The 70,928-nt window shown below is 41.4% G+C and overlaps 5 protein-coding genes across 8 annotated transcripts; 1 reads left to right on the top strand and 4 right to left on the bottom strand.

Annotated features, from left to right (window-relative positions):
* Positions 1-17,498: 17,498 nt before the first annotated feature.
* tac1 (tachykinin precursor 1) lies at positions 17,499-20,622 on the top strand. The gene is made up of 5 exons (XM_027023360.2): positions 17,499-18,089; positions 18,811-18,913; positions 19,182-19,205; positions 19,842-19,898; positions 20,082-20,622. The coding sequence occupies exons 1-5, from the start codon at positions 17,976-17,978 to the stop codon at positions 20,126-20,128; spliced, it is 345 nt and encodes a 114-aa protein (XP_026879161.1). The 5' UTR covers positions 17,499-17,975; the 3' UTR covers positions 20,129-20,622.
* A 436-nt stretch (positions 20,623-21,058) lies between these two features.
* Positions 21,059-23,538, bottom strand: LOC113585690 (asparagine synthetase [glutamine-hydrolyzing]-like). 2 transcript variants are annotated; one of them, XM_035529480.1, is made up of 5 exons: positions 23,470-23,538; positions 22,642-22,710; positions 22,258-22,358; positions 22,014-22,095; positions 21,059-21,362 (listed from the first exon to the last, which is right to left on the bottom strand). In XM_035529480.1, the coding sequence occupies exons 2-5, from the start codon at positions 22,684-22,686 to the stop codon at positions 21,249-21,251; spliced, it is 342 nt and encodes a 113-aa protein (XP_035385373.1). In that variant the 5' UTR covers positions 22,687-22,710; positions 23,470-23,538; the 3' UTR covers positions 21,059-21,248. The 2 variants fall into 2 exon arrangements, with proteins under 2 accessions (XP_035385373.1, XP_035385374.1); XM_035529481.1 differs by having other exon boundaries at positions 22,647-22,710.
* An 840-nt stretch (positions 23,539-24,378) lies between these two features.
* Positions 24,379-32,415, bottom strand: asns (asparagine synthetase). 2 transcript variants are annotated; one of them, XM_027023341.2, is made up of 13 exons: positions 32,330-32,405; positions 31,938-32,063; positions 30,829-31,089; positions 30,454-30,691; positions 30,178-30,363; positions 29,888-29,989; positions 29,659-29,786; positions 29,437-29,563; positions 28,514-28,620; positions 27,487-27,587; positions 27,243-27,324; positions 25,816-25,971; positions 24,379-25,097 (listed from the first exon to the last, which is right to left on the bottom strand). In XM_027023341.2, the coding sequence occupies exons 3-13, from the start codon at positions 31,075-31,077 to the stop codon at positions 24,888-24,890; spliced, it is 1,686 nt and encodes a 561-aa protein (XP_026879142.2). In that variant the 5' UTR covers positions 31,078-31,089; positions 31,938-32,063; positions 32,330-32,405; the 3' UTR covers positions 24,379-24,887. The 2 variants fall into 2 exon arrangements, with proteins under 2 accessions (XP_026879142.2, XP_026879143.1); XM_027023342.2 differs by lacking the exon at positions 31,938-32,063 and having other exon boundaries at positions 32,330-32,415.
* Positions 32,416-32,576: 161 nt separating this feature from the next.
* bloc1s4 (biogenesis of lysosomal organelles complex-1, subunit 4, cappuccino) lies at positions 32,577-35,958 on the bottom strand. The gene is made up of 5 exons (XM_027023343.2): positions 35,453-35,958; positions 35,182-35,253; positions 34,449-34,550; positions 34,224-34,358; positions 32,577-33,393 (listed from the first exon to the last, which is right to left on the bottom strand). Exons 1-5 carry the CDS (start codon positions 35,732-35,734, stop codon positions 33,298-33,300), a joined length of 687 nt encoding a protein of 228 aa, XP_026879144.2. The 5' UTR covers positions 35,735-35,958; the 3' UTR covers positions 32,577-33,297.
* Positions 35,959-37,336: 1,378 nt separating this feature from the next.
* pard6gb (par-6 family cell polarity regulator gamma b) lies at positions 37,337-66,356 on the bottom strand. 2 transcript variants are annotated; one of them, XM_027023355.2, is made up of 3 exons: positions 66,021-66,356; positions 61,256-61,478; positions 37,337-40,048 (listed from the first exon to the last, which is right to left on the bottom strand). In XM_027023355.2, the coding sequence occupies exons 1-3, from the start codon at positions 66,090-66,092 to the stop codon at positions 39,051-39,053; spliced, it is 1,293 nt and encodes a 430-aa protein (XP_026879156.2). In that variant the 5' UTR covers positions 66,093-66,356; the 3' UTR covers positions 37,337-39,050. The 2 variants fall into 2 exon arrangements, with proteins under 2 accessions (XP_026879156.2, XP_035385124.1); XM_035529231.1 differs by lacking the exon at positions 66,021-66,356 and adding an exon at positions 65,305-65,666.
* Between the last annotated feature and the right edge of the window lie 4,572 nt (positions 66,357-70,928).

Raw genomic sequence — 70,928 nt, 5'->3', positions numbered from 1 at the left:
CATAATTGTGGCGGGAAAGGCTCCAAAAGCTCTGATGAAAATCATCATTTAACCTAACGTTTGGTCTTTTGTCTTTTATCTTTGCTACATGAAACATTATAGTCATGGCTGCGTGGAGTAAGTGGAAGACCTGTGGGATATATTCTCCGAAACTTGTTCTAAGAGCAATGCTCAGTGAGTCAGAGAGACAATGAGGGCAGTGCAGCATTTCATGTGGTTTACCTCTACAGTTTCTGTCACAAGGTGGAAAAAGTGCCTCTTGGATTAATATGTTTTGGGCAGGCTGCCAGGTTGTATCTGAAACGTAATGATATATCCCTGGCGGGGAACTAAGTTAATGGGTCTTTTAGGTCGGAGTACCATGTCGGCACTACACATCTTAAAAATGGCCATTGTGTTTCCCATACATCTGATTGTATTGCCAAGGATAATCTAATCTGTACATTGTACCTTTGTAAAATAATCACATTTGTGAAATAGCTAGACTTGTAGGTTTCTTAAATGTTCTTGAGTAAAGCTAATTTTGTACTCTTACATATAACAGGCAGGCACATCATATAAGAACAGGTCTGTCTCCTGGATTAAACAATAGTTTTTTAAAGCACAGAACATATTGTATAAAACAAGACCAATGGATGCCAGAATGTTTTTTAAGTCCTCATGGGAGTTTGGGTAATTCCGCGAAATGAATAACTGAAGCACATGGCTCATGCCACAGCTGCATTAAACAGGTCCCCCTGCGACAACACACAACCGATGAATTCATCTTTCAGAGTAAATTCATGCATCTCATCTCTTGGAATTGACTAATGGTGTCACCTCCCAAATGGGATAAGGAATGCCCTTCTTCATCAGGAATCCCAGTTGTTATTCTGCATTGAGAGAATATTCTTTGCAGACTAATAGGACATGAAGCCTAAAAACAAGAAGAATGCTTGAATTATTTTGTAATCCTTGTAGCAGGAGACATTCACCTCATTACTCATATTTAAAGTGATCACAGTCCAATTATTTTTCTTCCACGAAACCCAAAGTATTTGATCATTCTGTGGTTATCACCCTAGTATTTGTACTGGAAGCTTCCTAACGAACTGTGCATAAAACGTCCCATATGATAGAGTTTTGGTAAGATGAAAAAGCAATATAAAGACTAAATATAATATTTAACAGTTTAACTCCAATTAAAGGCAAAACCATAAATTTCCAGTTCACAATGGTGCAAAGCTGGTGACATAAATGGGGGATTCAGCTAATAATTATAAAAGCTGTGAAAGAATTGATGGAGTCCTTTGGGTGAGAGCCAAAACATCTTTAGAATATATATTAAACATCCAGATGCTTTGACTTCACAACCTCCATGTCTCCTTTTGATGTGACATTCTTTTGACAATGTGGAAGGACCTTGTAGCAGCTGTCACTCTGGGAGACCTGCTTATGACAACTCTACCTTACCTCTTTTTTGCACAGACATGTTTGGTTTCCTGCAGGGGATGCATGCTTGGGTTGTAGTTTAGTTGGGTTGCAGTGCTTCGACAGAAAGGGTTTATCATTGTGGGATCCAAGCCGGGCAGCTGCCGCTCATCACTAACTCCCAGGTGCTCTACCTTTATTGCACACTTCAGGCATGGCCTATCCAAATCTTTGATGTATGTCTGTTATGCTGAAATCTAAAGCGTCATGCCTCATTGAGGTATATTCTACCACCAGTTACTATATTCTCTGTGGAATTGAACATATGTTTCAGCATTTACAGTTCTTTACCTGGGAGGTATTCATGGGAGAGTCTGACATGTAGATCTGGTTCAGCTCATTGAGTTTCAGCATATGAATCTTTACTGCCTCTTTCTCCTTCTGGTTTAAATGCTGAAAAATTTAAACACCATTTCACATACACAGTCATTGGTGTGCCTATTCTGTAGAAGTAGTTCAGCAACAGCTCAAGATTAAAAACTGAGAATTATTATTCTGGAGCAAACCTGCACGTGGATTTATTATTCCAGAGTAAACCAGCATGTGGATGCACCTCCGCAAGAAGCTGCAAACATGTCTAATCATTGGGAGCTTCACAGATTTACAGTTAACTGTAAACACAGTTGACTGAATGAAAGGGTGATGGGGAATCTGTCAGCACTAAAAATGAGTATTACTTCCTAATGTAATTATCATGTACTGAAGGGAGATGGTATTCGATACTAATGGAGCCATTTATTCTTTACCCCTCTGAAAAAAATAACCACATTTAAGAATAACGTGTCTAATCTATAGGCAAGACAAAAGGCTTCCTAGCTCAGATAAATATGCGTGTCAGATAAAATATGTATGTCAGATAAATATATTTTTGAGACTTTTAAAGCATGCTGCTTTATTACTGTTGGCTGTGGACAGTGAGTTCCCTAAATGTGTTCATGCAGGAATTCAGCTTGCATTTTAAAGCCTGTTTCTTATGGGGTGGTGGACAAGAACCAGCTTGTTGCTTTTGTTCCAGTTGTGAAAGGCAATAGACCTGTGTGTCTGACAGACATGGCAGTCAGGAAAAATAAGGAAGATCTACTGGACAAATCCCTTATCAGAAACATGCAGGTGGTGGTCTTCATGTTTCTGAAGGACATAATGAGTCCCTTCACCAGAGTAGAGGGACTGCAAGGTCTGCAAAGTAATGAGAAGTCACCCACTCACTCTCCAACACGAAGGCGAGGACACAATAACATTACAGGCTTTGTAGGGTGCTATGGAAATTAGATTATGGAGGAACTCTGAGAAAACTGCATTTAAAAATAGCAAGTGGTTACATGACTAAACCTTTAGGTCTACATGACTAAATCTTTATGTGAATAGGCTTTAGGTCTTGACAGAGGCTTTATTTAGAGTGATCACTCAAGAGTGCAGCATACACTAGCTCTAAATGCATCTCTCTAATGATAGTCCCATTCACTCTCTGTCCAGATATCACCCTCTCCAAATTAGGAATCTGTGCACACAAAGTCCTGGAGACTATACAGTTTAGCACATGTTAAAGCATTCTGTCTTCCCCTCCAGTCGACTACAGGCAGCGGGTCCTCCCACATCCTTCCCCTACATTAAGAACAAAAAATCATTATTAACAGCTGCATTCCTACAGAGCAACACCATTTAATTCACACAGGAGCTGAGGTCCAGACATGGATATGGACAACTTCATGTGACTGGCATGGTCTTATCCTACTGATACACTCAACAGTAATGTGGCTTTACTGGCACAGGTGTGTAAAATTAGAGCAACAGGAGGACAAGAAGAGTTCTATACCACTAGTGACTATGTTTCTTATGGCACTAATACATTTGTCATGTATTTTTTCAATTTATAAAGGTTAGCTGCATGACAGATTTATTGATCTAGCACCAAGGATCGATATGCTCACCAAATGTAGTATGGAGAAGCTGTCAAGGAAGCCTGCTGCACTTTCTAAGATGTTTTCACTTTGCACTTTGCACATTTAACCACACAAATCTCTGTAGTTTGTTTCCATGGAGCATTGTTTAGAGCCTCTACTCTGTGATCCTTGGCTTCAGTTAACCACTCTTGTGTTACATTAGCAGAGAGAGACTAACTACTAGAATTACAATCAGTGTTACTTAAAACCACTTACTCTGTACACCTGTGATTGTATTTAAAAGGAAAGTGGCTCCAGCTAGATTTAGGGAAATGTGATGCAGGAATATGGGGATGATGTGGCAAGTGACCCATGCAAACTGTGCATACCGCTAAAGTGCTGTGGTTGTTATTTAGATTGTAAGGGGGCTAGCAGGTGTCCAGAAGAAGAGCAGACATAATATCCATGCTGAGTGGAGATTAAGTCATTCTAGTGCTAATCTAAATGTTTAATAAGCCTAAATGCCCAGCAGAGTTTATGTCCATCAAGCATCCTAGAGAGGTTTATTGTTGTAAAAAAAAAAAAAAAAAAAAAAGCCACCAGACTTTTTCTTGGTTAAAACTTGCTGGGGAAAAATCAACCAACATGAGCAATCCAAGAAGAGAATGGTTGCTGTATGTGTCCTTTCAGTTTGGGTCACATGATGATTAAATTCTTCTAATGCTCTTTGCAAACTCTTCCAGTATTATGTCATATTACACAGACATAATTGTTCTCTGACCACCTTCTAAGTCCTTCTAGAGCAGAGGTTACTGGTCAGTAAATAAACATGTTCATATACCCTGAGCTGCAGTGACATCATAAATGTGTTCATTCACACTGATGCTCTAATAGGTGTCTAAATGTACTGGCTCTCATCAAGATGTGCCTCTCAAAGTAGATTTCAAAAACCAATAACAAATCTGGCTTATGCAGAGTACTGTGGGCATTCCAGACTGGCACTGTGGCTAGCGTAAAGAGCCACACTCTCATCATTGTATTTCTTGGACCCTAATTACGTATGACCACATGATTCACATTGCATTAAGACAGATTCCTGTTCCCTGAGGAGCAGATTAATGACAGTGTTTGGGTGTATAGGGTGTCCAGTATATCCACATCATCACAGGAGACCACTCACGTTTGTTATTAAATAATGGGTGACCGTTCATCTTCACTCTCTGTGGAGACCAGTTTGTCACTGTGAAGCAACGTGACCCCCCCCCCCCCCCCCCCCAAGCACCAGCGAACAAAATTGCTTCTGTTCTGAAAGAACTTCTTTCATTTGTAAGCTTTTCTGAGGTCTTTTGTGAGGCAAAATATTTGTCTTTTGAAGGTATGTTTTTATCAGAAGGAGGCTAACAAGAGAAAGGCGGAACAATCAAAGCAGAATCAATGCATTAAATGAAGGTGAAATTTTATTAGCTTAGTAGTGAGGCCATATAACACTTATTGCCAGGAATAAAACAAAAATATATTTACTCTTCAATATGAGATTTTTTCCAGTCATATTTAACATCTACCGGCTCACCTGGATCTCTCTGATATAATATGTACAGTATAAAATTAAACAACTTCTACTGATAACTGCGGATATGAGGTAGTATTTTGCTTAGTAAATTATGTAGTCATACCAAAAACAAGCAACTGAAAGACAGAGCGCCCTGTAATTAAGGTACCTCATCATCTTCACAAGATAAGACTAGGCAGTAGATTAGTGTCATAATTAGATAAGCTGCAGGTCCTCTCTCTGGAGCATGTTGTAAATGTATTTATTTTGGTCTCTCTGTTTTCACAGACATTTTTTTTAATGATTATTGAATTCATAACTGTACTTCACTAAGTCACTACTGTATTACTGTATAATTCCCTTGCATTTAAATATTTTTCTTTTTGAACATGCTATTTTAGTGTACTTTAAATTTTCAGTCCAACACATGAAGCCTATGCTGGCTATGTCACATTGGGTGTTAGCAAAAACTGTTTATAATACTATTCCAGCTTCAGTTTGGTAAAGTAATAAATAAAAATAAAATATAAAAAAAGTTATCTAAAACCCTAATTCAGTTCTCAAGGGAAAATCTGCCTTTTGAGTTTTCCAGTGCATGAATTTGTCACAATTAGCACTGTAGGAGCTGATGAGTGCTGTCTCTGACCCCTCCCTGGTGAAGGGTGCTCATTCCAGCGTCTTCTCCATTCAACTGTGTACATTTGGTGCATATGGCCATCATAACATCCGTAGCAGTTTTAGATCTCTGCTATGACTTGACATGCCGAATTTGACATTATAAGAATAAGCTAAGATATATAGTAATGTTTTCAACGTAAGACACAAGACAGAATGTGAGCTCTTATATGCCTCTTTTACCATGTCATGCTTTAGTCCCAGTTAGTCCCAGTCCTTGACACTGGCTCAGTGGGATTTGAACATATTCTCCAACTTGGGATTTAGCTTTTCTCAATGCACCTTAACAAAAGATGACACATACAAATAGACTTCTCCTGTCTATTTTCCTACTATTGCTTTTATATGAGTGTTTTTCACATTGTACATAATACATGCTAAGAAGTTGATTAAAATTATGGGACTCTTTTCAATTTTATTAAAATTATGTTAGTTTTATTAAAAGGATTGGGATACTGTTGGATCTGTGACAGTGTTTGAGGATAAAATGCTTTAGTTGGAACAGACTGTTGAATACAGATGCAATAATCAACTGGATTGATGTGAGAGTGTGAATCACCTTTACTGATACTTCAGAAGTTCTTGAACCTTAGTCCTGACTGTTTGTAATGAACTTCCATTATAACACATGTTCAGTGTTGTTGTGGGTCAATGGTGAGCCTGAAAGCTTTTAATTTCCTTTCTATTTTTAATATATCACATTGCAAACAGCTGAAAGAGCTTAGCCTTCTTCTTTGGATGTGAGAAAAGCATTTTTTGAAACTTGCCAAAAGTCCTGATTTACCATATGATAGTCTATATAACTGGTGATTGTGTCTGCTTCATTGTGTGAATAGAAAATTACACTGCAATTGTATGTTACATAAGTAACTTTGTCTGCTTTTTTTGTCATTGTTTGTGATTGTTGAGCTTCTTTGGCCTTCAGCATCAATACATTCTATAACTCAAAGAAAAACAGTAGCAGCAAGGACTAATCACACTGAGTCTCATAATTGCTAAGTGCTTTTTTTTCTGTGACACATGATTGACATTCTGCTTTACACTGGCTCTGTCCAAGAGGTTATTTGAGAATGAACAAACCCCAATTTTGCAAAATTCACTTTTGTACATCTTGTAGTGCGAATAATCATTTTACAATTGAAATGGTTGTTGTGGTGGTTTAAGGGAACATCGCTGGTCAATAATGATAAATAGTGTGAATATACAGGTGACACAAAGGAATATTGATCAAAGACTTGTGGGAGTCTCCATATGCAACATGTTCTGTGTAATGACTATGATGCTCAGCGTGAATTCAAATCAAAGTCAGAGGGAGAAAGGAAGAGCACAGGGCTCAAAGCAGAGGGGAACTCACTCCTGTCAAATGGAAATGTCAGTGCTCCACTCTGCTCCCACCTTATTCCCACATTAGATTTACAAGGCCTTTCTCCAGGAATTACTCTCTCTATCACCTGTTCATATTTAGAAAATCTGATGATCACGAAGACTGATGTGCATAAATATTTTAATTTTGTATATTGCAGTTTATATCATCACAGCATATTTTTAGACAGCCTGCAAAATCATACTGTTTATTATCATTGATGTCAGATGGCATTCTGTCTGAGAATGATTCATTTGAGAAAACACTGGCCCATCAAATTCTTTATTTACTTATGTTATTTATGTTTGTATTTGTTAAATGGAATCATTTTGTAACTGGCTCCATTGTAACTGAGGATCGCCATTTATTCATGGGCTTCCTTACAAACCATTTCAAAAGAAAATATTGCAATATGTTGCTTATATATTCTACATGTAAATAGATTATATTTGAATGTATTTTCAATATATTTTGCATTTTGCATATTTTGCAAAGTTCTGTGTAATATAATTTTGAATACCTAAGTTCACATTGAATCAACTTTTCATGAGGAGATCAAAACAGCTATGCATGACATTAACAGCAAATCACATGCATGAAAAGCAACAGTTAAAGTTTCATATGGTTTTGTAGGCTTTTTTATTTTCTCCAGAATGTTGCCAAACAACATGCATGCATGGATCTATCTTTTGGAATGGCTGAGAGTAGATTCAATTAGTCACATCTACAAATCCCTGATCAGTATAGATGTCAGTGTCCGGGAAAGGTATAGACAACAACTTTGCTGCATTGTATCCTACTAAAACATGACATCACATATTGTAGCACTGGCAGAAAAAAAAAACTTGAGACACTAATTGTTTATCCATACATTTAACTATGTTACATAAAAAAATATCTACCTTTTCTTTCTACAGCATTTTATAGCGGCTTGATTTACTGTGGCCTTTTTTGGCAATGGTCAAAGTGAGGACACTAGCTGGTACAGGGATATAGAAAATATTTTCTAGATTTTGTGCCATGCAGAGCATGCAAAAAATCTTCATGTTACCTTGATCCAACAGTGGAAGATGTTTATCAATGTGAAGCCCTCAGGAATGGTCAGGGCCCACTACAAAAGTCTTCACAATTCCAACTAAAGACTCAATGCTTTTAAATGCTTTTCAACTGTCAAGGTAACCCAATTGTCCCAGTATACTGCATTCAACCAGAGGGACGAGGTAGTGCTAGCAGTGCCTATTTTCTCTCTCTGAGGAGTCTGTGCATGTTATCATTGTTGACATTTTACCTTACAATATATATGTATCTTACAGTGTATAGCTAGCATTAAAGACTTTGACATTTGATTCAACATTTGAAAATATCTGTTAGAGAAATATCTAATATCTGTAATATCTGTAAATGAAACATCTATTAGTAAATGTATTACCAATTTACACAAGCCTATTGCTACAGTGCTATGTATGTGACAAATAAACCAAACTTGAACAGTGTTCATGTTTTAGCTATAACTGAACTACTGCTGTATGGATGGGATTTTGTTCATGTATATTTACTCACACCTACCCTACTTAACTACAACCAGCATCAGAAACAGGCACAAGCAAAGGTTTATGCATGATAAATCTAATTGACCCCAAATTATAATTAACAAATATGCTGTAAATTCTATTGCATAGCCCTGCATGCATCATGAAAATATGCACAAAAAAAAAAAAAAAAAAATCTGTACTTCTAAAACTTCTAAAAGCTTGCTTTGTCAGAGGGTTTCCATTCGGTTGGCCTATTTTATGGTTTAACCTTGTAAATGTGCACAGCAGATTGAATACTTTGCAGGGAATTGGTGTTGACAATCTATAGCACTATAGGTGGATCTTCAATCTAATTAGCGATATTATGTAATTACACTGCATGATACTTTCTGAGCTGAGCTTCACATGAGTTCAAGGTAGCATGGTTTTTTAGCATGATACAAGTTACAAATTACAAATTTGTAATGGGGTCATGCAAATCATGCTGTATATAACAGAAACACAGAAAAGAAAATACTTCATGAATGTTACCTGGATGGAGAAAGAGATGGAGAAATAGAGAGTGATAAATAGAGAAATAAAGAGAGAGAGAGGTTGAGAAAGAGTAAGAGACAGAGAAACAGAGAGACATTGTTGATAATCAAAAATAATTGGAACTTCTTTTAAATCATATGCCACAAGCAGTCAGCAGCAGTCTTTGTGATTTTGTGATTCTGGAGAGTCAAATAGTTCAGTTCACATCTGTCTGTAACATTCAATTCACATCTGCCTGTGTCATGCTGTGTTTCCACCATGTAATCCAAACAGTCAACGGCATGAGTATGTCAGTACTGGTTATTCATGCAATGCGTAATTGGACCAGACTAACGTCTACCCTTCATTTCCCCCTTTCTCTAATGACGCAGATAATAGTTATGAGCCAATTCCCTATAGCTGCAGGATGAGAACACACCCTCCTCTCTGATCCTCTGCAGGAAATAGACTCCACACACCCTGACTTGCCAATTCATGTGAACACACACACATACACACACTCCATTCCTACCTCGCTCTCACTAAAGAAGCAATGCCAAGTGGATCTACTGTGCAATGTCTTGTCTGGCTGTGATTGATAGTGTTCTCTGTGTAGGACAGTAAAATAGTTCCTGCCTGTATTAACGCTGAGTGAATTAATCTGGTCACACAACCCTTTACTTGGACAGGCGCACAATGACATCATATCCGCAACCATTCATCAATCATTCAGTTTGTATTAAGGAAGATACATTTTCTAGATTTGATTTAAAGTTGTACACTGTTTCTTAAGTATATCCCAAGTAGAGACGTGTGCATGCCTTTATCATGGATGATTCCTGATTTTGTGATAAGGCTCATCAAAGATTCTAAAAAGGCTGAAAAAGCCAAGAGAGAGCTCAGATATGGCAAATTATGCAAGATGAAAATCTCGTGGTAATTTAAGTCTCACTGATTTATTTCTGTGAAGAAAATTAAAATTGCAAATAAAAGCATTGCACACTCTTTTGGGGGGTTTAAAATTCAGCATGGAGAATCCATTCATGCACCTATTGCTGTCATTGACTGAGGCACAGATGATCAATGGCAATCTAAAAATCATAATTCATATTTACATCATAGGACAATGTCCAAGACAGGGAGGAGGAAACAGGCTGAATGACTTTGGGCCAAGTCCCTCATTACACTTCGCAGAATGTGCTGCCATTGTGCTGCCACAAGCAAAGTGGACCACTTTAATTAAAGACAATCCAAATGGTGCTGTCCATGGTGCTGAAAGGAACTAGGGGCTCCCTGAGGGCACACAGAACAGGAGTCATGGGCTGGCAAGTCACTCATTGGGGATTCAGAGACTCAGAGACAGAAGAGGCCACTATGTCTGAGCAGCCCAATTGTTCAATTGTTATTATTTTTGCACATTAATTCTTAGATATATAATAAGAAAGCCTAAACATGCTTTTGCATTTGCACAACGGTGTTCGTTACTGCTGCAGTTATCAAGCATACCAGTGAGTGATTTAACTTGATCAAGACTTTGAAAGGTGAGCAAAATACTAAAGGATATGTAAAACTACTACAAAGGCACTTAAACTGCCTGCACTGGAGAAGCAACACAAAGAACAGTAACATGAAATAAAGAAAATTGGCTGCATGGTTAAAGAATAATATTCCATCATATCAGTTAGTGGTGATTTTAGAGTACAATGCATGATTGTATATAATGGTAATGTGAAGAAAACCAGGAAAAGAAAACAGAAATAAGTGGCAAGCTTACCAACCTGACAGAGAAGCGATCTTCAGACAGAAGCTGACCTCTCACTCTGTAGTAATGCCTGTGATTCATATGACTGTGAGAACTCTGCTTCGTTCTTTAACAGTATTTGTCTTGTAACACAGTGAAGCTTTTTATGCTCCTTTAAGCATGCAACTACTTGTATATTTTTGTTTTCATAAATCTGGTCTTCGTGATGTGTGAAGTCTTCCTTGCTTGCTAAACACTAATGCTATGGTGTAAATATGCATAATACATAAATTCCAAAAGAAAAATAAATTACAAAAGCAAAACTAAAAAAAATGAAATACCAAACATAGAGCGGCAGGCTATAACAATCGGTAGAATTCAAATTAGTGACTTCACGCTAGGAAGAAACAAAACAAGACTAAATCCTAACTTGCAGAAAGAATCAGAAACTAGACTAGAGTAGAACAACACAAACCATATCTAAGAACATTACAGACAATTTGTGCAATGCTGGCTGGCTACAAAAGGGAAACAGGAGAATATAAATACAAGTCTAGAAAACAAGGAACAGCTGAATTTGATCAGTCAGGCGAAGGGCAAGACAAATAGGTCAAAACAAGGAGGAGCCCAGAAACAAAAAACATAGCTAAACATGGCTAAAGTGACAGACTAGACAGAGTCAGAAAACATAGAGGGGGAAATCATGACACCAGTTTTTTGAAGTATATACGTCTGAAGAGAAATTAGCATTCTATGTTTTATTAGACTAGAGAATAAGTTGCAATTCTCAGTGACTTTAAAGCAGTAAGAAAAGTATAGAAACCACAAAAAAATCTGCACTTTCTCTTCTGTAAAGACTGTAAGGATTGTTCACTTGTCATAAAACCTCATTTTGTGTGGTAATCAATTCCAGTGCATAATTGTATTTAGCAACACAGTTGGCACTGACTTCAGTTCAGGAGATAGGTGTAAGCCCTGATCATTTAAACTAATTACAGTGTACAACTTGGCATGAGAGTGGAAAGCATAAGGAAGGTTGGGTGTGTTGAATTAGCCTTGTGAACTGGACCGATGATATGCAATTATGTGAACTGGCCTCATATTGATTGATAATACAGCAAGACTGGCTAGATTGCACTTGCTCCTGTCAACAGGAGTCTTGAGGCACTGCACAAATGTTCACGGACATTTGGCATTATACTCTCTTTACATACTGAGATTGATTAATAATAACCTTCCAAGCATTGAACACATTTATCTCACAAGTATCTAATTTAACTTCCAACTTTGTTTTCTGTATTTAAAAAAAAAAAAAAAAGACTTCTAAAAATATTTTTCTAATTAGATATTTTTTTCTAATCATGTACTATTCATTTCTGACAACTAACTGCATGGGATGCCCTATTTGTTTCAGTACAGTTATTCTGGCTATTATATTTCTAGCATGAAGGTCGAATAAGGAATGACTTTTGCACTGAATTCCACTCTGCATCTATATCACTGAATACAGTTTCAAGTTTATTCTGGAATTCTCAAATATCACCCATATAATTATTCAGATCAAGCACTTAAACCACTTTTTCCTAGATATGATAGATTTATGTCATGAATCAGTGAAAGTGAAAGAAGAAAAAATATTTAAGATGTCAAGCTTTTTACGTGTCATTATAGACACAGAAATGCCCAATGTGTCAAGCTCAGGCCAATGAAAAAGGTTCACATTAAACATTCATTATGTTAAAATAATCACTGTCTTTATACAGGTGGGCTGTTCTAAATCATCACTCCAATTCAATTTGCTTCTCATCTGCCTCATACAGAAACACATATACACACGCGTGCGCACGCACACACATGCGCGCACACACACACACACACACACACACACACACACACACACACACACACACACACACACAGACACACACACACACACACAAACACACACACACTGCCTGTGGATTACATTGTGGATGTGTAAATCCTAATACCTGCTAAGATTATGAAACATTTAGATTCAAAACCAAGCAGAGTACAGGCTCTTTTTAAGCCTTCAAAATATAATTATTTTATAGCTACCAAGGCTACCAATGTTCCGTGTGAACACTCTTCATTTGTACATTTCATTTTCTCCAAAACACAATGAACTGGCAGTTGTTTGTCCACTAAAGCGCTGTGATGATATTCAAAATAATAGTCACCAAATAAACAATTAAATTTATACAGACTTGAGTGTGCATTGTGTGGGCACATTAAAAAGGTTGAATATGAGCCTTTCCTTTTGTGCATTGTTTTGCTATGTTTGCCAAAACTTTCATTTCTGAATCACATCGCATAGCTGACTGGTGTTGATCGTTTGTCCATGTGTTATAATACACACTGTAGTTATGGTCTAACAATGCACTGTTTCATTACATTCTTGTTACATTGTTACTTAGGATCGTTAAAGAACCACCTGTTAAAAATTGTCCAGAACCATGAACTGACCAGGAAGAACATCTTCACCAGAACCATAAGAAGAATCCGGACTTCTCCGAAGCAAAGATAAGAAAAGTGGAAAGTATTAAATTTGTGCTCTCATTTACTGTCCCAAGGCTGCTGCCCCAAGCCTGACCAAGCCCAGAAATCCAAAGAGATCTGCTGACAAATTTACATCATTGTCTACAGTGACTTATATTAATGTTAATGATGTTAGTGTCCAGTTACAGGCAGGCTTCAGTTCTCAAATGCAGCAGTCAAACTATCACTTTTTCTTCTTTAGCCTGATGTTCTGTCTTCATCACTTGCCCTCTCTCTCACAAAAATCAAATACGTAGCTTTGTTTACTGTTGTGACCTTAGGTCATAATGATGGACCTGTTTAACATTGAAAATAAGCCAGCTTTGAAATTTGGCGACATACTAGCATTACAGCCAGATAACAACACTGATATGTCACTTTTGCAAGGAACATGTTACACTGTGACAGCAGTAGGGATGGAGCCAGACGTGAGTGCGGTTGTGGAGTTTCTTTATTATCCATCTCAAAATTCCAAAACAAATACAAGGACAGTGTCGAGCTGCCAAGAGAAGAAGGAAAAACAAAAACCAGTAGATAGCTGGCAGGAAAGGCTCGAACACGGACTCAGCAGCGTACGCTCGGATAAGAACTGGCATCATGAGAGCAATGTGCAGCACTGGAGGCAGACAACTGTTGGCTTGATGTAGGGGAGAACAGGCAAATGTAATGGTGATTAAGTGCACGTGTGATTAATACGTGGGTGATTGGGAATGAGAGAGGCATGTGTGTGTGAGTGTGAGTGCCAGTGAGCATGCCCCTCTGGCTGAACCCAGCATAATATAGACATATCCATGATATACACATAAACAATCATTTAAACATTTTTACATGTTTTAATTCTAAAAAGAATACTGATGATCCATTAGATATAGACTATTGCAAGCCATATAAATGTTAATAGTTTTAACAAGGAAAAAAATCAAAAGCATGTGCAGAGAAAAACAATTTGTGCACTTTAATATTACTTAGATTTCTACAGGAATGGCAGTGTGAAAAATGTGGTCTTGCCATCATCTAAGTCGAAACAATAAATCAAGCTGCTCTTATTAAACAAATAAGTCACACATGTTTTAAAGTGCATTGATTAAGCAAATGGTTTAAACATGGTTTTCATCATAGACCTCAGAGCCCACCTGTTTTGCTCTGACTCAGTTCCCAGTGTTACTGTACTAGGTACTCAGGGTTCTTAGCAGCCTGGTTCAGATGTACTGTGAGTAGGTAGGGAGCATAAATGCAGTCTGATAAGTTCAGTTGAACTGGGTAAGTAATCAAGGTCATTGATGGCAAAACCACGTATATAACCTGTATATTTAATAATATAAATTAAAAATCATATTTTGCTTCATTTGTTTGCAGAACCTTGAGCTGGTACTGTTTTGGAATATCTAGGTGGTCTTGAACAAACTTCAGATGGACCTCTTTTAATTTTTTGGAGCACTGTGGTTTTCTGCATCTGCTCCTTCCACTGAATATCAGTTTTTGTACTGTACAGAGTTTAGCTAATGGGACTCATAAACACAGATGTTATCAAGTGCAAGGGATGCGTATTCTGATCTTTATCTGTAACCCATTTGATCTTTGTAACACATGTGGAATGATTGTAGTAGGATGCTCACACGTAGGCAGAACACTAATGGCACTATTCTGTTCAAACTCTCTGCCAGATGGAGATCCTCTTCAGCCTGAAGGTCCTCTTAGAAGAAACACTTCTGAAAAAAATCTTTTGATTTGGTTATATTTCACAATGTTACAGCATAATTCTGATCCAAAGAGCAGATAACTAAAATTGTTATATAGTAGGGCAAGTAAAACTCCCTCCTGAATTTATTCAAACACTTGACTTCATTTAACACTTAACCTTTAAGTTCTTCACCATTATTTCTTCCCTTCTCAGTCCTCCCCCTCTCGCTCCACCCACCTCTCTAACCTCAAAGGATTTTGCCACCTTCATTTGAGGAGAAAGTTAACAGGATGCATCAGTGTTTTTTATTTATGTCTCAATTCCCTCTACCAATCTTCATCCTCCTGCATTTGGTCTTCTATTGTGTTTCTTTCCTGTCTCCACAGATGAAATGTTACATCTTCCAACATTCAGCAACCCAACTACCGACCCTCTAGACTCTATCCCATTCACATTGCCTCAGTCAATCTCCCAGGACCTACTCCCATTCAACACTTCTATCATAAACATCTCTCTGTTATCAGGGTTTGTACCATCTACCTTCAAGACTACCAGGGTGGCACTCATACTGAAGAAACCCACACTGAACTGGCATCAACAACCACCAACCAGAATCCCTCCATTCCTTTCTCTAAGATTCCTGAGCATGCTGTTTATAACCAATTATCTTGCTTGCAGTAACAGAGAAACACAGTGTGGCTAGATGAGCCAAACTGTTGTTGGTTGGTTCTGATTCTTCTACACCTGTGTGCTGCGGTTGGCACAATGAACCAAATGATTGCCTTGTCAACCCTCTCTAGAAAATCTAGAAATCACTGGCTCATGTTGGAAGGGATGCTTATATAAGGTAACATGGAGAAAATCCATAACCTGAAAATTGATCCGCCACCTGAAATTCAATCCCAGCAAAACTGAGCTACTACACATTCTCAGAGCAACTGGTCCTCACAGACATCTTGCCATTTCTCTTGAGAATTCACTGATCACTCCATCTGAGAATGCAAGAAACATTGGTGTAATTGTGGATAACCAGGTATCATTCTCTAATTATGTCTCAAATCACAAACTTGACTTGGTCATACAGGTTTCAACCTTCAACATTCAGATAATTTGCCCTTGTGTCTCCAGGGAGGCCACCCAGGTGCTTGTTCAGTCTCATCATCTCCATGGTTGAATACTGCAATTCTCTTCTGCCAGGTCTTCCTATATATGCCATCAGGCCCTTGCAACTGATCCAGAATGCTGCAGCATGGCTGGTCTTCAACTCTCTCAAGTTTCTCCATGTCACTCCACTGTTCCGTTTATTTCACTGGCTTCCTGTAGAAGCTCATATCATATTAAAAACTGCAATGCTTGCCTACAAGGCTAAAAATTGACCTGCTCCCTACTACTTGATGGCAACAGTCAAAATGCAATTTGTACCTTGGACCCTTTGAACTTCAAGTACTGCATACCTTATAATAATAAGATTGTCTTTATTATTATTATTATTATTATTATTATTATTATTATTATTATTATGTGACTTAGAAAAAGATCAGGTTTCATATTAGGAGCTATTCCTACAAAAATACAGAATATGCAGAAGGTCTCACAAACTGTTTTCCTTGCCGATGCATAAACATGAAGAAACATATCTTTGGAATAATGAAATTAATTTAATTGGCAGACAACAAAGTCAAAGTCAAAGTCAAATGTATTTATATAGTCCTTTTTACAACAGCTGTTGTCACAAAGCAGTTTTACACATGTCCTAGTCCAAGCCCCCAGTGAGCAAGCCAAGGGCAACCGAAGCAAGGAAAAACTCACTAGAAGATGAGGAAGAAACCTTGAGGGGAACCAAGACTCAAAGGGGGTTCACTGATACTCCAACAGTGCCAGGATGTGCTACACAGAAATAACATTAGCGCGTAGCATTAAAACTTCATTAAAACAGGGACATCAGTGTCACCAGTAAAGGCACTCGAGTTGTGAAGCGCTTGTTGGGCTGCGGGCACTCTGGGAGCTCATGCCACTTGCTCTTCTGTTAAACAAGTGTTCTTTCTAATGTAAATTAGTGATGGACCCACTTCCTCCGTGGGTCATCAACTTCTAAGTGTCCATTATTTATGGCTGTATTAAAACTATTTTAGCCCCCTACCATATGTTTACATGTTCCCCATCGTCAGTTCCATCGTGGCTATAGCGCATTTAATTAAGAAATATTTTATTTTGCCTGTGTGTTGAACGACAGCTGTTGCCACTAGCTGTGTTGTAGAAAAGTTGTACCAAGTTAAGAGTTGTTTTGCAGAAATCAAACCTATATAAATATTGTTGCTTGACAGTCACTTCCTTCTACATTCATTAAAGTAATTTAGTTAAAACTACCTGTTCAAACATCGTGCGTCTTGACGCACAAACAAAATTATTTGCTGAGGGAACTCTATTTACTTGGCTCGTGTCGTTTTTGACCTGAAGACCTTTGCAATGCCTGCGTGAAATTTACGAGTCAGTGCGTCATCGACATCTTGCTTTCCCATACAGATTAGTAGGACATTCCAGTTACAACAACGTGAGCGACATCAGGGGTCAGAGGGGTAACTTACGGCGAATCCTGACCATACTCAAAATATTTAAAAGGATATTAGTCATAAGACGTTTTGGAAGTCATCTGCCCGGTAGATATACTCCTTTTATCGATTTTAAGTGCCTGGTCACCTCCTAGTTGCTTGCTATAAAACCTAGTGCGCACTTGAGCACAGTCACGAAGACGCATCTCGAACAGGAGCGCAGCGCTGAAGCGCGGCGGACAGCCAGATAGTTCTCTATTGCGCTTACATTTGGAGGATATTGATAACTGGAAAAAAAAAAGAAGCTGTCTGAAGACACAGAAACAATATTATATCCAATTTTAAAGAAGACCGCCTCTTATACGCCATATCTTACTTGTTGTCATATTTCTATACTTTTGTGGGTTTAAAAGGAAGGAGATAGTCAGACTTAACGTTCTGTGCGCCGCCAGTCAACACCATCATGAAATTGTTGTTATCTGTAGTACTTGTATTCCTCGCTTTGTCCCAAATTTTTGGTGAGGATTTGAGTTTAAAAGAAGACCTCGACTACTGGACAAACGACAACCAAATACAGGTACGTTTCCATCTTAGATTACATTTTGGAATTACTATGAGAAGCCAAGCCTCGAAAAAAAACAACAGCAAAGATTTACGATTAGGATACCGCAATTTTGTTTTGGGGTTTTTTTTTAATTACAAAAGTAAAAATATATATATAAAGGAGAAAAAAAAACTTTACTGAAAAAGACTAACCTGACTAACCTGATATTGGCTCAGCAGCAGCTAATCGGAAGAGTTGTTGAAGGAACGAGTGTGATGAGTCTAACGCAGCCGTACTGTCGCTGTCCAGTTCTGAACGGGGTAGACACGTTACTCCATGCTTCAAATGTAGCACACGTTTTTCGTTTGACATTGCGGGATGGAAGGCAGCCAAGTATCTGGTTCCGTCCTTTGTACTCATAAACCGCATACTGGCAATATTTGCCTACTGGACGGTCACAAGAGGGCTATTATCGTCATATGTAGTAGGTAATGTAGTGAAAATGTCTTTGTTCCTAAGCATAGGCAGGGTTTTGTCTATCGTACAAAGAAGGCGTAAATATCTAATAAATAATTAACTTTAAAGATTTAATAATTTAAACTCAACCCAAAAGAAGAAACCACATTTTAACACGCAATGGGCCTCTTGCCTGCAGTTAGAAACTGCTAGTTACACTCTTGATTTCGTAAAGAGCCTGGTGACCCATGTTCTTCGCTACTGTCTTATGTTACATTAATCAAATAATCCTTTATAGGGTGAGTGGCTTCAGGCGGATCCATTCAGAGAGATACTTAGACGGATGACGAGAAAACCTCGACCACATCAGTTCATCGGACTAATGGGAAAGCGCTCCTCTGGTAAAAACAATGTATAGCTAAAATATTCTCTCTCTCTCTCTCTCGCTCTCGCTCTCGCTCTCGCTCGCTCTCGCTCTCTCTCTCTCTCTCTCTCTCTCTCTCTCTCTCTCTCTCTATATATATATATATATATATATATATATATATATATATATATATATATAAAATCCGTCTACATAGATTAACCAAATGACATTAAAATTGTGCCTGATGGAATGATGTTACTGCTCCTAACTCATATTCTCCTACATATTTTGCCCCTCAAAAGATAACGCACAGATTACACGAAAACGTAAGTAAACATTCTTCTTTTATTCACATCATATTTCCTTTATGGAAGTGACTGCTGTAGTCTGTTCCTCGGCAACTAGGCCTGTTCTCCATACGGTTGATATTATTTAGGCTAGTTTCACATCAGCATTCAAAACAACATTGTTTAAACCCGAGGTGACTGCCCATCACATTTGGGCTAATACATATATAAATATATCAGGTAACTCACTAGACCCCCTTTAGCTGTAATGTCAGGAAATTAAAAGATTTCTATTGTGGGTTTATGCTTTAGAGGAGGACAAATTTAATTTACCTACTTACTTATTTAATTCTATTGGATGGGGTTTGCATGAAGAAAATTGGCTAAACAAACCCACATCCAAAAAGTGTTGGACAGTGTTTAACAAGAGTACATGTCAGGGAGAAGCATTAGAGAACTTAATTAATTGCATTTGTTTCAAACTAGAAAGTTTATCTAAATTACTCTTTCATGGTCTCTATCACACACACACATGTAATGGCTTCTTCAAAACATTTGTTTTCTGATAATTTAACTCTCCTTTGAAAACAATGGGACAAAATTAATCTCAAAGCCAATTCCCTTCAAAAATTTCAGTTAACAAACCTTTTGTTTTTGCTCTTATTTCCCTCCCAGGGCATAAAATTAACTCATTTGTTGGGTTAATGGGGAAAAGAAGCCAGGAGGAACCAGGTAAGAATTTAAACTTTCTACTAATTAAGCATGCCAGAGTATTTAAGTATTTAAGAATACCAGGCCTAAATTCAGTTCATAATAACCACTGTAATCTTGCAAAACCACTGCAAGTCTTTTTTCTATAATGAATGGGTGAAAATGAAACAGAGCTTACGAATGCAAATCCCCCTGTTCCCATAGAAATGTATGAATGGGTCACGCTACAGAACTATGACAACCGGCGTTAACTCCCGAAGCTCCAGACTGCCTCTGATGTTCACCATGCTTAACAGTGGACGTTCTCATCTCACGCCTTTACTTTATTATTTTTGTAACTTCTTTAAGTGAATTTAATTATGAAGTTCAATAAAAATAATTTAAAAAAAAACAATTTTCACTTTGTGGTGATGTAGCAGCACCTTGCCAACTATGTTTGTAGTAAGAAAGGAACAGACATTGTAATACTGTCCAGCTGTGATCAAACATATTAATGGATGTCAAAGTCTCTAAGACAATTTGGACTATTACGGTCTATATATGTCTGTGTGGGTCATGGGTAAGTTGTACTGCCAAACTCTCTGCATAGTGCCTCATCATGTTTTAAATCACAACTCTGTTCTGTAAATATGATTTCAGACACACAAATCTGGGCATGTTGTCATGCTTCCACCCTAACAATTTTCATATGATGAATCATTGTGATTGTAGCTTAATATTAAAATTATTTTCCTTATTGGTGGAATTTTTGATTCTCTACTTTATTGTTATGAGGCACATCCTGGAAATGTTTAGCTGATACGCCTGCAAGAAAGAAATGAGAGTGCACGTACACCTCCTGGTGGCCCGACAAAGCACAACCACAAGAGAAGGAGCAATGTGTTGCTACGTATTCTTATTAGGAGACATAACAAAGGCTTTAGTGTTAAACACAGCAGAACTGAAAGTGGAAAAAAAAAACAGAATAACAGTTTATTCTCAAGCAAACATACTGCACTCAGAACATACTTTGCATTTAAAAAAAAAACATTTTCCTCAGATTTAAGCTAGGTCATTTCAACCAAATCAAGCAGAAAAGTTATTTATTTTTCATATTAGAAGAGTGACCAAAGCACAGCTAGCACTGTTCCTCCGGTAGCAGTAGTTTTGTTGTGAAAGAATACATCAAAAACTCCTTCTAACCATGCATAATTGGAAATTTAAGATAACCGAGTCATTTGAGATAACTGAGCCATTTGCTGTAACTGCTGAGACTTTAAAAAAATTAGAGGGTTCGACAGAATGTACTTATGACCCACCATATATTATAAATAAAAAGCAGACTGCAGAGAATGCAGTCATCCCTTTAATCCTCATATTAATGCAGCATGCTTAAAGTTGCCTGGATACTGGTCCTTGTCTGGCTTGTAGATGGAGAGGGTTCTTTGGTAGTGGGGTGTTGTAAGGGAATAAGTTAGGTGCTTTCTCCAACTGAGAGTCGTTAACCTGCAGAAACAAAGAGCAAGGAATCAAGGCTGTGATACCTGTGGCATCTGCATGTATGAGAAACATCACGATACTCTGTATGTAGCATGTATACCCTGCATATCCAGACATGGGTATAACTGGCCAGTAATTGGCCACAAACGGTCAGTTTATGGTTGGAGGGATACTTATGTCTGGTGACTTCTCTGAACCCACTAGTGATGCTGTGTGTAAAGACTCCAGCAGCACTGTACTGTGCGATACACTAATTCCAGCTCAACATTGAACATGGACATGTACAGGAGCCTCCACAATATTTTGTCAGATCTGAATGTATAATTTCTCTACCCTATCTTGTCTGGACAAAGCAGGTTTTATAAATGCATACTTACTCACTGCATTAAGTACAGCACACAGTACACAATAATAACAAAATAGTGATGACAGGAATGTTGGATTGAAATTTACAATACACAATCTATTACAACTGATAGGTTGTACCTGTTAGGTAGAGCCACATAGTTGCTTTTTCTAATGAAGTAATAAAAAAGCAGCTTTTAAAAGTTGTGCTGGATTCTAGAAGTATCAGATGATAATATTAGAAATTGAGCAAGTAACCAGTCACTGCTCTAGAAATGTTCTTCAAATCACAAGAGAAAAGTGCTGTTTTACCTTGGGCACCCTCATCTCCTCAGGCAGAGAGAGGTAGTAGACAGTGAACCTGTGGTCCAGGAAAGGCACTCTCAGCTCCAGCCTAATGAGAGGAGCCCAGGGAGAAAGCCGTGAACAGACAGCAATTTCAGAAATCAAAGGTAGGGAGACCAGACCAGCGACTTTATTTAGCTGGACGTGTACAGGAGCCTATAGATTTGGCAGGCACGGGCACATTATGAGGGGAGCAGAACGCTTCTCTCACCCGTGTGCAGCTGTAGTTCTGTCTGCTCTCAGCACATCAAACATGTACAGCTCTTTCAGCAGTCGCTCACTGTCCTCTGCAGCTGCTTTCGGGGTTGGAGCCTGGAGAAGAAGCAAACCTTTACTTTCACACATTCACATATGTCAGCTTTTAACTACTTACTTAAGCAATCAACAATATCTAACATATTGCAAGGTATATAATAGTGACAATTACAAAATTGCATTTTGTCTATATTGTGGAGCCCTTTCAGTCGGTCATTAAAATATTTTCAAAGATATTTAATCTATTAACTATGTTTCTGTGAAGCAATCCGAAGTCAAGGAAAACTGAGTGTATTGGTTTAAGAAATGATAATGTGATGAGGGTGTAGATAAATTGTACCTTACGGAAATATATGTAGTCTTGTGTGAGTTCATCAGAGTCCATCACCAGAGAAGATCACCACACTGTCTTCTCACACATATAGGCAATAAATAAACAAACAAAAACAAACAGTAAAACATATAAAATAAGTTCCCACTAAGTAAACTGTAAAGCTTCTTATAGCTCTGATGCCACACACACACACACACACATTTGGCATGTTATTGATTTTTATTGATTTCAAATCATGTTTTATATGCATGTGAAAACATCACACTTCAGATAAGATAGTAAGAATAAGCTAATTGATCAGCTGGTCATTGTAGCATAAACCGTAGCCTAAACGGTGAATTAGTAACACGCTCTGAATCTAGCTATTAAGGTATTAAGACAGAACCTTTGTCATGTTAAATGGGGTGTTCTCTAAGGCTGTGTTCTGTACCACCTAGAAACAGTAACATTCAACAGTGCAGAGAATAGGCCAGTGAATAGGGCAGTTGTTCGTTGCGTATCGGCCTAATCAATATAACGATATAACAGTGGGAATCGCAAATATAATTATTTTCTTCAGGAAAACAGGTAAAAATGTTTCTCAAATAGAAGTAAATTATTTGAAGGTGGAAACCAGAAAAGGTGTACTCTTTAAAAAACATATATTTACAGCATAGCCATGAACAGAACAAATCTACCCAGCAGACAGGCAATTCACTAACCCACGAGATGAAATAATAATAATAATAATAATATTATGAGGAATATCTTAAATGTCTTAAATTAACATTAGGATGAGACTCTGATGTCATTACTTGGTCTTAACCATCAATATTTGCTCCTTTTCTCACTCACCTCCATATCACCTGCTCTCCCTGCCCTGCCAGTATCCTCATACTCTCTCCCGCTATCTCTTTACTCAGAGTGGACAGGAAAAAAATACCATCACTAAACTAGTGACAAGAAAGAATCTTGATACATATATGAAGGCTAACAGGAGTTTGTACATCAGGATGAGACTAGTGTAATGGGATTACGGATCTGTCAATATTTGCTCCTTTTCTCACTCACCTCCAAATCTCCTGCCAGGATCCTCGAACTCTCTCTCTCCCTTTACTCTGAATGAACATGAAAAATATTATCAGTAAACACCTGGTATTTCTTGACATGATGTTCAGAAATGGATTATTTACAATTTCTTATTATCAACACATTATGCAATAAAATATGATTTGTAATTATTATATCAGGAAACACTGACTCAGTTCTTTTACAACTGTCTTCTATACTTACCTCACCTGATTATTACTCATTTTCTCACAACTTACTTTTCTTTTTTGAGGTTTCCCAAAAATTGCTGAATGTCATTGCCACCGTTCATCTTGCTCAATACTTACTGTGCATCAAAGCTGACAAATAAAAATAAAATGGTTGCATTTTAATCGAACAAACACTAATGCCATTTGTATGCAGTCTTCAGCAGCTTCGTAAAAGAACATTATAGAGACCAGTGCCATACATTTGAAAAGGTATTGTCTCTTCAGCTGGTCACACTAGTGTCATATTCCAGTTCAGCATGGTGTAAACTATCTTTCTGGATGAATTTATTGTAAAACTCATGTATTTTAGAATGTTTCTGTAGACAGTCAATTTTGTGCCAAATTTTTCACATAAAACAAAACAGTATAAGTAAAAATTTAAGAAACACATCGCAAATGAAAATAATCATTAAACTTAATTTTTCAACATTACCACTCATTCACATTAATTTTTCCAGTCTTTATTTGATATACATTTGTAAATGCCTTTTTTCATCTTCTGGAATCTTTCACTGGCTTCTGGCTAAAGAAAAACAAAAACAAAAACAAAAACAAAAAAAACCCAAACCCAACCTTGGAAATGACAGACTAGTTAATAACATCAGTTGCATTTGAAGGTGATGGTGCACACACCCCCACCTGGTGGCCCAAGGAAGACGTGTCAAAGGCACATGCACATGGTACAGACAGATTAAACAGGGTTTACTGTTCAATAGAAGGGCAATTGGGGAAAATAATTTGTTTCTTCCATAAGACTAAACTTTGAACAACTGTTCCATTTCAATATGTTTCGAGTCCTGGATATCCCAGTCTGGTCATTGTGGTCTCTTTTCTTCTCATCTAATTCTCCAAGAGTCAAGGCAATGCAAGATGGGCTATGTTTTTTTTCTAATTCCAGGGAGAGCCAATTTCTAGGGGTTATACTGTAAGCATTCAAGGCATGCAGCTGCCTGGTTACTGGTCCTTGTCTGGCTTGTAGATGGAGAGGGTTCTGGCAGAAGGGTCAGTGGCTTTGATCCAGCGGGGCATCCAGTAATGGGAGATCCACTTACTGCGGCCCGGGTAATGCTTCTCAAAGATCTGCCGGAAGAAGAAGCCTTCTTTGGTAGTGGGGGGATTGTAAGGGAATAAGTTGGGTGCTTCCTCCAACTCAGAGTCGTTAACCTGCAGAAGCAGGGAACAAGCAGGCAAATGAGACAATAACTGCCATATCCCAGTAAAATGCAGACTCCTGGCATTTTCTTGGCAACCTATGATGTCTGTATAACAAGGAATGAAGCTAGCTTGTATATACAGCATTCCAAGCATGGGGTCATTTCAGTGTGTATCAATAAAAAAAAGAGAAAAGGTGCTTTTAGGTTTTCCTAAATTCTATGTAGCTCCTTTGCCGTTACATAATTTATCTGATGCATTTATCCCAAGCAACATACAGTTATGACTGAATACTGCTTTAGCAACTGATGGTTAAGGGTCTTGCTCAGGGGCCAAATAGTGGCAACTTGTTAGTGTATCATAACCACTGAGTTACCACTCCCCCAATGCCTTTACATTGGTGTGTTTGAGATCCTGATGTGTAGTAATTATTCACCAGATTAATCTCTCGGGGTCTAACATTGCTTCTGAGAACCTGCTCTCTGCATGTTACCTGTCACAGCAGTAAAGCAATGTGGTATTACTAAGTTTGTGTCTGGGGAGCATAGTGAAGGTTTGGGAGGAAAAAAAATCTAAACATGATAGAACTACCCACGCAAGTGGTGCAGACACCAAATCTGGGATCTGGCTGAACCTCACAAGAAACTTCAGTCTATAACAGTCTATTGTTGTCCTGTATTTTTGCTAAGGCTTTAATATATGGAAAAAAATATATACAACAGCAATGTACCTGAGAGTCGATGTGCTCCTGCAAGCTTGTGTACCAGGACTTCTTCATGGATGTGATCCCATCACTGAAAGCCTCTTTGCGTCTCCACAGTATTTCATCCGGAATCAGATTCAGCCCTCTGAATGCATCCCTCAGAAGATGCTTCTCCACCCCATCCTGTTTGGACAAAGCAGGTTTTTATAGCATAGTCTAGTTTTTATAGGTCTATTTTACACACAATAGGAAATTTAACGTTCTGCATTTACTGTGGCAATTTCATTGTACATGGAGTTTAATCATTGATATATTTTTACACATACTGTATTGCTGTAACTTTAGCCTACTAATCCTTTTTCATTCAGTTTTATGTAGTCAGAAGCTAAGAACCAATGGGAATCTGACATTTTTAATTGATAAACTGTTTTAGCACAAGGGTTAATTGGTGTCAGATAATATCTGGATATTTTGTGTGTATTGTGAGGAAGAATGGGTGATAAGTGATCCGTTCATGCAAGTTCTTTTAGTGAGCTAATAAATTTGTGTGTCGCACATCTAGAGCAGTTGTAGGCTACAGTACCAGTTACTATTCAGTTGATTATCAAAAGCCCCAGGGATGCAGTCTGTGCATCATCCTGGAGATGTCTGGAGTGTTTTAGTACAATATCGGTCAGTTTTATTTGTAGGAGGATAAGTCATCACCAGGGGAATTCCTGTTGTCTTAGTAAGCTGTTTAGATCAGAACAGTGTATCTACTCTCTGAACAAGTAAAACATGATCAAAGGCATCATCTATGACTTCTGTAGGAAATCATAAAAAGGGAATATAATTTCTGATGGGCAGGAATAAACAGATACAATAGGACATCCAGGACTGCTTTCCTTATGAAGTTTAGTTGGGCAATAGAAACAGCTACAGCAAGGATTATTTTTACAATAAGATTCCATGCAGAATCTGGGAGTCCTTTTGCTGAAATGGCATGACTAATAGTCAACTGAATGGAGGACTATAATTGTGGAGTCAGAGCTGTTCTACCTATAAAAGCAGGTATAATAACTATAATGATGAGACATCTGTCCTAAATAAATTACACACAGGCCACTGCCTAGAGCTTCACATGTACTTTACATTACTTTGCATTAATGAAGGACCTCACTGTTTGTGTATTGCATAACCAATATTTATAAAGTGCTTTTATGGTATAAATTAATATTAAAAACATCCACTTAACACCTGCTGCTGTTCAAAACCAGATCATTCGTGAAAGAGACCAACGAACACTGACAACATCGACGGAACGCAGATCTCCGTTACCCAGTGACGTTCAAGGAGCAGTGAGGTGTAGTGCGCATCAAGAACCATCAGATTATTACATCTTTATGAAATGAGCAGGTAACCAGTCACTGCTCTAGAAATGTTCTTCAAATCACAAGAGAAAAGTGCTGTTTTACCTTGGGCACCCTCATCTCCTCAGGCAGAGAGAGGTAGTAGGCAGTGAACCTGTGGTCCAGGAAAGGCACTCTCAGCTCCAGCCTAATGAGAGGAGCCCAGGGAGAAAGCCGTGAACAGACAGCAATTTCAGAAATCAAAGGTAGGGAGACCAGACCAGCGACTTTATTTAGCTGGACGTGTACAGGAGCCTATAGATTTGGCAGGCACGGGCACATTATGAGGGGAGCAGAACGCTTCTCTCACCCGTGTGCGGCTGTAGTTCTGTCTGCTCTCAGCACATCAAACATGTACAGCTCTTTCAGCAGTCGCTCACTGTCCTCTGCAGCTGCTTTCGGGGTTGGAGCCTGGAGAAGAAGCAAACCTTTACTTTCACACATTCACGTGTTGGGGTGCACAATATATCACGTCATAAGTCATGGAAAAGCTGGCCTTTGGAGTTGTTCACATCATTCAATCTTAGTAACAATTCTGTAGGCCTACTTTAACTACTCAACTACTTCAAGCAATTACCCATGTCTAACATATAGCAGGGTGTATAATACTGATACAATTGCGATATTGCATTTTGTCCATATTTTGGAGGCCTTTCTGGCAGTCATGTTATTTTCATATAATAATAATAATAAACTATTTGTACAGCAATTTCTTAATTTCAGTTTACAAAGTGCTTTACAGAGAACAGAATGCATAGAATAATAAAGCTAAACATCCTGAGATCTAACACCCCACCACTAAGTAAAAATAAACAACTAAATAAATTAGATGATCTAAAGAATACACTGAAATATTAAAAGAGAAATTAAAGCAATAAATTAAGGACAATTTAGATTATTATTTTATGAATAAAGATAATTTAAAGAATATTTAAAACTGCATTTCAATCCAATAAGTAAAAGTGCAGCTACATTTAAAACCAAAGTGTAAAGTTAAAAAGTCTGATAGTTAGCAGGTTTCCATGAATCTTTTTATCTACAGCAAAACCATCTTCTCTCAATTCCTGAGAGGTTATCAAAACATCTCTCAATCCCTGATGGGAGGCAGAGAAGCTTAATTAAAGGCCTTATTCAATTAAAAAAAATCTTAACTTTCTCGTTGAAGGTGTTTAAGTGATCAAGGGACCTCGGGTCATCTTCAGAGAATTGCAATGCAAATTTTTTTGTCAGGTGGTGGGATATATATACTACCCAACAAATATAATGACATCTATCTATATCTTTAAAAAAAGTTTTTAAAATTTTTTTAATGCACTTAGAATGTAGATAAAGTGTACCCTATGGAAATAGATGTAGCCCTGTGTGAGTTCATCAGATCCTTCACCAGAGAAGATCACCACACTGTCAGTCTTCTCACGGATATACTTAGATACAAGATACATGCCTAAAAGAAATAAACAAACAAAAAAACATAGAAATACAGTCCCACTAAGTAAACTGTAAAGCTTCCTATAGTTCTGATGCCATCTAATGGCTAAAATGGGTGAAATGTGTACAAATAAAACAGATCAGTGAGGCTTAGCCTGTAGAACCTGGTGCAGAAAAGGTGTCAGCAAGGCATGTTGTGTCATTTCAGGTGAATGACTACACATCAAGTGAAGCTGAGTAACTTTAATTACTTTTATTTATTTAACAAGGACAGCACACATTAATCAGCATTGCTGTCACGATGTAAATTTGCCAAATTTAACCACATGGTCAAATTTTGCTGCAGACCCTGGACAGGTTGATAATGTTAAAGGATACAAACAAACACTTCACACAGGTCTATCAAATCACAAGGCAGCATTAATGTGCAAGATTACAAATCACATACAACAAACATTTTTCATATTTAAAAAAATGACCCTGAGGCTTCCAATATGGCACCTTTTCAGGACTGAGCAGTTTTGATTTTTCTATTTAGAAAACTACTCTCCCCAATAACTAAAGAATTCATAATTACTTATGAAATCAAATCTGGGAAAGAGAGAAATGTTTCTTAACTGTTTGTCACAGTTAGGGTTAGACTGAAGGTTAAATAATAAAACTGACTGACACAGGTTCAGTGACATACCAAAGTGGAGACAAAAGAATTTCCATTCTGTTAGCACTGCGTAACTCCCTAAATGTTTTGGCTCCTTTTTATGTCAACAAAGTGAAAATAAAACTGCATGAGATACTGCCTGTGAGACACACACACACACACGGCTGTGCTTACCAACAGATGCGCGCACTGTGGTGATGTCGTAACTTTCCAGGTGGAGGATGACCTCCTCCAAAGCACAAATGCCCTCTTCTGGGGTGAAATTCACCTCGTGATGATTGCTGCCTATATGGTCTGCAACCTACGGCACAAAACCATTCAGAAGTGTCAGATCCATATCCCTGCTAGCTGTAGTGGAACAACACAGGCACTAAATGCCGATTCAACACCACTAACCTTACGAGCAGCCACAACGTCTGGACTGTCATCTGCACCGATAGCAAATGTCTGAATCTGGTACTGCAACTTCTCCTCCTTGGCTAATTTGACAAGAGTGGCAGCGACTAGGCTAGAGTCAAGTCCCCCTTGACAGTAAAACAGCATTAGTTAATATGAACAGTTCATCAACCCACGTCTATAAAGATAAATAGTTGTCTACAGAGCAGTGGCACGCGCGTGTTAGTACCGGAGAGAAGGCACCCGATCCTCCTGTGGGCCATCAGCCGTTTCCTCACAGCATTTTCAAAAAGGATCCTGATGTTGTGCTTCACTGCCTCCAGAGCAAAATCTGGACAAGCAGAGACAAACACTGCACACGCACACGTTTCCTACACAGATGCTAAATGCAGAAAGGCACCTTTCCTTGTAAAATACATGCCTGGTTTAAAGCAATATTAGTGTCGTATTCTGAATGATGACATTACTACTACATTATCTATGGTAACATCACCACTTGCGACATCATTAGGTGTTTACCTGTGGCAAGTTCCCCAGCACTGTCATGGACAGCGTGTCGGGGCTTATCAGTGCAACTATGGAAACTTTCCAGCCGTACAGACTTAACCTTTCCAGTCTGCTTCAAGTCAAACTCCTCAAAGTGGCCGGGTGGGAAAGGGGTTATCTTCGCAGGTTCAGACATGGAATGGGTGATCTGTGTCAAACCTAGAGAGCAATGGTGCAGAGAGAACAATAAGATTAGTCCAAACAATAAGAACCTACAAAATCAACCAAAACTCAAAACATTTCTGGTACCTTTGGCCTCTGAGCAGACGGCGAGGAAGCCATTATCAGTCAGGAGCCTGAACAAGGGCCTTACGCCATACGTATCCCTCCCTAGGAAAACTTTCCTGTTGGCAGTGTCCAGCAGAATGAAGGCAAACACACCATCCAGCAGAGAGGCCATTTCTTGGATACCATTTTGGTTGTACAAGTGAAGCAGGATCTCCCCATCCACTTGAGTCTGATAGTCAAACTTAAAGTGCCTTTTCAGCTTCAGAGGAAGAGAATTTGTGAAACACGGTGTGCAGTAACGTTACAATAGAATATTACAAACAGCAATCTCAAAGACTGTACAAATAGTTAGATGAACACATGCAGGGAATTGGTGCAGGAAAAAGCAGCACATACCTGGAGGTGGTTGTAGATCTCGCCATTATAGCAGAGCCAGAGGAAAGGGAATTTCTTTATACGCAGGGGCTGCATGCCATAGAGTGGGTCCACAATTGCCAAACGGTGGAAACCGAAGCAACAGTTGGTGTAGTCATTAACATTTTCAAAACGAAAAGCGTCGGGACCTCGATGGCCAATCTTCATAGCACAGGTGCACTGAACTGACAGACACTCATCGCTGCCAAACAAGGCCCATATACCACACATCTTACTTTCTTTCTGGAGACAAAAAGACACATTTTTTATTAGTCTCTACATATTTAAACTTGTTAAATCAACACATTTAAAATCAAAACATCCAATAAGTTTAAAGTGGATAAGAAGGGAAAACGGATTTGCATTGATATGATCTGGCAAAAAATGCATCCTCTTGACAAACTTGTCTTAGCTCACCCAACCAACAGGATGGTTGATGCAAGCTGTTACTCAAATATCGACATAACATTGCAATCATGCCAAATGGACCCCGTGGATGCGTTTGTAAATTTTTTTTACAATTTTTAGATTTTAAGTGAGAGTACTAGAATAGCTAACGACAAAATGTCGTGTTTCTTAACGTGGCTATGTATCCTCTAATAATCTCTCCTACATCGGGTTAGCTCGCTGTATGGATGAGAGAAACTTTTCTTTATGAATGACAGACTACAAAATGTAGCGCCGGACAATAACACACCATCGACAACACAAACGTGCAGAACATCTTTTGTGCCCATTGTGAGATGGGGTTAGTGATGTAAGGCACATGACCTAGCATGAAGTATAGAAAGTGGGCGAGTGATTGCATTGCAGTTTGAAGGGGGGGGGGGGGGGGGGGTGTATTAGATTATGCGTAGGCTTGTTGCATGTAATACTGCAGCTTTACAAAGAAACTTCGCAACGAAGGAGAACGAGAAGGAGATCAAAGAAAAGAGTATGTGTGTGTAAGGGTGTTGTAAAACAGAGGCTGCCGTCTCAGCATGAAGTTAAACAAATGGGGTGGGGAAACACAAAGAATGCTTGTGAGGGGGTGTTTGGGGTGCAGTCTTCCCTATATATGTATGTTTGTTCATCGGCAAAGGTAGAGCTACTTCCTGATTTAGATGCACCCGGCGTGGTGTAGTGGCTCTCCGGAGATCTCTGTGATAAAGGCGCAATTAATTGTGTACCCGAGTGTGTTCGAGGCTTGTGTTTCTTCTCCCCACATACACGAACACCTGGAGTAGGGTTGAAACTCCGCACCATGAATTAACCTGCCACATTTGTAACGGCCCCCAATCCTTTAAATGTATTTTGGCCATGGCCGCACATGGCTTTTAGCTTGGCTAGCTCAGGTTAGCTAAGCAGCATGCTGTTAACGAAACTTCTAATTCCGAACCTATTTTCAGTACAAACATTAAAATTGATTCAGAAAGCCATATGTCAAATAACCGTACGTCACATGTATTAAAACAATTGGTAAGGATTTGGATTTGGATTTTACCTTAAAATAAGGATGTCTACCCGACTGACCAGAACCCTGCTGAAAGCGTGTTCAACTGTGTGCCGCATGATGAAATACTGAGAGCGACTGCCCCCAAGCTGCCCTGGAAAGTGAATTTACTATCTGGGGTTTAAAAAACAAAAACAAAAACAAAACAAACAAACAAAAAAACCCCTGCTAACTCAGTGTTAGGAATCTGCAGGGCTTATTATATACGAACATCATAGAAACACACCACAAAATAGGATCCTTTTTACAGCATTATTTGTATTTTATTATAAATAAATTAGCATTAGTTAGAAATCAGACAAATTAAATTCAGATAGGTTAACTAGTAATTGACAACAAAAGTATAAAAGGATGTGGTTCATTCAGAGCAAGAGAGCCATTTCTGTGGCATAGACAGCATAGCATAAAAGTTTACATTAAGACTATCCACTAGTATGAGCAGTTCCATATCAAATCACATCTTACGGCATATTTTCAGCCACAGAATAGGATCATTCAAGCAACCGCGATGTTAGCTGTGCAAATAGATCTTGAGTGTTAGGGACAGAGATCAAATCTAAACAAGGTAACACTACGAAAACTACATACAATCTAAGATTTAAAAAACCCCAGAAATTGCCTGCATTTTCTGACATTTGCTAGCACATTTCTGAACATAATGACACGTTTCTACGCCAGGCACTTTAAGCAAAACAAATTCCTTAAAACAAAAGGGTTTTTTTGGTTCTAAAACTAGCTGCCATTAAACAGTCTACTACAACTGCAGTCTGCTATAACCAGGTGCCATTACACAGCTGAGACTCTCCATGAGACATCTTGAGTACCATTTTTATATTGCTGTTCAAGGCAAGTGCCCATGGCACAGAGCAGCCGCTCCAGTTGCTGCTGGACAGCATGATGTATGCCGCTCGGACCGTCGCAGCCGACTACTAAGAGCAATGCTACAGTGCACCTTGCTATCACTGCTGTGGGCGTGAAATGAAGTAATCGTCAGTCCTGAATACAGCGGGAAGCTCTGGGTGCTGCTCTGGGGATCTTTTTGGACTGCCAGGTTTCTGAAAAGAAAGAAAGGTAACCATCACCACCTCAGCCACCGACAAGAAGGCATTAGCCCAAGTCTCACATAAAGCTGATCTTGTGATGATATTGCCTATATTAAATGAGTATTTAAATCTATACAGATTTCTGCTTATATTTTATGTTTACTGTGTTTTATAACACTTTTCCCTATTTCCCTGTTTAGGTATTTCTCCCAGTCCATTCAATTCCACACCATATATTTTATTCCATTTTAAGGGGATCTCTCAAAACTTTTAGAAGCACTTTGGAAAATGACATTAACAGGCACAAACCCAGCAACAGAAGACACAAACAGGAAGAAAAAGGTAATATGGAGAGAGGCTGGAGATACAGAAACTGAAACACTTTCTGCTTCAATGATTGTCTCTTTACAGAGGATCCTGAATTTCCAGTGCTCAAATAACACCCAGGGGAGTAACAGAATCTATTCAAGATACATGTCACACAGCCTGGAAAGTCTTCCTTGTGGTACATAAAAAGGCAATTTCATGTACAAAGCTAAACAGTGTCCCCTCATCTCAAACGCAATTCCAAAACATTTTCAAAGCAAAGTTAAATATTACTTAAATCCTAAGGGAACACTAAGCAACTGTGGGAAAGAGACTGCAGCACTGCAACCTTTAACACACTTGGTTCAGCTCATCAAGTAATGAGCAAGACCTTAACGTTTTGATGTAGTAGAGGAGAGAATACACCATGATCTAAAAGTTTCATGGGTCAGGAATATGCATGTCAGATGCTGGCCATTAGATACTGAGCAAAGTTCACATCATTCATTTAGATATGCTTTACTGATGTTACTTACATTTAAAAATCCAGGGACACTCATTGTTCTGAAAATCTTTTTCAAAGCACCCGGTAGGGTCCTAACTTCACCTTCTGCTTGGGTAACTTGCTCCTCCATGGCATTCACATTGGCTGCAACCATCTTGACAAAAGCCTTAAGAAATTATAGTTCTAATAAATATATATGTATGTACAATGGGCACATTGTTTTTATTTATATAACAAATATTATTTGTATAAATACCTCCAACTTATCGATTTTTCTGTAAATCTTTCTCATGTCTTCAGACTTTCTGTGAATTTCAGGCAGGGTGATGTTTACTATCTGAGAGGTGTCACTGCGAATCTGTTAAACGGAAAAAAACGTGAATGAAGTAGAGGTCCTCACTGGTCAGATGACACTGAAAAATGTTTCACAAGGAGTAAGGATGGTAGAGCCATAAAAAAATTAGAAGAAAAGACGCTACACTTTAGTTCCTCCAGTAGCCTAAAACGTTATATTCAGCTGTTCAAGGAAAATAAATACTATAAAATAATAATACTAAATAAATAATACTAATAATACTACTAAAGAAATACTACTTTACCATTTTTAGAATTCAGGATTTTGTTAGTGACAAATTCCTGAAATATTTTGACAGACATTTCTTATTCCATAAGACATACAACGTTGTGTCAGCTTTCGATATTCTTTAATGCACTCACCATCCACTTTTTAGAAGCCTTAACTCACTAACCATTTTACTAGATATAACTATCTTACATGTGCATTTTTGACGTTCACTGCCCAGCTATATAATCACTACAAGTTTTATAAATTAATTGAAAATTACTATATAGCGACATCCACAGGTGATATAGCATCCGTGCAGCTTCTGAGGCGGAATGAAAAATTGAATGAAAAGATAAAAATTCAGTCTGCTGACTTCAGCTCCGTGTGAAACGTGAAATTCTAGCAAGCTGCATGATGCGATTACCATGTCCAGCATCCCCACAAACTCGTCAACACGAGTGAGCATTCCCTCTAGACTCTTCTCCAGGCACAGGATCTGTAAACAAGTACGATTGCACGTCTCGTCATTGTATGCCATTGCTCTTATTTTCTAATAAGAACATCCGTCGCAGGTTTGTTTGTTTGTGTGTGTGTGTGTGTGTGTGTGTGTATATATATATATATATATAAAGCTTCGGAACCAGTGCGTTTTTCAGAGGCAACACGATGCCAACAGCATAACCCTATGCCAGTACCTCTTCGCTTGCATTTGCGCACACATAGGCAGAGTAACTGGACGCCGTGCGCCTCAGGCGCTCTTCGTCTTGCCCCGGGGCGCCCTGCGGCGCCGGCGCGTCCAGCGTGGGGACTGGAAGGCCGAAACTGGGACTGTGGGAGCCGCTGCCGCTGCTCGGGGCCTCGCTCAGCATCGACAGGCTGCTCGCACTCTGGGACACGACGCCGCTGTCTCTGCTCACTTCGGCGCTCGACTCCTCCAGCGGCGACAGCACTGCGCCCCGGTCAAACCGTTGGTCCATCTTCGGTATCTGCAAAAGGAGTTTTCGTGTATTTTTTGTTTGTTTGTTTGTTTTCGCAGAGCAGACCGAAAACCTGCTGGTGTCCAGTAAGACCAGACTGGGCTTTTCTCGCTCGTCATGTGACAGCCAGTACGGTACGGGTCTCCGTAAGGCTCAAACATAGCCGAGCGGTTTTTTGCATGTTAAATACAAACCCGTTATTTTTGCTTAAGTTGATTTTTTTTTTAATAAATTCTTCAATATCAGGTAGAAAACATATCTGAGTTTGAGAGATAATAAACCAGCGTCATTAAATGGGGTGTGCCAAGCAGAGGTGAATGGAGTTGTAGACACCTAATATTAAACGCAATGTCTTCGTACTAATTTGATTTTATTTACGTAAGCGGATGAGATGACAGTTCGCGTTTATCGCCGACGATTCCTGAAAAAGTCTTGCAACGATGCCCTCAGCAGACACTGTGCAGTATCTGAACCATAGTTTAAAATTCGGCAAAAATAAATTCATTTAAAAATAGAATAATTATACAATATTTCTACAGAAATGGCCAAACTTCAAATAAACCTTTGTCTCCATTACTGTACTTCAGTGTCCTTCGTGTTGGTTTAATTGAGAGAAAACAAAAACATATTAAAACATTAACAACGGAGAAAACATGAAAAAATCCAAATTTATCTCTAAGCATGAAAGTTACTCAAGTCTTTAACATACCTTGATCCAGTATGGACTCTCTGAAGATACATATACTGAAACAGGCTTATTTGTGAGATTCCTTGTTTACTTATCAAGCACTGGTGAACAGATTCTTCAAAATTGCAGGTGATGCATTCAGATCATCAAATACACATGGATATGCATATGCATAGTTATCATCAATATCATCAATACTGATGGGGCAGCAAATAACATAAGAGTCCAGCCCCATATATAGTACATAACGCCATATAGTTTCATAACTTCCTTAGGCCCCTGCATTTAAAGTTTTTCATTTTATGCCTGGACACACTGATGATAGGGAAAATAGTCACCCTTATACTGTTCCAAGCCTGTCAATATGGGAAAACCCCCAACCGTGACCTACAGTTACTGACAGTTCATTAACCAGGAATGGGCAGTAGCAGAAATAACCAGCAGCAATCTGATAAAAACATTCTTTTAATCTTTTGATCTGGTGTTCTAGCAAACACATGGCGCAAAGGCCTCTGGTGGTTCTTTCAGGTAAGCCCTGTGTATATCCCAACATGCACTACTCTTTTTGGGATAGACAGGATTAAAGGTGGGATTTTATTCACTCTCAAGCTCAAATCCATTTACTCTGCCCCAGGCAGGTTAGTGTCTGAGGACACATTGGTATGGTTATAAAACTTGTTGACAGCTGAGCCACCATCGTGACATCGCTGAGTCTGAATTATAAAGTTAGCTGTAAGTAGGATCAAGGATGGCTTGCTATCTCATGTCTTGTTTCATAGTGTGCCCCTAAGATGTCCACTGGTGTTTTGCAAATGTTGTAGTCCTCTTGACCCCTTAGTGTGTCCTAATATGGGATAACAAGTATAAAGGCAAAGCATTTTTTTCTGTTCCAGTTAGGAAAGCAGGCTAATATATCAGTTCATATTATCTTTTTATTCAAACCTAAAATTGGTGTACATGGAAAACCAACAAAGAAATTAAACAACCAGGACAAATGTTTAAACTTCAGAAATACTGTACAATAAATATTCATTTGCTTGGTACTGAGGTGGCTCCCAGTTGATACTCCCAGTAAATTAAAAACTCCAAAAGTGACCAGCAGATGGCAACTTACAGACAGAATTCTGATGCCAATCACTGAGGCATCCATTTGTATCACTTTGATCATCCAGTGGCCAGGTACAAAGAGATGCTGAGCTAGAAGCATAATACTTTGGGTGAGATGTGCCAGAGGATGGGACAACAAGGCACAAACGGTTAGGGGTTGTTAGGACAAACATATGCACGTAGACCAAACTGCCTATACATAACGTAATCAAGTCATAAGACTATAGAAATTATGTCCCACAGTCCACACCTTTTGGGGGGAAAAAAACCTCCAGAAACATGTGAAAATCAGAAAACAGAACAGCTGGTGCTGGTGTATAAAAACACAGATAACTTAAGAGGGTAATGTTAACCAAACACTGTGAGCCAATGCAATTATTCCCAATTAAGAAAAGCCAACAAACGCTTTAAATGTGAATGACCCTAACTGGAGTGTTAGAACCTGCAGGGTGATGCTAAATTCACTGAGCATGTAGAGAGGTCACTGCTCTTGCTAAGAGCTGAGCATCTCCCAGGACACAGCCTGTGAACAGCTGTGTGGACTTGAGTTGGGCCAGTTAGGAGTTCATTATCAGTGACCTGACAGAATGTGTGTGCATGCGCGTGTGTATGTGGGTGTGTGTTGTGGGGTTAGAAGACAAAACCATTGGTTAGAGAGCACCATGCAAACATCAGTGTATGACACGCCTGTGCGTTTCACTGCTGTATCAAGGTCCCCAATATAGCAGTAGAGGGGGAAAAAGCCATTGTCGATACATGTCACTGAGAAAACAGGACAAACCTTAAAAACATAATTCCTTGATCCATGTAATTACAGTGTGTTCTCCTATGTGACATTGTAAGATATAATACTCAAATGTTCTAAGAATAAAGGATTTTCTGCAGGAATGAGATTTGAAGCCTGAAACATATACAGTAGACATTTCAGAGGAATATTAACAAAATGCTGTACAACTTCAAAATTTGGTGTCACACTCAGGATATACAAATTGTAAGCCAACATAATACATTAGCATAAGTGTAGCTCCCTCCCACACAGAGAATTCCAGTGCTGACTCCAAATCACTAATGGTAGTGGCAAATATGATCAGTTATATACTGCAACTTGAACTATTATTTAAAACAAATATGCAGGTCAAAACCTCGCTGCTGGTCCAAAGACACATTTAGAAAACATGATTAAAAATGATCACTAAGTGGACAATTTGATAAAGAAGAACACATTCATGTTGAATTAGTGGCTCTGCCTAAAGGAAAATCAAACAAACAAACTAAACATGTACCACACTATTTCCCATGTATCCCCAACAGATAAGACATGGCAGTGTACATTAAGCAAACATTATTTAAGAACAGAGTAATATCTCAAGACAGTGTGTCTTACATTAGTCATTTTACAAAACCTTTTAAGAAAGTAGTGTGAGGTTCGAGTCTGTTGTCCCAGGCTGTACGATTAAGTCTCTGGGTCATGTGTGTGTTTTTAAGAGGGAGTTTCAAGAGTTGCACCACTGCAAGAGTGCGTTATAGGGTGATGACCATGCCATCCTCCTCCACACCCCCAGGGGGAAGCACCAAGCTGTTGCGGGGGCCTGTTCTTAGGCTGCTCAGGATTTTGTGCAGGCTGCTGTTGCTGCTCTCCCTGCCTGCGAGGCTGCTGCTGTGCTGGGGTGGCTGCAGACTCAGGTCCCTGTGCAACCGGTAGCTCAGGCTGCCGTGAGCCATGCCGTTCAGGCTGACCTGCGAGTGGAAGGAGGCTGTGGACACAACGGATAGGGGCCGGCTCTGTGGCCTGCTGACTGGGCTGTTTGGGGCAGCCGAGGACGAAGCCAGCTGACCCTGCGAGCGGCGTGATGGGCGACCAACGCTGCTTTCGATGACTATGTCCGACTCCTCGTCGCTGTCAAGGTCGTCAGGTGCATAGCCGTGGTCGGCAGTGGAGGAGGTGACAGCCGTAGCAGAGGGCAGGCCGGCGATGGCGGGGCAACCCCCCGAGCCGCTGCTGTCGGACGAGCGTCCCGAGCTACCTGAGATACGGCTGCTTCGCACCACGTTGTTGCGCTGGTTCACCGGCTTCACCGTCACTATCAGGTTGTGGCTGTTGGCGATCATCATGTCAGTCACCTGGTCCAGGGTTTTGCCCGTCACCTCAATGCCGTTCACCTCTAGCACCTCGTCATTGACGGCCAGCAGACCAGTGCCCTCGGCCAGGCCGCCGGGCACCAGGCGCGAGATGAAGATGCCTGGCACCTTCTCCAGGCCATGGGGTGTGACACGCACACTGGTGCCATCACGGATGTAGAAACCCAGTGGCTTGTCAGAGCCGTGCCGGTACAGACGCACCCGCCGGTGGGACTCAGGAAGGATGTCCACGTCAATTATGGAGGACACGGGCCGGAAATCCTGCGGCATGCCGATGCGGATGTGAGGTCGTTTCCTGTTTAGGTCGTTGCGAAGAGTGACCACTGCCTTCTTCTTCCGGGTCAGCGTGTTTGTGCCAAAACTGCTGTAGTCAACCTCCTCTGTAAGACAGAGATGCAAGCAGACAGTGAGGCCACAGGACAAGGGAGAGACAGCAGATGGGACTTTGGTTGTCTTATGAATCATACCAAACCATATAATTTCTCAATACAGGTCTGATTATCATAAGCATAAACCAATAGTATACAGCAGCAGAACAACATCACAAAAATCCCAAGAGTGCAGCAGATCTTCTACTTTCCTCATATCAGTTGTAGGTCTAAGGCACTCCAGGCAATATATACGCATGAACTAGTAGTTTAATTTTCTTTCCATTGCCATACAGTGTCTCTCTAAGTGAGATGATACTTATCGTCACTTTATCACCACTTGTTTGGTCCTCAGCTATAACTAATGTACTTACTCCCAGAAAGTGCATGTGAAAACACACTCATACTCATGTATGACTGACACACACACACACACACACACACACACACACACACACACACACACACACACACACACACACACACACACACACACTTTCTCCTTCATGAAAAACAAATTACGGACGCACTTAGCTGAAGTTATATTATTCTCCAGCTTCTTATAAAATTTTTCCAGTGCAGCTTAAAACTCAGCAGTCCACCTTAAAACTCAGCGGTCCACCTTAAAACTCAGCAGGCTAACGGCACACTCAGCAGATTTTCTGCTATTTGTGTGGTTTGAATGTACTAAAGCCACAGAGTAATTAGCTTCAAGAATTTAGACAAGGAGAGCATTTTACTCGCTCAGTTATTATTTCTCCTCTCTGTTTCTGTCTGGTTTCTACTGCTCTTTCCCCGACCCTGAACCTCTTTTACTTCATGGCCAAACTGGAAACAACATTGTTTGTTTTTTTAAAGAAGGGATTAATAAACAGCTAAATCACCGTCGGGTGTGGATCCATGGTGGCATAAATGCTCTTGCTAGAAGGCAGATAATCTGTTCATAGAATGGGTTTATCAAAACTGCACAATAGTAACGCAAGTCATCACATGTGCAAGTGCATGGATATTTGCATTTCAACATAATAGTTTTAACTGTTAATGTGAAGAAAACTTTAAGCTGTGGTTAAACTCAAACTAAGATGGTTATCGTCACATGATCCACAATGCAAAGCGCTGCTGTTTGACCCCACTCAGACAGAGCACTAACTGTGGCTGCCACTTCTGTTCTGCCCCACTGTAGACAGCCACAAGTACTCAAGGTGCAAACCACCACAAAGCCAGGCTGGCCCAGCTCCACCTACAGCCCAACGAGAGGGCTGCCCAGCAGGGGCTTACAGGGAAAAGCAGTTGAGAAAATAGCCAGCTACCGTTGAAACACTCTCAGATATATATTTTAACAATGCTTGCACAAAGCGTCTGAACGTGATCAAAGAGCAGTCCTTTGGTTATTCTTAGTCTGGGGCTGTGGTGGTGTACTTATTTTGATTGAGTCCAGACAGACTTTTATTATGCCCTGGAATTTCAGCCACAAGTGCAAGTAGCGTGATAGGAAACACATTGGCGCGTTCCCCTGCCTCTCTGGCCCTCGTTAGGGCCATGCGGCACCCGCCAATCCCCCACTCTTGCTCGGGTTTCGTCTTGGAGAATACAGGAGCACCTCATGTGTCGCGCCCATCCGGAGGTTCAGGATACTCCAGCTCTGTTAAAAATGGGGTTTAAAATAGCGGCGCATGGAGTGCTGAGGTGTGCCTTTTCCACGGTGGCTGGATGGAGCCAGCCAAGTCTGGCTTCTCCTGCTGCTCAGGTTCTGGGGGTGCAGCCTGGAGTCTCACACATCAGAGAGCAGGACTGCTTACCTCCAGCAGATCGGCTCCAGGAACGTGGCCCTGGTCAGTTTGGCTAGTGTTTACATGCAGAGTACAGGCAGCCCAGCTAGATTAGATGGAGTAGTCCATATGGCACTGAGGCATGATAGGAAAACAAACACACTCCTCTAATGTCCACCAGGCATTTGCAGACTTGGTGACTGCTGTGGCCAAGTGCCAACCAGACAGAACACAAAGTCTGCAAGTTCTAAATAAAGACTTTCCTGAGTGATTGGCCTGAAAACTAAAAAAAAAAAAAACTTTCAAAGCCAAGCAGCAGGCTCTAATTAACATTAATTATCTTCAAATCAACAAAAGAGTTTGGAAAAATGCCAAGCTGAAATGGTAAGAAAATAATTATAGATAATCAGTATATGTAACAAATAATATTTAAATCATGATGCATCAAAGCATACACCAAATTTGAAAAGCCCCAGAAAACCACCATAGCCATGTTCTAATGCTTCTTTACAATAGCTTAAGACAAACACACATCATGCATAGCAAAGTAGGGGCAGAGGCAAGGCAGACTGTGTCATTCGCCTGGCCACAACATGCTAACAGAAGACAGACATCAATCATCATGCTTCACTGAGCATCGCACACCACACAATGTGAGATTCAAAGACCCAGTGAAGAGCGCAGCCTCTTCACACGGTGCCAGGCACGCAATTCACTCACCTGACTCCGCTTAGCCTGGTCAAGGGGGCTGGGGTTGGAGGTCAGAGGTTACTGGGGGTGGAAGTACAAAGCAGGGAGGGCTATAGCCCTGCATTCCAGTAGGACTAGAGAGTTAATGTCTTGCCACTGCAGTGCTCCAGCAATATGGAGGTTGAACTTAGATGGTCCACTAAGGTTTCAAAGAGCTACTTGTCTGATGTGTCTGTCTGAGGATGGGTTTTGTTCTGGGCCTTTCTCCGGGCTGGGTTGATGTGTCCTGTCGGGACAAAAGTGTGGTGCAGCATGCAGGCCTTTGTTCAGCTCCGCCTGCCTCTCATTAACTTCCACAGAGGAACAACCTCTTTTCCATGTGACTAAGGGTCATATAAAAGTGTGATTCTAAAAGGTCTTAACAGCCCGTCTTTAGGGCACCCTGTATGATTTATCTATGCTGTTTTCCCCACATTTACTTCAGTGCGAAATGAAAAGTCCTATTATTTCACACAAATTCAGAGATGATAATCACTTAATACAATTAATCCCAAAACTTTGTCACTGGCAAAAAATATTCTCCTAGGAATTTCATTACAGTTTAGTATGAATACAATGGATGTGATGTTCAAAAACCAGCAAGCAGATGCTTGGCAGGGAGATAATCTGGCTTTAACTGCATGGGGACAACAAGACAGCCGAAGCAGTCAAAGACATGTCTGTACTAGGGTTTACTTGGACCTGTCAGCAACAGCCAAACAGCACAATGGCAAACAACATCTGCTCAAAGACAGAAACGAGTGCTTTATCCCACCACCGTCCTGACAGCTTAATACACACAGATATACTACACTGCACAAAATACTTCGGCTTTGCCTTTTTTTTTTTTTTTTTTCTTTCAACCACCCTTTATTATACACTGAATGGGCACTTTATTAGAGAGACCCATCCAGTAGCACTTTGGACCTCCTACAGAACCACAGCAATTCATCGTGGCATAGATTCCACTAGGGATTGAAATCATTCTGCAGGAAACCCGGCCCTTGCAGACAGGATAGTTTCTCGCATTTGGCGCAGATTAGATGGAGGTACTGATGTGCCTGGTTTGACCTGGTCCCTGAGACATTCTATGGGATAAAGATATGGGGACTGTGAAAGCCAGGGAAGCGAGGAAGACTCGTCGTCATGTTCATGTTCCATTCAGTGTACATAGGAGTGCAGGTTCAGCATATACTGTGGACAGGCCGGAAGAGTGGTGCTGCTTTTCCCTTCGCACTGCAAATTAAACATCTGACATTTTTAAAACACATCTTTACCCATATATGTTCATGTGAGACAGAGACCTGCATGTATACGTTCTGTCCAACCATTGGTGTCCAGGGGGAAACCCTGTTGCACTACACTCTGCTGCCCAGTCCTCCCACCCCTGACCCATATTAACCAAACAGAGGAGGGAAACTCCATCTAACTCCCCTTGAAAGCAAACAGACCCCTGACAATGTCCATCTTGAAGCAGCCCCCCTCAACATGACTCAGCAGTCTTTCAGACTCAGTTCTTTTTGAACCCCGAAGTAAAGCAAGAAGATGGAGGCCCTCCTGCACAAATAAAGTTTTTGCACACTCAGCACTCAACTCCCCAAAGCTAACACACACCCACACACACCCACCCACACACATGCACACACACTGCCCCTGTAACTTGCAGTACCAGTAGTACCTCTGCCTCTCACATCTGGGAAACGTTAAAGGGCTGCAGTAGAGGGTGGAGAATGTGCCAGTAGGTTAGACTCCCCCTTCACCTTCTTGCTTCTGCACACATCACATTCTGGCTACAGGTCATGGCAGCCTGTGTGTGTGTGTGTGTGTGTGTGTCATGGAGGTTCTGCTTTGAACAGTCCTCCAAAGGAGCTCTGTGTGTGTGGTGTGTGTGTGGTGTGTGTGTTTGTGCGCATGCGCACACAAGCACATACACGTGGTGGCTTGAAAGAAAATAGTTTTTTGGAGTGGTGAAGGGGAAGGAGAGAAAAAAGAAAGTTAAAAACATCACAAACGAGTGCTCAATAATGCAGAATGAAGCATGTTCAGTCTGATCGAAACACTCTTTATATCGTCATACCCACTCCAGCCTTGTGCTGCCTCCTCTCCAACAACACGTTCCACATATGCAGCAGAGCTCCAAACCCAGAGAGACGGCCGCTAATAAATGAATGCAAAATGTGTCTCTCATTACATTATGGTACAGTATAGATCTGCTCAATTTACAGAGGTTTCTGAAATATAAGTAAATCACATAACCTGAGTTAATTAATAAACATTTGATTATGAGGCATTTACTGGCTAGTAGAGTATCGCCACACTTTAAGCTGTTTACTGTGATCAAATGTCTGAACATGGTAAAGATTCTTTGTGTCAATGTTTTTTGCTAAGATAAAGACTGTAGTGAAATTAACTGCCTTAATAAAAAGCCACGGCACATCAGGCTGACCTGAGGGGTGAGACCAACAGAACAGGAGGAGACAAAGTTACACTAAAAGGAATGTCTGAGGAAAAATAATAACAGAAGACCAAAACACACTTCAGTCAGCCTTTTAGCTGCTTAACTGCTTTTAATGAGCGTATCATGGCTGGCCTGCTACCCATTTCTCACTTCAATGTACTTTCCTGGCCGGAGGGCTGTACCCATGTGGCACTCAGAGCCGGGCTGGGCCAGAGAGAGAGGTCAGTTGCACACAAGCTAGGCCCAGTGACACAGAGCAGTATGCTTGAAGCTTCAGCCACCTGTCAGTCTGGCCTTCTGTCTCACCAGGCATGTTCAGCACACAACCATGAGAATGAAGGGCAACACTTCCAAACTGCTCTCATTAGTTTAAATGTGAATTACAGCTTTTTAGCAGTAGGGCTGGTTAAGTATACTGTAGCATTACTGTGTAGCTGGTAAGTATACTGTAGCGTTACTCTGTAGCTGGTAAGTATACTGTAGCGTTAGTCTGTAGCTGGTAAGTATACTGTAGCGTTACTGTGTAGCTGGTAAATATACTGTAGCGTTACTCTGTAGCTGGTTAAATATACTGTAGCATTACTGTGTAGCTGGTAAATATACTGTAGCGTTACTGTGTAGCTGGTAAATATACTGTAGTGTTACTCTGTAGCTGGTTAAATATACTGTAGCATTACTGTGTAGCTGGTAAGTATACTGTAGCGTTACTGTGTAGCTGGTAAGTATACTGTAGCGTTACTGAGTAGCTGATAAGTGTACTGTAATGTTACTGTGTAGCTCGCAAGTGTACTGTAATGTCATTGTGTAGCTGGTAAGTATACTGTAGCGTTACTCTGTAGCTGGTAAGTATACTGTAGTGTTACTCTGTAGCTGGTAAGTATACTGTAGTGTTACTCTGTAGCTGGTAAGTATACTGTAGTGTTATTCAGCCTAATCCACATCGTAAGGTATTTTTCATTTGTGCCACTTTCAAGACATGCAGAATATTTGATCTATTTACTGAAATCTCAATTGCTGTAAAAAAAAGTATATATAATTAGTCATCAGTGTGTTCAGTAAAATTTAACGAAGGACATGTTTATGCATCTACACCACTTAAACAACATACACGAACCAAGTCTGTATGTCTTCAAAACAAAATCTGTCATCACATACTTTTGTAAGCCTACAAAAATAGTTCTAAATAAATTGTTCTAAAACAAAGTGTTATTAAAAAATAGTTATAAATGTTAAATATTGTTATTGTAGATTAACCAGTTTTCACACATTGTGTATTTTATTAAAGATGAAAGAAATTTGCCGTTCAAGTCTAAAGCAAAATTATTGTGACCTTACTGCAAACTGCAGAGTTACCATCTCATCTGAAGGCAAATAGCCTAGAGGAGTGTCACAGCAAAAGACCCCAAACCTGCCTGTAGACAAGCACAGTATCATGTAACACTGGTCCCAACGTTTGTATGTGAAAGGAAACAAGACCACACACACGCATGTTCAACATACACAGCAAGACAGCTATTTATTAAATGTTTTAAAGCCAATATTAATATCTGATACAATTCTCACTTCCAAAGCATCCAATATCCTTTAAAGATACCGGTGTGGAAGATTTGTTACAAGCTTTTCTTCACAATAAATTTCTTAACAATAAAAAGTGGGCTTTTAATTTTTTATTGGATTTGGGAAAATACTTATTAAACTCCGATCTCACATCCTTTTTCTCCATGCAATGCTGAATCAAGTGAATGTAAAATATTACCGTCATGGGAAAGTGAAAACATCTAGAGTTTCCATAATTGTAGCCTACAAAGCAGTGCAGTGCATTTACAGTAGAACAGGTCTACTGCAGTCCTCTCTGATGAGAGGGGGTGAAAACATCTTCCCACAACCTGACCCTTAAAATGCCACCCCTACAAACTGCCCTGTGAGCCAGTCCAGACCTGCTGTCTAATCTCTTAGTGTCATGGGTGACACCAAGCAGGACAGGTTTGGGGATGAGAGGGTGGGGTATTCAAGTTGGTGGGGGTGTGTGGATTAAGGTGTGCATAAAAGTAACCAAAAGATGTTTCTGGAAGGGGCAGACAATGATAAACCAAAGATGTCGCCTCTAATTATTTCACCAAGAGCTTCCTCACAGTATCTGTAAGCTCTCTATACTAGTATATCCAACAACACTGATAACTCCTAAGAAAAAATGGGTCTTAACCCTTCAAATCAGAGGTTTAAATGTTGTAGCAACAGCATATGGTGGATTTAGACTTATAGTGCAATAGTGAAAAATAAATTATCCTCCATGTCAAGCACACAATGCATGAAGAAGAAGGAAAAAAAAACCCTTGTAACCCATCCTTTAAAACCACAGCGAGAACTGCTTTTACTGCAGTCCTGCTCTCCTTTGGCTTCGGAGAAGTGGATTACACTGTGGTTTGAGAAAGGAAACTATAGTCTTGTACATAAATAATAAGAAATTACAGCCTTCACGGCATGTTCAACTCCTCTGTATGAATCATGTACCTCAGTTTTAGTGTTCTTTTTTTATGGGAAGTAGGAGTGTCCCTGTATTTGATTAACACAGTATTTTAGCTGCCACAAAATCCACCACACTATCCATGTTATAAAAAGGACAATTTATCAATAGCTTTTTTGCATTTTAGCTAAGCTCCTGAGTATATAGTAAGAGTATACAGTATGCTGGTATACTATAATGCCAAAGGGGTTAGATCACATCTCTACTCCTCGAACGGTATTGTCAAGTTGCCTAAACATGTCAACCTTTTAAGTATCTGTGAGAGGAGGATTTTAATATCTCTGTGGCAGTGAAAAGTGAACATCGTGTGAAAGCACCTTTACCGAAAGGCAGTGGAGTGTGTATCCACATGGGGCAGTCGTGCCCTATCCACAACAGCTAGCACAGTACGCTTGTTCCTGGGAAAGCACCCCGTGGGCTCAGGCAAGCTGAAGCTGGCTCCTTATACCTGGCCTACACACACTTACACACACCCAGTTTACAAAATACTTCCTGATTGTGCGTCAACTCAAATGTGTCAGGTTCTCAGCTTCTGCATCACACCACTGATGTTTGTCATGATGACAGACACACACACACACACACACACACACACCCAAACACAAGTGCACACACGTGCACACACACTCAGCCCTCTTAGACTAAAGCGCAGTGCTCAAACACTTGCTTGTGTTCCCAGCTCTACTAAACCAAGCAACACAGTAATCTCCCTGCAAAGTTTGGTTAATACAGGGTTCTGACCCAAATCCCGACAAACTGACCAAACATCAGAGCCACTGTGCTTATGAGCAACAGTGACCGATCAGTGCAAAGCTGAGGCTAAGTCAGATCTTCCCAGCATGCTGCCTCCAGGTCTCCAGACTGCATATTTGGGTTGGACTCCCCCTTTCTCGTCTGCACTGGGTTCAGGCGAGGAACTGGAGAGCAGGGCTGTCTGGCTTCTGGCCTGCGTGCTTGTGGGCAAAGGCCTGTCTCTGCTCTGTCTGTCTCACTGCGCTTCACGCTAAATATTGCAGTTGCATTTTTAAAAGGTGGCCAGTTGCAATCAAACCCTGTAAACACAACTATAGAAAAACACAGGGGGCTGTGCAATAAATAAATGTTTGCAAAGTATTTTGAGTGCAAAAAAAGAAAGAAAAACTAAAGATAAAAATTCTTGAAACTGAACCATGAGGATAAATGAAATTTTTTCTGGTACTCTTTTGAGATATCGCTGGCTGATTGTGAATGGTGTTGACAGGGGTTTTTAAATTAGCAGGTCTTAACAATCTACTCCCGGCCAATCAGAGTCCAAGGTTTTCATTTAATTAGACCACTACTGAGTATTTGCTGAGCCGCACCACAGTGAGGGGCTTCTCATTATTTTAAAAAGGTCTTTGACCTGTATACACACACCAATTACTGAGCATGGCTGTCCTTTTCAACAGTCCTCTTTAGCACAACTCCTCCCACTGCTGCCGGCTCCTGACGTCCTGCTTGCAGAAAGCCCAGAGTGCACTGCTGGCAGGCTATGTCCCCTCAGGAAGACAGAGAGCAGAGGGACAGGGAAGGTGTGTTCAAACAGATTTGGCCTGCAGTGTGTCAGCAGACTCAAGAGGATTACAGGAGGCAACTCAGCCTCCCCCATTACTCCAGATAAGAGTGATTTCACTGCACTCACAGGGTATGTGACCAGTGTGTTCTAACCAGCATTTGGTACATGTCAGCAACTCCAATGCTATTTTATGTATCTTTTTTGTGCTGCAAATCTCAGGGTTTTTTTCTCCCTGACAAGCAGTGTAATACACTCAATCAAGCATGCATGCACTCAGTAGAATGTAGCCTAATGAGTTTGAACTCATGACCCAGGTCAATGACAAGAAAAACCAAGACCACAAAGAAAGTAACACACCCAATATAGTTTATCAACTAAGGACAACTACTGCGCATGAAAGATAAAACTAAAATCATTTAAAAGCATCATAAAAAAACAAACAAACACATGTACATAGATCATGACAGGCATAGGCGTGGGGCTCCACACCGCGAGAACAAGACGCTGCCCGAGGCGTGCAGAGAACTGCCATCCTCCAAACTTAAGCCAACGTTTGCACCAGGTCGCACAGCTGCTTGCTCGACCCGAAAGGTCGCAAGACGGAGAGGAGCCTTAGGCTGGATCTTTGCTCTCCTGTTCTGCTCCGCCAGTCTCACTGGAGCAGAGGATGAGACAGCAGCTGTGAGTCGGGGTGGGGTCATATCAATGGCTGTGAATGTACAGTCAGATCATTCAGACTGTAAACAACAACAACAACAACTACTACTACTACTACTACTACTACTACTACTACAAACAACCCTGTCCCTGCTCAAACTGCTCTGATAGTGACAGTAAATGCAAATTAGTAGACACCACCAAAGCCAGGCGGTCTCTAAGCGGGCCTGTTTGTCCGTTGGTGGGCTACGCCTCACCGCGCTGGGTGTGGGACGCTGGCTGAGGGTGCACACGGCTCCGCAGTGCAGCTGTGAGGATGATAAACACAACCTCCACTGTAATTAAGGTCTCCTAAAATAGGCCGAGGGTAGAGGCCAGGCTTATATGCGGGTGAGGATGTGCGTGGCATTCGGGGGAAGAGAGAGCACAGAGCTGACGGTGGCTTCTACAGAGATCCAGCTCGGAACTTATACATCGTGACACCCGAGAGACTTGGCAAGGGCTGAGAATGCGGCATGTCCAGAACTTTCTGGAACATTCCAGAATATGGCAAATCAAGGATGAGTTCCAGGGAAAGACTGCTGGTACATTCTTCATCAAACTACCAAGTGTCCTTAGTCATTATGTGAAAAACAACACAGTTTCTACTAAAACTCCACTGATGTAAAGACAAATTTAAGCCTACAATGCCACAAAACAGGGCTGCAGCAATAGATGTATTTAAGCAATTGGAGTATTTTTATTGCTCCAATAAATTAAAAACAATTTTTGCTTTATTAAAGAGCAATAGTAAATATACAAAAAAAGGTCTCTTAAAATGAACAACTAATTGGTTTCTATTTTAGAAATTATTCTATTTTTATTGCTTAAATTACATACAGTATCTGTCAAAACTAAACATAATTTAGTGCATTTAAGTGACATATTACATTCTGGGTTTTAAATAAACATTTTCTTAAATGTAAAAAGTAAAAAAAAATGTATTAAAATTATTTTAAGTGAAGGTGTTTTTCAAGATAAGTGCAGAACAGTCTTTGAGAATGGAAGAGTGGTTAAACATTATTTTGACAAAGTTAGCATAGCAAAGCCAAGTGACTATTGATATGAGTGGCAATCCCAAAATACTTTAGTTTGCACACATGAAAAATATAAACCAGGTAAAACTAACTAATTTGCCATTTGCTATTTTCCCTAATCTTTACATCGCACTCAGTGGGCCTCAACAGTAGCTAGATTTCTTAGAACACAGAGCAATTTATTATTTCCCCAGTGTACAAAAGGTGGTCCCCAAACAGTATATTTATTAATTCAATGAATTCATTTGTTTGTTCGAAATACAATGGCATAAGTTACTCCAGTCCACTAACTATAATGCGTACTGCATAGATCCAGAAATGTAAAATTCCGTCTCTCGGCCAATAAACATGACAAGAAATTGCTCCAGTTCAATTCATCATGTGAACTAGGTAGTTGGCCAGCTAACCTTTCGTAGTACAGCTGTGGTGTGACTGCATTACCTCTGGGGTCATGCATAAGCACCCTTCTGTATGAACCTCTCCTGTCTCTGCAGTGACAACCCAAACATGATGATATCATATGGACTGTTCAGACTCTGGCTAGGCTCTATGTCTGCTTTTAAGTAAACATATTGGATTCTGGGAGATTATTTATAGTCTCTCCATCACATGCTAATGATTCAAGACAATATGCAAAAGTACTTTAAAAAAGTCCCTTTTGGCATCTTCATATGATCCTTGTGCCCTTCTACTTCATAGGTAATACAATATCACCTCGCTTAAACATTTTTTTGGTATGCTCCCACATTTTTGTTGTTAGAGAGCTTAATATTTATCTACTGAATCCATTTTCAGTTTGATGGATGTTTTGCATATATGTGACTCAAAACACGATGGAGTGTAGGAATATCATGGATATTGTTATATGGATTAAAAGAATTTTGCATCTATGATTTTCGTAGCCGGGTAACTTGAGAAATCATCTCAGCCCTACAGTAAAACACCCACAGAGTCCATTATAACAATAGTAAATAATAATAGAGAAAAATGGACACCAAGTAAGAGAACAAGGAAGTCCACTCCAAGTGTTTCATAATCCAGTTATCAGAACCCTCCAATTTTTTTGCCTTTCAGCTCTCATCACACTTGATCCAAGCCATTAAGAAGTCTGAATATCTGGTACTGGTGTAATGGGATGTAGGATGGCAAAAATGTGGACCATCTGGTGGGTCCTGAGGACAGGTTGAGAAACTCTGGTCTAAAACAACCAATCCCCGGGCAATCACCGCAAAAAATGTGTCAATAGCGAGTGGATGAGAGGCCTATGAGAGCCACAGAGCAGTTCTCGGTGCTGAAGAGAACATGTACAGCAGTGCAATGCAGGCAAAATGTGGTGAAATGATGCCAAAGTGCAACTCTGCTGTTTTGGAGAGACATAACTTAGTTGTGAGAAGCTGTAAAAAATGTTCTTTTAGCACAGAAGATGGTTCCAGGGTGTTAAGGGTAGGGAAGGAGGGAGGGAGGGAGAGAAAGTCATGGAAAGAGGGAGGGAGGGACTGAATGAGACAGGACATTTGTCCAAGTGCTAAAAAAGGAATGAAAAAACAGGAATGCTCCTGACACCTAAGAAGCAGAATTCCTAGAATTCCTGCCACACTCAAAGCATCCAAAAAGTTCCGTTTTAATTGCAAGGTAAAATACAAGGTAACCAATAATGATCACAATTATCACTAGTGTCAGCATGTCAAATTAATAATGCCCAAAAAAGAAGTAATAATAATACAAATTCAAAACACAGAGTTTTGTGAAAATGAATGAAAAACATAGCAAACTCCCCAAAAAACATCTAATTACATTTATGAGAAATATATTAGCAATTTTTCCCAAGACACTCAAAAGCCATGAATTCCTTTAAAATGGCACCTGTAAAACCCAGCCAAACAAGTTTGCACTTGTCTTTGCAGCTCAGGATCAAAGCAGCTGCACTGCGCAGCTTGGCAGGGGGAAGGCAAGCAGCTCAGGCCATCTCTGCATGCCTGGCCTTGCCTTCCACCACAGCACTAATTATCCTGGAACCGGAGAGAGCAGTCAGGGCACCTGAGCAGTCCTGCCAGCTCCGTCACGCTCCGGCTGCAGCTGCATTTTGCCGTGCCAGCCAAACCTCCAGCGCCCACAATGCACCTGGGCTGCTACACGCCCTGTGCCACGTCACTGGCGTCTCATTGCTGCAGAGCCCTGGGGGCCTTGGCGGGGGGGGGGGGCAAAGCGCCGCCTGTGGCTATGAGCAACGTGGGGCTCCAAATCCTATACAACTCACGGCCAAAGAATGGCGTCACCAGACAGAGGTGGAACTTGCTCTCCATTTTTAAGGACATGGCAGTAAAACCATGAATTGCTGGGCTCCATGGAAGACCACGGACTTGTTTGTGTCTGGTTTTGTGGTGTGATGTGAAGTACATGCTAGAACTGTGGTGGACGTGCTGGAACGCGGACGACAGAGAGGACATCCACGAACCCTTCCCATCAAAGCAGCAATTTAAAAAATGAGCCATGAATAAAAAGAATGATTGTGACCTGACTAGACACAGGCATAGTGCAATGGCCATTAAATAAACAAGGTATGAGCTATAAATGTTGTGTGAGTGTGTTTGTGTGAAGTAAAGGTGAGTAAGGGGAAGTGGAGCTGTGATTTGTGGAGTGGGAATGTACTAGACAGAAACCACAAGAAATAATCCAGGGAGGAGCTTGAGCGGAAATGAAGCAAGGCTATGTACTTTACGAGTATCTTAGTCCCACCACCAGCACCGCCACACAGAGACAAAAACAAGCGGAGAAACCTGTCACAGCTAGAAGGAACACCAAAGCCACTATGCAAATTGTGGCCATCAGGAGCACCAGTGAGGTAACAAAAAACATCTGCAGAAGCCAACCTGAGCCCTCGGCCTCGTTACACACTACAAACCTCAGTGGGGCGTCAGAGAAGTGGAAAACTGTAAAGTGTGTTGGTTCCAATCACTTCCACCTGCAGGACATGTGGTCTCCACCCACCTCCACCTCTCGCTGGCCAAACCCTTCCACTGTTTTACAATGTCTCTTTACTGAGATGGACCACACACACAGGTGCACACGCATGCACGCATGCATACACACACACACACACACACACACACACACACACACACACACACACACACACACACACACACACACACACACTTACTTTACAGTGCAACTGAGGCAACTCTACTGCCAGCATGGCATGAGAACAAAGCCCAGAGCAAGTAACACCGCCAAGGGCAGATAAAGCAACAGCTAAAAGCAAATTGTTCAGGTCACTAATGACAGTGCACAACCACCAGGGTTAGCATTTTACAAACATATACATGAAACCCTAGAGACGCTGCCAAGTAGATTTGGGTCCAATACCTAAGACAACCACTAGCGTATCTGACTTTGCCATCATCCATAATGCTAAACTGACTCCTGTGGTCATGGGTCAGCATTCAGCGGTGGAGCAGAGTGAATGCAAGCCTGAGTACTTGTGGAAGTGCTGCTAATCCAGAAGAATTCAAGAGTGACAAAATAACATCAGCAGAGGAGAGGCAGAGGGGGAGTTCTGATGGGATTGCTACTTTCACCTGCAAGAGTGGGAGAAAACGAGGAAAGAAAAACTGCTCGAGGCAGGACAGACATCCGACAGATGTTTTTCTTTCTCTTTAAACAGAAAAGGCCATTATGAATAACATATGGTGGCGTTTTGTATGATCTTAAAAAAGTTTTTAAAAAAAGAAAGAAAGAAAATCCCAGAGCCTTGGGTCCTCTGGCAGACAAAAGGGGATGCATTTGCATGACCAGTTACCAGCAAATCAGAAAAAGGAACCGTTACTGCAAGACTGAGTCTCTGAGCCCTGCATGAAGCAGGGAAAAAAATACTACTAACATTATAGCACTCCTACCACCTGAAATCAAGACCCAATACATTATATAAGAAAAGGATGTTCATCTACAGCTTACTGAGGGGGAAAAAGTGCTATGGTTATAATTACTACTACCACGAGGGGTTTATAGATCTGGCACTGTCTATGGGTCAGAAATAACCATAGTGTGAGGGCAGGATGAGATACTGTTCAGACTGAACAGATACTCATGTGGTGTCAACCTCTAATTTTCTTACATAAGGGGGGGGGGCTCTATTCATGACCAAACATTATATGGAACCAAACAGATTTATTTTCATTTCACCAGTGTGAAATGCTCCTGATATGGGTTGTGGGTGTGGCGTGCGTGCATGCATTTGGGGTGCTCTTCATTTCCTAAATGCACACTGCTCTCTCAAGCTTTTTTTTTTTTTTTTACATTTTCCATCTCAATTAAAGACACACTACTCAGACAATACATAAAGTGGAGGCAGTGTCCTTGTTACAGAGAAGCACTCATAATAGCAGGAAGTAGCCATAACAGTGCCCTCAGTATAATGGGAGTTCTGACTGAGCTGCGTGTGCGTGGATGTCAAAGCACACTCTCTTTCTTGAGCTCCTAGCAGTCTCTGGGACCTGCTGCCTTAACATCTCTGATCTGCCCACAGTTCCCAGGGCCAGCTGCTGTAGCAGACATTGCAGAAAAGTGAAAACAAGCAATAAAAACAAAAGAATCGTATAATTGCTTTCAGTGGTCCTTAAGAGTGTTTTAGCTGTGTACAAAGATGAATAATTCAAGAGAGCAGGTGAGACAAATTCTGTGGTTCAGAACACTGACAGTTCAAAAAATGGAAGAAAAGCAATGAAGGAGTCAGTTTTACAGAGCCACTGCCTGTCTATGGGAATTCATGTCTATGGGAAAATTCACATCAAAGAGGATTAAAAGTTAATTGCTGTGGAGATACACTGTCAGTCCTAAACAACATGAAATCTTAACAGTCATGATTGAAAAGGAGCCACACCATCACACATACACTCGCTCTCCAAATATGCCAGCCCTCACACAAAATGCTAAGCTCTTTATCAACACAAAAATCAGATAAATGCTCATGTTAGGTTGTTGAGAAGTGCAAAGTATTCAATTTACAATTCAATTATTCAAATGCATAATTATTTGACTAAAGAATACTGACCAATGGAGATCTGATTTGAATAACAATCACTTCCTTAAAAGAATTTCTCAAACTGAGGAAGAGAACAATGAGAACAAAATACAGAGAATTCAAAATGAATGCTTGCTGGTGTTATGGCCGTTATAGTGTAAATATTACAGCTTGATATATGGCAGGTTATCAAGCTGACATTACCGTTAAGATTTTTACCCTGTTCTTTAATAACTTAATTTAATTAGTTCAATTTAATAGTTCATTAAACATAAATCCTAGATTTGAAATGTATTTTTGTCTTTATCTGTGATTTTTACAAAAATTAAAAATATTTAAATATTGTAAAACATTTCAAATGAAACATTTGAAACATGACCCCCCGCCCCATTTGACCCCATGTCGAGCAGTTTTACTCTCCTTTGCCCCCTCCCTGACACAAACACAGACCTCCTGTGCTTCCAGAGATGTGGAGGACATGGTTGGGGTTTGAGGAGCAAACCCAGGCTGAAGCAGGGTGCTGCAGAGATCAGCCTCCCCACTCACCAACCCATACCAGACAAACCACTTACGTACCCGACACTTGGGGGGTGGGGGTGGGGGATGTGGTCCATGTTTGCTGGAGATGATCTCCCATCAGGTGTAGGAGGAGATATCTTCCAGATGTCTTTCAAAATCACTGAAACTGTGTGTTGGTGTAGGCATGTGTGCACCACAGTGTTCACATTCTTAATATCTGATCACCATCTCACTGCCATAACAGAGTAGGATTTCCAGTTGGTAAAGACCCAACCTATTGGTCGACGTCTACATTTACATTTACGGCATTTAGTAGATGCTCTTATCCAGAGTGACTTACAAAAGTGCTTTGTCATTTACTCATAGAATATCCTTGTACAGTACAGCAGGTTAGAGTCCAACATACCAATGAACTAGAATACAGGAATCAATGCTGATATGTCTAGCTACCATTTACTTATATAGAAACTGAGTTCTTATTACTGTGCTTGCTACACTGACAAACAAAGTGGGTGAAGACCCTACTCCTCGCAGACCTCTCAAGAAGATGCTGGTAAGAGCAAGGGTCAGAAAGGAGATCTACTCCACCTCTCCCTATTAAACAATTCCTGAATCTCCCAAATAAAGTGTGCCAGGATATGCCAAACAGTGCCTTGAAAAGCGATTTCCTGAGGTTTAGCAGGCTGAAACGGAGGAGTATCCTAGTACTGATTAAAAAGCCAAACTAAGAATACAAAGATCAAAAGCCCCACCTCCAGCCATGCAGGGATGAACGCGCAGCCAAAATTTCAAAGCACCGTTTTAATTTGTCAAGGATGACAGAAATAACAAAAACGCCTGCTAAGTCCCCAGAGTGGGGCAGCATTCCCAGACACTTTATCTCCACACCGGGAGCAGCCCTGCACCAATCCACCCGTGCCAAGCCCTGTCCATGTACTTTTGGGAATAGTTACTTTGGAATAAACCAGTTCAAAGACCGAGGCATACTGCCTTACTCACGTTCATTTAAAACAGAACGGAGTGGTGCAGTAATCTCAGACACGGGATCTTACCCAAGCCCTCTACAGCACTGGATAGAACCTATTCATTTTATATGCCCATAATTCAGTGAACCACAGAACCTGAAAAGGCAGGTGACAAGTAATCTGCAGTGTTCCTAAACTAAACTCTTATACTCTGAGCCTTGGGATTGAAAGAGTTTTGTCTCTCTGTCTCTCTGTCTCTCTCTCTGTATGTGTGTGTGTGTGGTAATTCGAGCACACATTTTTCCTCTGGCATAAATACAGATGCATCAGATGACCAATAAACCGTAATGCATGACTTGAAGTGCCACTTAATCCCATTTATGGCTTGTGTGTACTGTGCATCTTGTCTGGGTTGTGCTGGTTCTGTGCTGTGCTGGTTCTCATGCTGTGCTAAGCTTTGACATTTTCTCAATGAGTAGGAAGTGGTGGCATTTCCTGGAAAACTGAACTTCCACACTTCATGAACACATTCACATTCTGTATGTTTGGTGTTTATAGTGATTACATGCCAAATAAGCTTACAGGACAAAGTTGTGCTGTTATGTGACCTTCATGGTTTTCATATATCCTGAAATGCATCTAATGTGCCAAGCTTCTAAATATGGCTCTACTTTGAACCCATGGCAAAAAAAAGTATCCTCCCTTTACACTGGCCAATACACTCAATTTAAGTAGACAGACTGTTGTATGTGTCTGTACACATATGCGTTTGCACGCACGTGTGTTTTTGTGTGAGAAAAGCAGTCAGCAGTAATGATCACAGTGATAAACCCGGGAAAGTACTTTCTGATGGCATTGTGCAAAGCTGAGCAAACATGAGTGCTGAACCAGCCAAACGTGTGGAGGGAAGTGCACAGAACATGAAGCTCCCCAACCCTGCCACGCTCAACCCCCCTCCACCCCGTGCTGAACACAGGCTGCTCATCAGCTCCAGTGGGCCAGGTCATTGCACTGCACAGTTTAGGGCAGGACTGGACAACTGTGATCCTTAAGGGCCAGAATCCAGCACACGTTAGTGATTTCCCTGCCCTTGTGGTTGACCAATATGGGTTTTTCAGCAGCTGATGCAGATGCCAATGCCAATATTTAGAGGGCAGTGGCTGATATATAATTCCTACGTCATGTTGTTGTTGGAGGGTTTTTTTGGATAATTTTATAAAATTCAACAATTTATTAAATGATAACAAATGAGACACAACATTGCTGAACTTGAATGGACATTAATTGTAACACTGTCTGCACTGTAATATTGTTTGCATTGTCTGTTTGATTAAGTAGATCTGTACTCTGCAATGCAAAATGCATCAGCTCACAAAAAATTCTCAATTAAATGTTCACAGGTCATCAAACAACTAAACTTTGTTAAAACAAAAACAAACCAACCTTTGGCTAATCCCGATTATCTCAAAATGGCATTTAAATGGCCGACCACTACTCTTAACACACCTGCTACACCTGGTAATTAACAGAGGAGTTGAATCTGGTGTTAGAGCATAGAAATCACCAAAGTGCCACATCAGCAGGCTACTGTGCCTCCTCTGTTCTCAGCAGAAACATACTGAGGAAGACCAGACCCTAGAGCACATGAGCTCCGCCCCTTCTCAGGCCCCGCCCCCTCTCAGGTTCCTGATTAGTCAGTACTAACAGACCCAGGTGATATGTTTCCTGCCCTCGGCACATCACAGGTCACAACAGGTGCACTACAATAGGTTTTCCCCACAGTGCCTTGCGGTGGAAGTCACCGGAGAGGGGCTCTGTAGGGACATGTCTGTGTTTGTTACAGAACCCCAACCATGCTGTCCTGAGTAGTAGCCACCATGAGTCACACTCTCCCAGCCCATGCCTCGGAGCTGCGGATATTGTCTGGGGAAAGGAAATTGACCCAGACGCTTCTTTTAGTTTTCTTTGGGATAAATAAAGGATGTCCTTGCTATCAAAGCAAGGATGGATGTCAGAGAGAAAGAAAGACAGCAAAAGAGAGAGAATGAGGAGGTTATAAAGAAATAGTTTTGCTAGTAGTGAGTTGAAGCCCATTTAAAGACTTTTCACTGTCTGAATGTCCAGGACCCACTTGCATTAGAATAGATCTCTGCTGAAAGCGGACTGACTCACTGGCTATGTAGGCAGAGTCTCTCTCCGTCACTGTGTGTGTGTGTCTGTCTGCATGTCGGGAACACTGAGTAGATGGAATGCAGGTCACCTCTGGTAGCACACAGAGCACAGCCTTGGTTTACTCGGGCACGGGGCTGGGAGCCGCACATTCCATGAGAAACACTCTTCATTGTAGCCTGTACACAATGCACACTACTGGAGCTGAATGGCATCCCCTCGGCTGGGAGAAATGGCCCTTATTACCATGACAATAAACCCCTGCCCCCCGCCCCCCGCCACTCAGACCTCAAGCTTGTGCTGTCGTGCGACAACGTGGATTACGTAACCTGAAACTAGGAGACAGAAGTCCAGCGTGACAAGTATTCTGATGTTCTGTCTTGCTCCACATAAAGCCATTTTCAATCACTACACCACTGTTTATTTAATCACTGTTGAAATCAGTATAAAATTGTATCACAAACCCTACATGTGATCTAAATAATAAATTATGTAAGGGCCAGAGGTCATCAGCCACAGATTAGCCTGACCATGTTAATGTGTCTCATTAACTACACAATTAGCTCCTGTTTTTTTTTTTAATCAAAAAAGCCCACAAACGTAGCCAAACTCCCAAACAAACACCCAAATAAACACAAACAAGGATCTGGGGTCCCAAATGACAATGAGTGTAGTTTACAGAATAGACATTATGTGATTTATGGACACAGAGACAAAGACAGTTGAAGCAGGGTAAGGAGCTTCTCTGTCTGTCTGTCTATAGTGCCTGCTGGACAAGACGACTTCTGCAGGTTTTACTCTGAGTATGGAGCCTCTCCTTACAGATCACACACACACACCTGCATGTACCAACATGACTGCATACAAGAGTTTGGCTGAATACTGCTACTGCATAGTACCCACACACTGACATTTATCCACAGTGCAGATTCTTTAAAGTTCTCACTTGGCTATGCTACCACATAAGAAGCAGTTTGGAATCAGTGTTCTCTAGCTTTGAGAGGGTGGACTCAACAGTAGTGTGTGCAGTGCAGGTGGAGCCAGGCTGGGTGGCATAAGCCTATCAGTAAGGGAGGTTGTGTTTGGAGGAACACCAGCACCTCTGCACAGGAAGTCCAGCCAGCTCAGCTAGCATTTCCTTTAGGAAGTTACCCCCAGGACTTACTGCCCCCACCATCTCACTCACTCACTCACTCACTCAGTCACTCAGTCACTCAGTCACTCAGTCACTCAGTCACTCAGTCTCACAGTCTCACCAACAAATGCTGTGTAAGGACAACACCTGGTCCAATGGAGGGAAAATATGGCAGTGGCAATGATACATAATAGCTGCTCACAGAGGCCAAAATAGGGACTGTTTGCGTGCATGCGTTTAAAACCCACAAATCTGAATCCCATGGTCAAGCCCATGATTGTGTTTACCCTGCATTTTGTCTGACCACAGGAAGTATGTGGGCCCTGCAGAGCTGTGTCTGGGCTCACTTTGCAGGGTAATCTTGGTTCTCAGCACTGCATACACTTTCGTGGCACGAACTCCTTAAACCCCATGGGCTGCGAGCAGGCCCATGGACTCAGCTCAGCTGTTTTAGACAAGCTAATGACTGACAACAGAGCGAGCAAACCAGGCCAAAGGGTGAGAGGCCCTCATGCACCACCTTGTTCAAATAATGCCCCAAGAAAACAGCATAAAAACACACATACATACTTGCACGCATGCACACGCACAAGCACGCAAAGGAAAAACAGAGACAGCAGGAGTGAGAGAAAGTGTGAGGGGGAGAGACGAGCCGATCCTGTACCTTGTCTCTGGATGAAAATGCGGAGCAGGGGGTGGGCGGTGGACACAGCCTTACAGAAGTTCTCGTCGTTGTTGATGGGCAGAAGGTCCCCATGGACGTCGGCATAACCAATCATCACCTCCATGTTGGTGATGCGGTGGATGTGCAGCATGAGTGTGAAGAACTCCTGGAAATTGCCAGGCTTGACGCGGTTCACAGAGATCCTGCGGAACTCTGCCCCATACTGTGGGATAAAGAACACACGGGAACAAAGCGTTCAGAGCTCACAGGAAGCAAATCTCCTGCCTGGGGTGAAGAACAATATGACAATAAAATATAAAAATATAACCCAAATGACACTGTCTTGCATGATGCACAAAAAAGGGGTTGTCTTTAAAAAGTAATGTAATCAGTAAAAATGTTCCTTGTACTTCATAGCCAGGAGACTGGCCTGTAAACAGAACATCAAGTTAAATTTACTTTACTGAATCTTTTGCTGCATAGTGAATCCATTCAAGATTCTAAGAATATAATAAGCTATTTATTACACTGCAGTGGGGACAAAGAAAAATATTTTCTTAATTGTAAGGATGTATTGTTTAATATCTGTATGACTGGAAACACACACCTAACCCTCCCCAAGAGAGTTCAGTCGGTTTCTCACAGGTCATCCTCAACAACAGCTGGAAACTAGACACAACATTTCTTCAGTACGTGATGAAACCTAATTCCAGGGCTTCTGTAGCCTGGCGTCTTAACCAAAACAAAGTTCCAGCGTTCTGATTTTCTTTTATGTCTCTGGTTCATCTATTTAGTCTTTCAAGCGCTTCAAGAATCCAAATACCCTGGCACTGGGTGTCAAACACGGAGTGTTTTATCCACAGGGCTGGGAACTATCTGCTCTCACACACAAAAGTAAAAGGTCTGAAACACAGGGCCACAGTGACCACCATGGCTCTGACGCCTGGAAGACGGAAATGGAGGAAAAGGAGGCAGGGAGACAATAGAACAATACAGGCGGACCTGCAAGCGCAGCAGACAGCTCAGAACAACACCAACTCCAGCAGGATACTGGGGCTGGTGCTCCTCTACATGGCTCAATGATACAGGAAAAGTTACCATATTGTGATTTCATTGCTGCATGTCACAAAATTGATATGCCTCAGCAATGCATGAAAACAAAATGGTGAGCCCTTGACGCAACACGGTTCAAAAGTGGCCTGCACTGCAAATTTATTTATGAATCATAAATGATGTCATCTATAAGAATATCTGATTTATCAGGATGTTCACAATGCATATTTTTAAAAATGATGTGATTCATTAGAAGGCTTATTTGCATACTGCAGACATTTGAAAGATCAGTGCTGCACAGAATAATACTGAGGAAATTATGAAAAAACTTGACATGCAGATGGACTAAAAAAGCAGTGTAAAAAAACAGACACACAATCGTATGTGTCTTTATTAAGTATAAACACACCACACGCTTCCGTTCCCACATGCAGCAACACCTATACAACACCGCCAACACAAACACTGCGTATTATTAAACATGATTATCTGTCTAGCTTTGATGACTTATACGTCCACCAGAATGAACACAGAAGGGTCAGGCTGAGGTCACAGCTGTGATCATGTGACTGTCGTACTAATGCTAGCTGTATAGATGGGGTGCGTGGGCGGCCTGACACAGTGCCTGAAAAACACAGGCTTCGCTTTGTCTCACACGTTGACATGGAGCTCACAGCAACACAGCACCCCTGCAGCATGCACACGCACCCCCCCCCCCACGCTGCCACACACATGGTCTGCTGCTGCTCTGCTGTAATTATGCTCCCAGTAGGAAAATCCTACATTAGCAAACAGCAGCCTGTGATCACCACATGAAACATGAACACAGGGTTGGTGGGGCAGTGTGGGGAAGCTCTGAGGCAAGTGTGTGATGCTGCTAACTTCACTGGAAAACACCCCCCGACCCCCCCCCCGCACACACACACACACACACACACACACAACTCATGACAAACACAAACATTCATCCCTCTTGTGAAAAGTTGACCCACTCCTCGTCCCGAAGAACTGAATCGGCATATTTCAGGCACACTTGAGGAATCCACAAATCCACAAGAGCAACAGCAGTGTGCTGAGCTTAGACTGCAGTTAGAGCTTTTTCTAACATACCAGCAACTTACTGTTGACTGGCAAGCTATGTTGCTTTAGAACTGCAATGAAATCAAAAGAGTTTCTGTGCTGTGAACGTTCTAAGAAGAACATACTAAGAATGCACCAGTCTAGACCAGAATGCCTAGCCATTATTTTCAATTGAACGGTGACCAGTTAAATGGTCGTATGTGTGAACTTCAGCAATAACCAGAGCTGCGTTGGTGATTTCAGTACTGAGGCACGTGTAAACTGAGGTCATGTGTGAAGAGGCTGTCTGCACATCCATGGAGCAATGCTGGAGTCCCACCAGCACACCCCATCAGGACATGCCTTCATCAGGGCCACCATTTCCGTGTCTCCATCAGCACCTGAGTAACGCCGCAGGACACGCAAGGCTGCACATCAGCCCACGTCCTCTGGCAAGTTGAGGCAAGTGCAGCTCTTGCGTTAGAGCTGTTCTCTTTGGGAACCCCCCCCCCCGCTGACATTGAACAGCACCACGGTTTCAGTCTTATCGAGTTTCAACATTTGTGCCCTATCTGTGAGCATGTCTCACCAAATAAATAGGAGATAAAGCAGAGGAGAGGCTCTGGCAGAGAGAAGACAGCGTGGAAGTGCTTCAGGAAAAGGTTGACACATTGCTAAGCTTTCTGTTGACACAGGCTGATTGCTGGGCCAGCCAGAGCAACACAAAGGACACAAAGCTAAAACAGCCCTGCTGTGCCCTCCAGCTCTGTTGTACTCATCTTATCAGCCCTCGGGTCCTTTCTAAATCATGATACTTTCCTGGGTCACCAAGAGACAGGAATCTCGCAATGACATCCTCTTTGACAACAGCAAAGAGTGTGCAGGGTGATAAGTGAAGATTAATCATGTCATAAAGGACAATCTCAATGCATGTCGAGACACACATCCTGTTCGTTCTGACAACGGTGTACCGAATAGTGCCAGCCATCAGAGAGCAGATCTGCGCCAGTACTCTAGCAATACACACCACCTGCGTCCAGACCACCCCTCCAGCATTCCACAAAACTGCCCTCACCTCACAGGTTGAGTCAGCTTTGCACAGAATTAACCACTGGGCTGCTTCTTCAGATTTCAATGGGAAAGCAGGTTAGTCCATCCACACCACCCCATTATTCAAACAGAACCATCTCAGTGTTTGCAGAAACAAGAAGGCTAATGGGGCCTCTTGTCTTCTTAGACCCTTAGATAGTGGCTCTTTTCACTGCCACCAGTAGCTGGCATTCCAGCCTCTGTTATGAATTGGAGCATGGCTGAATACAACAGAGCACTAATCAGACAATTGCAGTCCAGATCTGGGCACCGTGCCGACGCATTCCCATCAATTAGGACCTCTAGATCCAAAACCACAACACTACAAATTCCGACTACCCAAAGCTGGAGATGTTTGACAGCAGATAGCTGGCAATCCTCTGCGGTTGAATACTCGACAGTTCTCCCGAGTCTGTAGTTGGCTTCACTGCCAGTTTCTTATTCGAGTTTTCTCGTCTAGCACTTTTACATTTGTCCGTGCGCTACACCAAACCCCAAATCTACGTGACAGCTGGGCAGCGGCGTGTTAGGGCAGAGTTGCTTCAGGCTAAGTACATAAGAGATAGGTGGATGCTCTCCCGTCACAAACGTCAGCATTAGGCCAAGCGCATTCTTTCACAGCTCGCAGACACTCAAGTCGTTTCAAAACTTGACAATTACGCATCTTTCCATCCCTGTGCTCATACGATACACGACACGTGTAACGTAGGCCTAAACGACTCTCACATACATACATACATACATATACATATACACACACATACATATACATATATATATATATATATATATATATATATATATATATATATATATATATATATATATAAATAAACACGGCTAAATACCGTTAAGAAGACACACTGGTGCGGGCGCGGGAGCTCATGTACAGCGACTTGGTAATGTTGGTAATGTTGGAAAAGCAGCTGTCAACCTATACCTAGCTCATTTACTTATATTTCAACATGAATCTAATTAAAATGAGATCTTATCTTCACGGTGAAAACAACAACAACAAATAAACCACAATGCCACCCACTTAGCTTGCTAGCATAACTTCTACTGAAACCTCAGCTGGCACCTTAACAGCTCACAGCGCGTTTATAACTACCAATGACGGCGTTGGCAAACTTTGCAAACATCGCTTTTCTAAGTTCCTGTAGTTTTACTCATTATCAGCAAACATAACTTGCAATCCCGCAAGCACAAGAGCTGGGGAAGCTTCGTCTTAAAGGACCACCTTAACTTACAAATTCAGCTGTACGGTTATGAAACAGCATATTAAACCAAGTACTTCAAAAGACACAAACCAACCGTGGGTGAACTGCAGCCGACTAGCTACTAATACAATTTACAATAATATAATATAATATTTCTACTAATATAAGTACACGGGGAGCTTATATTAGCTAGCGATGTGATATCGGCTAAGACAGTTGTTAGCTATCCAGCTAGCTCTTTAAAATACTGTGAACTAAAACATTTACCAACATTAACCAGTACTGCCATTGAATACTGACGAAACTCTCGCACGATTTCCAATTCAAATCCCGGTTGTGCTCACCTTGCTTTTAACTTCAACTGCGTTTAAGTCCAAGTTTCGCAGAGACTGCTGTTTATTAAAGCTCCGGTTCATTTTGACGGTTGGGACTTCTGAAACCAGCCCGTGGTGGCTGGGGGATTCGCGGTATGCAGATCCTGTAAAACTCCCTTATTTTATTTATTTACTTTTTGGGTTTTGTTTTATTTATTTATTTTTAGCGTTCAGGACAACGTGAATCCTCGGATATTCCGCTACACGTTTCTCCGCATTAGCGCAGCGCACTTCGCAAAGTTCAGGAGAAAAATAAAGTCTCACACAGAGAGAGCGCGAGGGCAGTTCAGCGACTGAGGGGGGAGCGAGCGAACTTTTCAAAATGACATCATCGCTGTCTCCGCGAGCGCCGCGCGAGCTCTCCCCGTGCCTCCCAGAAGAAGGGAAAACGTTTGCCGTGCACGGTGGTTTGCACCAGTCCCGTCTGCATGGCTTCATTTTGGCTGTGACACACAGAGGCGTCTCCTGCCCGCAACGACGCAGCACTTTATATTGCATATTGCCATTTATTTATTTGCTGTTATTTCCAAATTCCAAATACGAATGATATACGTGGTTTATTTACGCACAGGTTCGTTTTCGTGCTGTAGCTGAAAACTGCAGACACGTTGTCTTTCATGTCGTATATATACGGTGAGTGAGTTGGCTGCAATTTTCCTTTATTCTTGCCTCGCCATAGCCTTCTCAGCAACTGTTGCTGCTGCCGAGTACGGTTATAGCCTGTCAACTATGTCGAGCATGCTCCACCGACATCTCGATTATTCGTTTGCAGTACACAAAGCTGTAACCACTAATACTTGATTACCAGTGATCAGCAGCATTGTTAGTTGACAAAATAACGATACTTTTTGTAACTACATTTGTTTTTGGGCTAAATGCACAAATATGCGTCTGAATCGAAATTCCAGTAATTTAAGAGTTAAATAACTGTTAGTTGCGTGCTTTTTATTATTTTTGTTTGTTAGGTTAGTTAAAGAATTAGGTTCCTTAAAGGATCCCAATACCAAATAGTAAAACCGTAGGGATAAATTATATTATGCAGTAATATACCGCCGACTAGAGGCTGCTTATGTTCTTTTAACTTTACAGAAGGTAGTCCGAATATTAAAAGCACCACTAGATGTCAGACTCACACAACTAAAAACATTTAATTCGGCCCTTCTTCAGGCGCCACATGCTGTATTTTAAAGCACGTCAGCGGCTCGTAATCTCTGAGTTGAAGACCAAACGGTCATAGTTTTATGTTCTCCGTCCGACCGACGTACACGATTCAGCCTGCTCTGTGACCCTCTGAGAAGCCGTTTTAAATCCTAGATGACAATACTAAACTATACAGGTCAATGGAGTCCCAGAGATGTCCTGTGTTATGGAAGGTGTTTGGATTCCATGCTGTGAACATTATTCCATCCTGCAGTCAGATCATCGCAGAGCATTGTGTGCATGGATTTCGACCGGTTCACCTTGAAGGCTAACAAAACAACTCGGAGCCTGCACTTGATCATGGAAAGCGACATGGTTCAGTGACCCTGAGGGATTATGGGGCCCCCTGAGAGGCGCAACTGTACCTCTCGAAAGAGGACCATGCTGCTGAACAGGTCAGCCCCACTTCAAGCTCCCTATTAAACCCACCTAGTCAGTGACCTTCCCAGGCTAAATGCTGACATGCCCCTTGGCAGTCTTTTCATTCCGGGTTCGAGGGCACGCCAGCCGACGAACTCCAGATGCTCAGCGGGCTGGACAGAAGGGAGAAGCAGGGTCTGCATTCCTGAGTGTAGAAGGCGTCCAAGCTGCCCCGCTGCTGGGCCCTTGGCGACCCTGGGGGGGCGGACCCCGGCCACAGACCCGTGCTGGCCTCCTTTGCATATAACCTGAGCCTGGGAGAACAGAGAGCTTCCAACAGGAGCTCTGTGATTGCCATTGCCTGGGGAGGCCAGCAGGGAGCTCCCAGGTCAGTCATGCCTGGCCAAGTTTGAACGGATAAAGAAGCTGGCAATGTGTTTTCTAAGACAGTGGCAGAAAGGGTTCGCAGGATGTCGGCGTATCCACATTCATGGACAGGGTGCAAAAAGCACATATGGGTGGTGTACACTGAAGTAACAGTTTTGAAGAGTGTCATTTGAAAGTTATTTTACCATAAATAAACACCATAATTATTATGTAAATATGTTTTCATTTGCCCATATTCATTCAGTACCAAATCTGATGTGAATAAATGCTGCTTCTCTGGGGCTTTTGTTTCCAAACCATGGCAAAAGAGAAGTGCCAGCTTCATGGGTCCTGTGCTCACTCAGGGCAGACAGGGTGAGTCTGATTGGGCCTCGCTGCTTTGATTGGCATCTGGGAGCGTGATTAAGGAGCCCAGGCATCTGTGACCCCTATGGTCACGCCTACACACTGACTCTAATAGCCATTGTCTGGGTTGTGGGCGGGGCATGGATTTCTTCCTGTTAGTCAGTCAGTGTGTCTGAGAGCTACTGTCTGAGACATTGTGGGAGGTTTCCAATGTACATGCCTTCGCTCCATTATGCCACAAGACACCAACGTGACAATCTCTAACAAATGCAAGCATTGCATCAGTGTGCCATTCACATGTATGATTGATGACAATTTTCTAGAATGTTCCTCTTCATTCTTAGTGGTTCATTTGGCTTGTCACTGAGTAAGTGTGCACTAGACTATTCACCTGAAAAAAGTAATAAAGTGGGAAACACGTGTTGATTTTGGTTTTAGATGTGTCTACTTTGTATTCAGATGGAGCTGAAGTGACTCAGGAGCAAATGCAGAGCCCATTTCTCATACAGATAAAGCACAGAAGTGAGACACCAGTTTAATGAAATATAAAATATTTATGGTCATACTCTGCAGGACAGCGGTGCCACATATACACCATTAGAGGGCGCTTAGCTACCGCGAGATGCCACTTACAACCCCCCCCCCCACACACACACACACACAATAAAAAAAAACAAAAAAAAAACTATACATGTAAACATATTGGCATTGTTAGCTTTGTGCGCTCCTCTTTGTCTCATTTGGGCCTTAAGGGTGGAAACAGCTAAGATGAATGTTTTTACTCTTTGGCTATCTTCCTGCATGCCCTGGTTTGGCCAGCGAAGGAGACGAGAACAACAGAAGGTGGCCCTGAACACAACACAGCACTCCCTGTCAGGGCCTCCATGTTCCTGCTGGGCCAAAGGAGATCTGTAGCGTGTGTGGAGAACTGCGCCCCTGGCCATATTTTCAATTGCACACCTACTGTTAATTCTAGCAATTACATTATGCCACATTAATTATGGACTCCTCTTATTCTGCTAGGGCAAATGCAGGCGTCAGAATGGTGTTCTGATAATAATTATAACGTGTTTGAGAAGAAGGGCTTGTCCAGGAATGTTTAAAATGTTGCTGAAGTTGTTAAAACTCCATTATATGTTTCAGTTCAGCCAGTTAAGTAATTCTGCATGTGAAACAAAAAAAAAAAGGTTTATATATATATATATATATATATATATATATATATATATATATATATATATTACAGAACATGGATACCTGCATCTTGAATGGGTTGTGTGTTTGTGTGTTTGAAACGTGGGCTTGTGTGTGCGCACGTGTCCCTCTCTGTGTGTGTATGTGTACATATGTGTGAGCGTGTGTGTGTGCGTGTGTGTGTTTGTGTGCACGTGCATGCGCTTCATTCATTCAGCTGCCCAGGGCACCTCACAGCTCTTATGGTCTCCTGAGTTCGAGAGGAATGGGACCCAGATGCCCTAACCTGTCACCCATGAATGCATATCCAATGGAGAAGAATGAGGTAGAATTCAGGGTGATCCAGAGGGAGAGATTCCTGTCAGCAGGTTCCTGTAGAGCAGAGATAGCTCTTTTTCATTTTACAATAGGGAATGGCTGAGCGTGCTCTGCTTCACCTCATAGCTGGGCCTGGATGAGGGTGACCAAATACTGAAGATGCTGCGAGTGTGTTTGAATGAACATAAGATCAAATGAAGGATTTTCTTTCTGTGATTGAAACCTTTTGTGCATGTGGTATTGAGGTTTTGCTCTAAAGTATAAGCACGATCTCATCACGGACTAACAGGAGGGTTCTCCTAACTCTGCTGACACTGGGTCAGTCTGTAGTCTTCCTTGAAGCAGCTTAGACCCAAACCACGTCACTGACTCTGCTCCAGGAGCTTTAATACTCCTCTGTCATGGCTCCCCCTGCTGGATGTTCAGGCCGCCACAGTAGACCAGGTCTGGTTCGGGAATACCTTCAGTTCTGCCACAGGACATGGACTGTTCTTCTGCTAGAGGATGGGAGGGAACAAAAAACAACCAAAAAGAAAAAAAAATCAAAAGTTGAATGCTTTTAAGTCTGTGATGAATGAGGTCTGTAGTTCAGACAAAGAGGGTGCCAGATGCAGACAGGCAGGGCCAGTGTGCAGGGGGGGCCAGGGTGAGGAGGCAGGGCCAGGGTGAGGAGGCAGGGCCAGTGTGCAGGGGGGGCCAGGGTGAGGAGGCAGGGCCAGTGTGCAGGGGGGGCCAGGGTGAGGAGGCAGGGTCAGTGTGCAGGGGGGGCCAGGGTGAGGAGGCAGGGCCAGTGTGCAGGGGGGCCAGGGTGAGGAGGCAGGGCCAGTGTGCAGGGGGGGCCAGGGTGAGGAGGCAGGGCCAGTGTGCAGGGGGGGCCAGGGTGAGGAGGCAGGGCCAGTGTGCAGGGGGGGCCAGGGTGAGGAGGCAGGGCCAGTGTGCAGGGGGGCCAGGGTGAGGAGGCAGGGTCAGGGGCTGTGGGGTTTGGCATGCCAGGCTGTGCTGTTCTTTCCGTCTGCTGTGCATAGAACAGAAGTGGCCTGGGGTCTGTGGATGAAGAGGTTATTGTCTCGGGCA

The sequence above is a fragment of the Electrophorus electricus genome, chromosome 8 (assembly GCF_013358815.1).
Source record: "Electrophorus electricus isolate fEleEle1 chromosome 8, fEleEle1.pri, whole genome shotgun sequence".
NCBI classification, from domain to species: Eukaryota; Metazoa; Chordata; class Actinopteri; order Gymnotiformes; family Gymnotidae; genus Electrophorus; species Electrophorus electricus.
The sequence above is the reverse complement of the archived record's forward strand: the minus strand, read 5'-3'. Positions and strand labels throughout refer to the sequence as shown.

Excerpts from the sequence above, each read along its gene's own strand:
- tac1 (XM_027023360.2), top strand. The coding sequence starts at position 17,976 with ATGAAATTGTTGTTATCTGTAGTACTTGTATTCCTCGCTTTGTCCCAA. Across the intron at positions 18,914-19,181 it reads AATGGGAAAGCGCTCCTCTG|ATAACGCACAGATTACACGA; the intron begins GTAAAAACAATG and ends GCCCCTCAAAAG. Across the intron at positions 19,206-19,841 it reads CGCACAGATTACACGAAAAC|GGCATAAAATTAACTCATTT; the intron begins GTAAGTAAACAT and ends TTTCCCTCCCAG.
- LOC113585690 (XM_035529480.1), bottom strand. The coding sequence starts at position 22,686 with ATGGACTCTGATGAACTCACACAAGACTACATATATTTCCGTAAG. Across the intron at positions 22,096-22,257 it reads AGAACTACAGCTGCACACGG|GCTGGAGCTGAGAGTGCCTT; the intron begins GTGAGAGAAGCG and ends TCCTCTCATTAG. Across the intron at positions 21,363-22,013 it reads AGGAGATGAGGGTGCCCAAG|GTTAACGACTCTCAGTTGGA; the intron begins GTAAAACAGCAC and ends TTGTTTCTGCAG.
- asns (XM_027023342.2), bottom strand. The coding sequence starts at position 31,077 with ATGTGTGGTATATGGGCCTTGTTTGGCAGCGATGAGTGTCTGTCAGTT. Across the intron at positions 30,692-30,828 it reads AGATCTACAACCACCTCCAG|CTGAAAAGGCACTTTAAGTT; the intron begins GTATGTGCTGCT and ends CTTCCTCTGAAG. Across the intron at positions 27,325-27,486 it reads AGAACTACAGCCGCACACGG|GCTGGAGCTGAGAGTGCCTT; the intron begins GTGAGAGAAGCG and ends TCCTCTCATTAG.
- bloc1s4 (XM_027023343.2), bottom strand. The coding sequence starts at position 35,734 with ATGGACCAACGGTTTGACCGGGGCGCAGTGCTGTCGCCGCTGGAGGAG. Across the intron at positions 34,359-34,448 it reads GAAAAATCGATAAGTTGGAG|GCTTTTGTCAAGATGGTTGC; the intron begins GTATTTATACAA and ends TAATTTCTTAAG. Across the intron at positions 33,394-34,223 it reads GTGTCCCTGGATTTTTAAAT|AAACCTGGCAGTCCAAAAAG; the intron begins GTAAGTAACATC and ends CTTTCTTTTCAG.
- pard6gb (XM_027023355.2), bottom strand. The coding sequence starts at position 66,092 with ATGAACCGGAGCTTTAATAAACAGCAGTCTCTGCGAAACTTGGACTTA. Across the intron at positions 61,479-66,020 it reads CAGTTGAAGTTAAAAGCAAG|TATGGGGCAGAGTTCCGCAG; the intron begins GTGAGCACAACC and ends TTTATCCCACAG. Across the intron at positions 40,049-61,255 it reads CATTTTCATCCAGAGACAAG|AGGAGGTTGACTACAGCAGT; the intron begins GTACAGGATCGG and ends TCTGTCTTACAG.